The sequence below is a fragment of the Sminthopsis crassicaudata genome, chromosome 1 (genome assembly GCF_048593235.1).
Source record: "Sminthopsis crassicaudata isolate SCR6 chromosome 1, ASM4859323v1, whole genome shotgun sequence".
NCBI classification, from domain to species: Eukaryota; Metazoa; Chordata; class Mammalia; order Dasyuromorphia; family Dasyuridae; genus Sminthopsis; species Sminthopsis crassicaudata.
The window spans coordinates 122,168,993-122,241,081 of record NC_133617.1 but is presented as its reverse complement, the minus strand read 5'-3'; positions in this window follow the sequence as shown (position 1 = coordinate 122,241,081).

Genomic DNA, 72,089 nt, shown 5'->3' with positions numbered 1-72,089 from the left:
GCTTTGGCAATGAGTGGAGAAAGAGATTAAAGGAATTAGAGTAGGTAATGAGGAAACCAAATTATTACTCTTTGCTGATGATATGATAGTATACTTAGAGAAACCCAAAGATTCTACTAAAAAGCTATTCGAAATAATCCACACCTTTAGCAAAGTTTCTGGGTACAAAATAAACCCACATAAATCATCAACATTCTTATATGTCACTAACAACATCAAACAGTTAGAGTGACAAAGAGAAATTCCATTTAAAGTAACTATCGAGAGTATAAAAAAGTTAGGGATCTATCTGTCAAGGGAAAAATCTGAAACTATAGGAGCAAAAGTACAAACACTTTCCACACAAATTAAGTCTGATCTAAGCAACTGGAAAAAATGTTAAATGCTCTTGCATAGGGCAAGCAAATATAATAAAGATGACAACACTACCTAAGCTATTTATTTAGCACTATACCAATCAGAGTCCCAAAAACCTTTTTTAGTGACCTAGAAAAAATAACAACAAAGTTCAAATGAAAAAACAAAAGGTCAAGAATTTCAAGGGAATTAATGAAAAAAAAAAAAATGAAGGTGGCCTAGTTGTATCAGATCTAAAATTATATTATAAAGCAGCGGTTACCAAAACCTTTTGGTATTGGCTAAGAAATAGACTAGTTGATCAGTGAAATAGGTTAGGTCCAAAGGACAAAATAATCAATAACTTTAATAATCTAGTATTTGACAAATCCAAGGACCCCAGCTTTTGGTATAAGAACTCAATGTTTGACAAAAATTGCTGGGAAAATCAGAAATTAATATGGCAGAAACTAGGCATTGGCTCACACTTAACACCATAAACCAAAATCAGGTCAAAATGTGTTCCTCACCTAGGAATAAAGAATGAGATTATAAATAAATTAGAGGAATATAGGATAGTTTACCTCTCAGACCTATGGAAGAGAAATGAATTTATGTCCCAAGAACTAGAGATCATTATTGAAAACTTTGATTATATCAAATTGAAAATTTTTGTACAAACAAAGCAAATGCAGATAAGATTAGAAGGGAAAGAATAAACAGGGAAAACATGTTTACAGTCAAAGGTTCAGATAAAGGCCTCATTTCCAAAATATATAGAGAATTGACTTTAATTTATAAGAAATCAAGCCATTCTGCAATTGATAAATGGTCAAAGGATATGAACAGACAATTCTCAGATGAAGAAATTGAAACTATTTCTAGTCATACGAAAAGATGCTGCAAGTCATTATTAATCAGAGAAATGCAAATTAAGACAACTCTGAGATGCCATAACAGAACTGTCAGATTCGCTAGAATGACAGGGAAAGCTAATGCAGAATGTTGGAGGGGATGTGGGAAAACTGGGACACTGATACATTATCAATAAAATTGTGAACTGATCCAACCATTCTTGAGAACATTTTGGAAATATGCTCAAAAAGTTATCAAATTGTACATACCCTTTGTGCCAGCAGTGTTACTACTGGGCTTATATCCCAAAGAGAACTTGAAGAAGGGAAAGGGACCTGTATGTGCAATAATGTTTATGGCAGCCCTCTTTTTAGTGGCCAGCAAATGGAAACTAAGTGATGCCCAACAATTGGAGAATGGCTGAATAAATTTTGGTATATGAATATTATGGAATATTATTGTTATGTAAGAAATGACCAAGAGGGTGATTTCAGAAAGGCCTGGAAAGACTTGCATGAATTAATGCTGAGTGAAATGAGGAGGACTAGGAGGTCCTTCAACAACAATGCTATATTAATGATGAATTCTGATGGATGTGGCCCTCTTCAAAAAATGAGAAGAACCAAATCAGTTCCAACAGAGCTGTAATAAACTGAATCACCTACATCCAGGGAAAGAACTCTGGGAGATGACTATGAACCACTACATAGAATTCCCAATCCCTCTATTTTTGTCTGCCTGCATTTTTTTATTTCCTTCACAGGGTAAGTGTACACTATTTCAAAGTCCAATTCATTTTGTACAGCAAAATAACTGTTTGGACATGTATGCACATATTGAATTTACCTTATACTTCAACATATTTAACATGTATTGGTCAACCTGCTGTCTAAGGGAGTGGGTAGGGGAAGGCAGAAAAAAAGTTGGAACAAAAGGTTTTGCAATTGTAAATGCTAAAAAATTACCTGTGCATATATCTTGTAAATAAAATATCTTATAATAATAAAAAAAGAAAAAAAATATAGCAGAGGTTTTCATTTTTTTTTTCACAAGCTCATATTACAAGTGACAAAACTGAAGCATACAAGGTTAAGTGATTTTTGAAGGATCATACAGCTGGTAAATGACTGAGGTAAGATTGTAACTCATGTCTCTTTGAGAGCTGAACCCATGCTTTGTAGTATCATTAATAAGAATTGTCTCATTTTTCTATGCTACAGAATAAAGATATATATATAGATAGATAGGTAGATATCTATATATATATCTTTATTCTGTAGCATAGATGTGTGTGTGTTTGTAGAGAGAGAGAGAAAGAGAGAGAGAGAGAGAGTGTCTTGCCTATTCTTGCTATTCTTGTAAGTCATAAAATTTCCAAATTTGCAGTGCCTGAACTTTAAAAAAAATTGATTCCCCACTTAAAGAAATTGACAAAAAATGTTGGAAATAAGAGGAACTAGAACTAATCCCTTCAAAATAGGTTTACCTTCAGAATGACATTGATGTATGAATCAACAGTCATTTATTGTGATTTATACTTCAATCTGAGCTTCCTCTATTATTGGAAGAGGGATCCATCTGAAATAAGCTGAAGTGATCAAAAGAAGGCAGCACCATATCAGATGATGAAGTGTTTCATGTTGTACTTGAATTACTAATTTTTTGGATACTGATACTGATAAAGTCATTATCTGACTTTATTTGTGTGGAAAGTGTTTTTTAATTTTGCTCATATAATTCCTTTGATAGATTTCCAAATATTTTATGCTATCGACAGTTATTTTGAATGGAATTTCTCTTTGTATCTCTTGCTCTTGGATTTTGTTGGTGATATATAAAAATGCTAGGGATTTATATGGATTTATTTTGTATTCTGCAACTTTGCTAAAGTTGTGAATTATTTCTAATAGCTGTTAATACTATCTCTGGATTTCTCTAAGTATACCATCATATCATCTGCAAAAAGTGATAGTTTGATTTCTTCATTATCTTCTCTAATTCCTTGAATCTCTTTCTCATTTCTTTTTGCCGAGGCTAGCGTTTCTAGTACAATATTGAATAGTAATGGTGATAGTGGGCAACCTTGTGTCACACCTGATCTTACTGGGAAAGGTTCCAGTTTATCTCCATTACATATGATGTTTACTGACGGTTTTAAATATGTGCTCCTTATTATTTTAAGGAATAGTCCATTTATTCCTATACTCTCAAGCGTTTTTAGTAGGAATGGATGTTGGATTTTATCAAATGCTTTTTCTGCATCTATTGAGATGATCATATGGTTTTTGTTAATTTGGCTGTTGATATGGTCGATTATGCTAATACTTTTCCTAATATTTAACCAGCCCTGCACTCCTGGTATAAATCCTACTTGGTCATAGTGTATTATCCTGGGGATGATTTTCTGTAGTCTTTTTGCTAATATTTTATTTAAGATTTTAGCATCAATATTCATTAGGGAGATTGGTTTATAATTTTCTTTCTCTATTTTCAGCCTATCTGCTATCAGTACCATATCTGTGTCATAAAAGGAATTTCGTAGGACTCCTTCAATCCCTATTTTTTCAAATAGTTTACATAGCATTGCAGGTTATTGTTCTTTAAATGTTTGCTAGAATTCACATGTAAATCCATTTGGTCCTGGGGATTTTTCGTAGGGAGTTGGTTAATGCTTGTTCTATTTTTTTTTTCTAAGATGGGACTGTTTAACAAATATACTTTTTCCTCTGTTAATCTAGGCAAGTTATATTTTTGAAGGTATTCTTCCATTTCTTTTAAGTTACCCAATTTATTGGTATAAAGTTTGGCAAAGGAACTCCTAATTATTGCTCTAATTTCCTCTTCATTAGTGGTGACTTCTCCCTTTTCAAATTTAAGACTAACAATTTGATTTTCATTGTTCCTTTTTTCTAATCAGATTTACTAAGGGTTTGTCTATTTTGTTGTTGTCTTTTTTTTTCAGATAACCAACTCTTAGTTTTATTAATTAATTCAATAGTTTTTTTTTTTTTTTTACTTTCAATTTTATTGATCTCTCCTTTTATTTTTAGGATTTCAAGTTTAGTATTTGATTGGGGGGGGTTTAATTTGGTCTTTTTTTAGCTTTTTAAGTTGCAAGTCCAATTCATTGATCTTGTCCTTATCAATTTTATTCAACTAAGCTTCTAAATATAAAATCCCCCCTTATTACTGTTGTGGTTGCATCCCACAAATTTTGGTATGAAGCCTTATCATTATCATTTTCTTGAATGAAATCATTAATTGTGTCTATAATTTACTATTTCACTTAATCATTCTTTAAGATGAGATTATTTAGTTTCCATTTATTGTTGCTTCAATTTCCCCCTGGCTTTTTATTGAAGGTAATTTCATTGCACTGTGATCTGAAAAGGATGCATTTACTATTTTCTGCCTTAATGCATTTGAATTTGAGGTTTTTATGTCCTAATATATGGTCAACTTTTTGTATAGCTTCCATGAACTGCTCAGAAGAAAGTGTCTCCATTTCTGTCTCCATTTAGTTTTCTCCAAAGATCTATACTATCTAACTTTTCTAGAATTCTGTTTACCCCTTTAACTTCTTTATTTCTTTCTTATTTATTTTGTGGTTTGATTGATCTAATTCTGAGAGTGCAAGTTTAAGATCTCCCACTATTATAGTTTTGCTGTCTGTTTCTTCTTGCAACTCTCTTAATTTCTCTTTTAAGAATTTAGATGCTAGGACTTCCGGCCAAGATGGCGGCTTGGAGGCAGACAGCTGCTTGAACTCCTCGTTTTCTCTCAGAATTTACTTCATGACAAACCTCTGACTTAATGCTTGACCCAGAAAGAAATCCACAAATAATCACCAAGAGAAGACATCCTTGAAAGTCGCCAGAAAAGGTCTATGTTTGCTCGGGGGAGGGTCAATCAGACTGGGCGCAGACTGAGGGCAAGCAGCCAGAGCAAGACAGGCAGCTCACACAGCTCAGACCAGAGGGGGAGGGGTGTGATCTCTGCCATTTCTGTGAAAGGGCTTTTGCCCCAGTATGGATGCTCCGTCTTGGCAGCAAGCCAGGAGCAGCAGAGAGGGTGTAAACACTGGAGGTGAAGATTAAAACCCCAGAAAGCCAGCATCTCTCAGAGCCCGGCCACCCCCAACCCCCACCTGGACTGACTCGGTGCGTTCTCAGAGCCTCAGAGCACAGACTCAGTACAGTCATTGCTGTTCTGTTAGTGGCTCTCTGCTGCTCTACCCCCAGTCTGTAGAGGAAGCCCATTAATACCATCCAGCCCCATCCCCCGCAAAACAGACCAATTGTTTCTCTTGTCAGTTTGTTTTCTTCGATTCCTACTCTGACAAAATGAACAAAAAATTCAAAAGGGCTCTAACCATTGACAGCTTCTGTGTGGAGATGGAGCAGACTTCAAATGCTGAGGAGACTAGGAATAGACTGTCCCCAGATGTATCCCCTGGGAGGGATATAAGATGCTCCTCAATACAAAAGAACCTCATAGAGGAAATCAAAAAGGCTCTCACAAGAGAGCTGGAAGAGAAATGGGAAAAGGAAAGGGAAGCTTGGCAAGAGAGCCTGGAGAAGTCATCCCATGCATTCAAAGACAGAGTGGATAAAGAAATCAAATCATTGAGAAACAAGATTAGTGAGCTGGAAAAGGTAAACAACTCCAAGGAAAATAGGATTAGTGAGCTAGAAAAAGACAACAGCTCTCTAAAAAATAAAATGGATAAAATGGAAAAAAATTCCATAGAAGATAAAAACTCAATTGTACAATTACAAAGAGATATAAAAAAAGTGAGTGAAGAAAATACATCATTGAAAATTAGACTGGAACAAGTAGAAATGAATGACTCAAGGAGAAACCAAGAGATAGTCAAGCAAAACCAGAGAAATGAAACAATTGAAAAGAATGTCAAGTACCTTACCAGAAAGACAACAGACCTGGAAAACAGATCCAGGAGAGACAATTTGAGAATAATTGGACTCCCTGAAAAATGGGAGGAAAAAAAGAGCTTGGACACCATTTTCAAGGAAATTATCAAAGAGAACTGCCCAGACATTCTGGAAACAGAGGGTAAAATAGACATTGAAAAAATTCATCAATCACCTACTGAAAGGGACCCTAAAATCAAAATGCCAAGAAATATAGTGGCCAAGTTCAAGAACCTCAGACAAAGGAAAAGATATTGGAAGATGCTAGAAAAAAGCAATTCAGATATGGAGGATTCACAATAAGGATAACCCAGGATTTAGCAGCGTCCACATTAGAAGAACGCAGGGCCTGGAACATGATATTCCGAAAGGCTAAGGAACTTGGTATGCAGCCAAGAATAACTTACCCAGCAAGAATGAGCATCGTTTTCCAGGGAAGAAGATGGACATTTAACGAAATAAATGAATTCCATCTATTTTTGATGAAAAAACCAGACCTACATAAAAGGTTTGATCTTCAAATACAGAACTCAAGAGATTTCTAAAAAGGTAAAAAGAAATCTTGAGAACTATACTTCTGTCAAAAAAAAAATATGTAAAGAACATAAGTACAATTTGTCTTAGAAGCTAGAGGTGGAAAGGAAATTATATCATAAAAAAGTGTAAAGTGGTGGTACTACATCTCATGAAGAGGCAAAGGTAACCTATTATATCTGAGAGAACGAAAGGAGGGAGATGAACATAGCGTGTATCAATAGACATATTTGATTTATGGTGAAACTTCTTCCACTTCATTGAAAAGTGAAAGGGAAGGAGTAAGCTAAGGGGAAGGGAATGCAGAAATTTCGAGGAAAAGGGGAAAATAAGGGGAGGATCTTTAAGGTGGGGGAGGGATCCTAAAAAGGGAGGGCTCTGAAAAGCAAGTGGTGTTCAAAAGTTTAATACTGGGTAGGAGGGTAAAAGGGAAGGAAAGGGGAAAAACATAAGCAGGGGTTAATAGGATGGCAAGCAATATAGAATTAGTCCTTCTAACCATAAATGTGAATGGGGCAAACTGCCTCATAAAGAGGAAGCAGTTAGCAGACTGGATTAAAAGTCAGAATCCTACTATATGTTGTTTACAGGAAACACACCTGAAACAGGGTGAGACATTCAAACTAAAAGTAAAAGAATGAAGCAGAATCTATTAGGCTTCAGGCAAAACCAAAAAAGCAAGAGTAGCCATCCTCATCTCAGATCAAGCAAAGACAAAAATTGATCTAATTAAAAGAGATAAGGAAGGGCATTATATCCTGCTAAAGGGCAGCATCAATAATGAAGCAGTATCAATATTAAACATATATGCACCAAGTGGTGCAGCATCTAAATTCTTAAAAGAGAAATTAAGAGAGCTGCAAGAAGAAATAGATAGCAAAACTATAATAGCGGGAGATCTCAACCTTGCACTCTCAGAATTAGATAAATGAAACCACAAAATAAATAAGAAAGAAGTCAAAGAGGTAAATAGAATACTAGAAAAGTTTGATATGATAGATCTTTGGCGAAAGCTAAATGGAGACAGAAAGTAATATACTTTCTTCTCAGCAGTTCATGGAACCTATACAAAAATTGATCATATACTAGGGCATAAAAACCTCAAAATAAAATGCAGTAAGGCAGAAATAGTAAATGTATCCTTTTCAGACCACAATGCAATCAAAATTACATTCAATAAAAAGCCAGGGGAAAATAGACCAAAAAGTAATTGGAAACTAAATAATCTTATACTAAAGAATGATTGGGTAAAACATCAAATCATAGACATAGTTAATAACTTCAGCCAAGAAAATGAAAATAATGAGACATCATACCAAAATGTGTGGGATACAGCCAAAGCAGTAATAAGGGGAAGTTTTCTATCTCTACAAGCCTACTTGCATAAAATAGAGAAAGAGAGGGCCAACGAATTGGGCTTACAACTAAAATTGCTAGAAAAGGAACAAATTAAGAACCCCCAGACAAACACAAAACTTGAAATTCAAAAAATAAAAGGTGAGATTAATAAAATTGAAAGTAAAAAAACTATTGAATTAATTAGTAAAACTAAGAGTTGGTTTTATGAAAAAACCAACAAAATAGACAAACCCTTAGTAAACCTGATTAAAAAAAAGAAAGAGTAAAAGCAAATTGATAGTCTTGAAAATGAAAAGGGTGAACTCACCACTAATGAAGAGGAAATTAGAACAATAGTTCGGAGCTACTTTGCTCAACTTTATGCCGATAAATTCGATAACTTAAATGAAATGGAAGAATACCTTCAAAAATATAGCTTGCCCAGATTAACAGAGGAAGAAGTAAGTAGTCTAAATAGTCCCATCTCCGAAAAAGAAATAGACCAAGCTATTAACCAACTTCCTAAGAAAAAGTTCCCAGGACCAGATGGATTTACAGGTGAATTCTACCAAACATTTAAAGAACAACTAACTCCAATGCTATGTAAACTATTTGAAAAAATAGGGATTGAAGGAGTCCTACCAAATTCCTTCTATGACACAGACATGGTACTGATACCTAAACCAGGTAGATCGAAAACTGAGAAAGAAAACTATAGACCAATTTCCTTAATGAATATTGATGCTAAAATCTTAAATAAGATATTAGCAAATAGACTTCAGAAAATCATCCCCAGGATAATACACTATGACCAAGTGGGATTTATACCAGGAATGCAGGGCTGGTTTAATATTAGGAAAACTATTAGTATAATTGACCATATTAATAATCAAATTAATAAAAACCATATGATCATCTCAATAGATGCAGAAAAAGCATTTGATAAAATCCAACATCCATTCCTACTAAAAACGCTTGAGAGTATATGAATAAATGGACTATTCCTTAAAATAATAAGAAGCACATATTTAAAACCTTCAGTAAACATCATATGTAATGGTGATAAACTAGAACCTTTCCCTGTAAGATCAGGAGTGAAACAAGGTTGCCCACTATCACCATTACTATTCAATATAGTACTAGAAACTCTAGCCTGGGCAATAAGAGCCGAGAAAGAGATTCAAGGAATTAGAGTAGGAAATGAAGAAATCAAATTATCACTTTTTGCAGATGACATGATGGTATACTTAGAGAACCCCAAAGACTATGCTAAAAAGCTATTAGAAATAATTCAGAATTTTAGCAAAGTCACAGGATATGAAAAAAATCCACATCAATCCTCAGGATTTTTATACATTACCAACACAATCCAACAGCAAGAGATACAAAGAGAAATTCCATTCAAAATAACAGTCGATAGTATAAAATATTTGGGAATATATCTACCAAAGGAGAGTCAGGAATTATATGAGCAAAATTACAAAACACTTGCCACAAAACTAAAGTCAGATTTAAATAATTGGAAAGACATTCAGTGTTCTTGGATGGGCCGAGCGAATATAATAAAGATGACAATACTCCCCAAACTAATCTATTTATTTAGTGCTATACCAATCAGACTCCCAAGAAACTATTTTAATGACCTAGAAAAAATAACAACAAAATTCATATGGAAGAATAAAAGGTCGAGAATTGCAAGGGAACTAATGAAAAAAAAGTCAGAGGAAGGTGGTCTAAGTGTACCTGATTTAAAGTTATATTATAAAGCAACAGTCACCAAAACCATTTAGTATTGGCTAAGTAATAGACTAGTTGATCAGTGGCATAGATTAGGTTCACAGGGCAAGATAGTGAATAAAAATAGCAATCTAATCTTTGACAAACCCAAAGATCCCAAATTTTGGGATAAGAATTCACTATTTGACAAAAACTGCTGGGAAAACTGGAAATTAGTATGGCAGAAACTAGGCATGGACCCACACTTAACACCACATACTAAGATTAGATCAAAATGGGTCCAAGATTTAGGCATAAAGAACGAAATCATAAATAAATTGGAGGAACATGGGATGGTTTACCTCTCAGACTTGTGGAGGAGGAAGAAGTTTGTGTCCAAGGGAGAACTAGAGACCATTATTGATCACAAAATAGAACATTTTGATTACACCAAATTAAAAAGTTTCTGCACAAACAAAACTAATGCAAACAAGATTAGAAGGGAAGTAACAAATTGGGAAAACATTTTTACAGTTAAAGGTTCTGATAAAGGCCTCATCTCCAAAATATACAGAGAATTGACTTTAATTTATAAGAAATCAAGCCATTCTCCAATAGATAAATGGTCAAAGGATATGAACAGACAATTTTCAGATGATGAATTTAAAACTATTTCCACTTATATGAAAGAGTGCTCCAAATCACTATTGATCAGAGAAATGCAAATTAAGACAACTCTGAGGTATCATTACACACCTGTCAGATTGGCTAAGGTGACAGGAACAAATAACGATGAATGTTGGAGAGGCTGTGGGAAAACTGGGACACTGATGCATTGTTGGTGGAGTTGTGAAAGAATCCAACCATTCTGGAGAGCAATCTGGAATTATGCCCAAAAAGTTATCAAAATGTGCATACCCTTTGACCCAGCCGTACTATTACTGGGCTTATACCCCAAGGAACTACTAAAGAAGGGAAAGGGACCTGTATGTGCCAAAATGTTTGTGGCAGCCCTTTTCATAGTGGCTAGAAGCTGGAAGATGAATGGATGTCCATCAATTGGAGAATGGTTGGGTAAACTATGGTATATGAATGTTATGGAATATTATTGTTCTATAAGAAATGACCAACAGGAGAAATACAGAGAGGCTTGGAGAGACTTACATCAACTGATGCTGAGTGAAACGAGCAGAACCAGAAGATCATTATACACTTCAACAATGATACTGTATGAGAATGTATGCTGATGGAAGTGGATTTCTTCAACATAGAGAAGAGCTAATCCAATTCCAATTGATTAATGATGGACAGAATCAGCTACATCCAGAAAAGGAACACTGGGAAATGAGTGTAAACTGTTATTTTTACCTTCTGAATCCAATTCTTCCTGTGCAACAAAAAATTCGGTTCTACACACATATATTGTGTCTAGAATATACTGTAATATATTTAACATATATAAGACTGCTTGCCATCTGGGGGAGGGGGTTGGGGGAGGAAGGGAAAAAATCTGAATAGAAGTAAGTGCAAGGGATAATGTTGTTAAAAATTACCCATGCATATGTACTGTCAAAAAAAAGTTATAATTACAAAATTAAATTAAATTAAAATAAATAAATAAATAAATGAATATTTATTTAAAAAAAAATTTAGATGCTATACCACTGGATGCATATATGTTTAATATTGATATTGCTTCATTATCTCTGCCACTCTTTAGCAATATATAGTGCCTTCCCTTATCTCTTTTAATTATATCAAGTTTTGCTTTTGCTTGATCTGACATGAGGATGGGTACCCCTGCTTTTTTTATTTCACCTGAAAAGTAGTAGATTCTACTCCAACCTTTTACCTTTACTCTGTAACACCCAGCTTCAGGTGTGTTTACTGTAAACAACATATTTTAAGATTCTGGCTTTTAATCCAGTCTGCTAATGTCTTCCTCTTTTGGGGGGAGTTTACTCCATTCACATTTGTGGTTAAAATAACTAATTTTGTATTACTTGCCATTTTCGTAGTTGTTGTTTATGCTTTTTCCTTTCCTTCTCCCTTACCCCCTCCCCAGTTTAAACTTGTGAGCACCACTTGCTTCTCATAGCCCTCCCTTTTTAGTATCCCTCCCCCAAACTTAGAATTCCTTTCCTTATTTTACCCTTTTTTTTTTTTTTACAATTTCTTTATTCCCTTCCACTTAGCTTACTCCTTCCCTTTTCACTTTTCCCCTCTCAGTTTTCAATGAAGTGGAAGGAGTTTCACCATACATTGAATATATCTATATTTTTCTCTTTAAGCCAATTCTGATGAGAGTATGATACACACTATGTTCACACCCCCCATTCTTTCTATTAGATATACTTTGCCTGTTTATGAGATATAGTACCCCCCCACTCTACTGTTTTTCTGGTACAATTTTCTTTCCATCTCTAATTTCTAGAACAAATTATACATGTTTTCTTTATATATCTTTATAGCAGAAATATAGTTCCCAAGATTTATTTTTACTTTTTAAACAATGTCTTGAGTTCTATATTTGGAGATCAAACTTTTTAGTTTCAATTCTAACTCAAAGTCCCTGCAACCAAAGTTGTGAATTTACCTCCACACCATAATATATTAAGGGGCAGAATCTGGATTTAAATCATCATACTCTTTTCAAATCCAGTGCCCTTTCTATTTCTTTCAAGATTTTCCTTCACTTTTTAAAACCTATCTGCCAGAGCCAGTGCATCTTTGTCAAAAATTTTAAAAAATAATGGTATAGAGAACTAAATTTAGTTCTCTAGGGTTACCCTCATGCTCCCCCTTTCTTTTATTTTTAGAAGGGTGACTTAATGTCTCTGTTTCTTCTCTTTACTATTGCCGGCCCTTGAGGATTAAAAGGTATGCCAGTGTAAAATCTTATACTGTGAACAAAAGTATGCAAAATGTTTAGAAGTATATGCAGGTCCATTATCTATTTTTATTGCTTGTGGTACACCCATAATTGCAAATGCTTGAATAAGGAATTCAGTGACTACTTTGGCTGTCTCTTTTGCTATTGGCATTGCAAGAGTGAATCCTGAAAAAATATCAACCACAACGTGGATAAAAGACAGATGACCAAAAGATTTATAGTGGATCACATCCATTTGCTAGATTTCATTGGGTCTCAAAGCATGAGCGTCTTCCCTGGAGGGAGTGTAGGAGAGTGGAAAGGAAGGCAAGCTGTACAACTTTTTACTATGCTCCTAGCTTCCTCTCTTGTTATTCCAAATTGTAAACCTAAAGCTCAAGCAGCCTGATAATATTTAGAATGAGATTCTTGGGCTTCCTGAAATAAAGGAGTACTGGGTAATATAGTTAAAAGGCTATCTGCCTTTGAATTTCCATGAAAAATAGGACCTGGAAATCCACTATGTGAGTGGACATGCAAGATATAAATCTTGCCTGGATGCTTTCTTACTTGCTCTTGAAGTTCCTTGAAGAGCTGATAAATATTAGAAGCTGCAAATTTTATTTCGGCTGTGGAAATTCTTTGTACCACACATACTGAATAGGCAGAATCTGTAATTATATTTATGTCTCCTGAGTAATAAATAAGACCTAGCATGATTGCAAATAATTCATTCTGCTGAGTAGACTGAAAAGGAGTTCTGACTACTCTCTTTATGGTTAAATCATGAGAGTATACAGCACAAATATTTTCTTTGGAGGCATCTGTCTAGGTATTTGGTCCTTTAAGAGGAATCTTAGAAACATTTTCTTCAAAAATCCATCGCCAATTATGTAGTAGTTGGGTTATCTTAATGGAGACCCATGTGCAAAATTTGGAGCTGTGGGCAATAAAATTTGCCATTCTTTGCCATTAATTTGTGCATATAGAATGTATATATTTTGTCAGGTCTTTTCCCAGATAATTGTCCAGATCGCTTAATGACCTTTAATAAAATTCTAGCCACAAACATGGGTAAAGAGTAAGGTTTTGTTCTGGTTGTGCTGGGAGGTTCACCCACTCAGTCACACTGTCTCCTTGATGAAGGACTGGTGTGGGTGTCTTTTTTGTAGCAAAAACTGATATTTCCAAGGGTTTTTGAGTGACTCTTTCAATCACATTGGATAAAGCCAGTTCAACTTGTCTCAAAGCCTCTTGAGCTTCTTTTGTAAGCTGGCTTGGTGAATTTAAAGTATTGTCTCCCCTTAAAATATTATATAGAGGTTGCAGTTGATTGGTGCTTAAGTCTAACACTAGACGCACCCATTGGATATCTCCTATTAATTTTTGGAAATCATTTAATCTGTCCAACTTCTCTGTTCTTAAAGAAAGCTTTTGTACTATGAGTGCTTAGGATTTACTTCATATCCTAAATATTGAAAAGGAGCTTGTCTTTGAATTTTTTTCTGTAGCTATATACAGTTTGTAATTCCTTAGTAGAGATGCTTCTATCATTTGTTCCTCAGGTGCACATCCCAAAATATCATCCATACAATGTAACAATATTACTTTTGGAAATACTTTTCTTACTAGAGCAAGAGCAGCAGCAACATACATTTGGCACATAGTAGGGCTGCTTTTCATTCCCTATGGCAAAACTATCTATTCATATTTTTTATAAGGCTCAGCCAAATTAACAGTGGGCACTGAAAAGGCAAATCTTTTCATATCCTCCTTATCTAGAGGGATATAATAGAAACAATCCTTAATGTCTATAACCCAAAGAGGCCATTCTCTTGGCAATTGAGTAGGAAATGGAAGTCCAGGTTGAAGAGTTCCCATAGTTTCCATCTGCTCATTTAATCTTAGATCAGTCAATATCCTCCATTTTCCAGATTGCTTTTTTACAACAAATACTAGGGAATTCCAAGGACTTACAGAAGGTCACAAGTGTCCTTGGTCAATTTGCTCTTGCACTATGTCTAATAAGGCCTGAATTTTATCACTTGTTAAGAGTCACTATTCTAACCACACTGGTGAATCAGTTTTCCACAGAATAGGAACCTGTGAGAGTACAGGTAGGCCTCAACAGCAGCCTTGCCTAAAAAGCCGGAGTACTTAATTGTAATCCTAATTGCTGTAAAATATCTCTCCCCCACAGATTGATGGGGAATTTTTCAATCACAAAAGTAGTAAAAACTCCTGTTTCATTTTCAAATGTCCATTTCATAGGGGCAGCACTAACGTCTGCTGCTATTGATCCTCCTACACTAGACACGTAGGTGTCTGCCTTAATCTTTGGCCAGTGACTGGGCCAGTTGGTACCTCTAATAACTGTATGATCTGCACCCTTGTCTACCAATCCTTCTAATGGTATTCCATTTATATAAATAGTAAGCATAGGCCGGTAAGCTGTCATAGCTGCTGCCCAATATATTCCTGGATTTTGTTCCTTGGAGTCAGAATCTGGGCAACTGTCACTAGATTGCTTATTAGGGGTATGTAACAATAACCTGATGCTACTACTGGTTGATGAATCACACTTTGTCTACCTGTGATAGTGACTGGGATTTTAGCTACACATTCTCTAGTTTCCCACATCAGTATATGGATGAACACCCTTTTGTAAGCACTCTCAGGAAGTGAAATGGTCAAGCCTACTGTGCCTGGAGGCAAAGGATCCATAAACCAAACAGGAACAGATTTCACCTCTCCAGGGAATATCTCAGTAGTCTCTACTGCATACAACTCTATTTTTCATAATTTCAATCCCTTTCTTCCATCTGATTGCCTCTTAGGTGATTGATCATGTCTTTATATTGAATTTCTCTGGGTGTAACCTTAACTGCTATTGTGCCCCACCTGGGGGCTAAAGCTGGGCTCTGCCTCTCGTTTCCCTGGACCAGTCTACATTCTGAGGCCCAGTGGAAGCCCTTGTAGCATTTTGGACATGAGGTCTTCTCTCTTTTAGGTCTTCTCTCAGTCTGTCTTCTCACTCTATCTCTATATCTACATTGAGCTCTTAGATGTCCAACTTTTCCATATTCAAAACATCAACAAGTTTCTCTAGAAGTCCCTTGCCAGGAGGGACCTTGCCTTTCCATGTTCATAGTCTGAGTATAGTAAGCATTTGTGCCCACTGTAACACAGAGACTTATGATCTTTTCTAAAGGAACATCTTTGTTTAGTCCCCATATAATTCTTTTGCAAACCTCATTAGCATTTTCCGTAGCCAAATGTCTGGTCATTATTTCTGAAGCTGCATTCTCTCCAATAGTTCTTGTGACAGCAGTTTGCAGACATCCCACAGAATCCGCAAAAGGTTCATTGGGACCTTGCTCTATTTTTGTGATAAGTACCTTGTAAGAATCCTGAAAATCTTTTCTCCTTCCCTTTCTTATTTATAGATAGCATAATATCCTTTGTTAGAATGTAAACCCCTTGAATATATGTATTGTTTCATTCAGTATATTTGAATCTCTAGTGATATATAGTAGATAACTCAGACATATGTAGTGACTTTCCTACAATGCAAAAGTTCAGCTTCTTTTGCTAAGAAAGGTCAAAACATTTTGAATTACTACTATTGAATTTTTCATTTCTTTAACATATCCAAACTCTCTCACAATCAAAGAAAGATTTGTGCTCCAGGGAAAGAACTTTAGAAATAGCTGTGTTTCTTCTGGAATAGACAAATGCTTAATAAGCTATTTTCATTCCAATCTTGTAAGGATGAACCCCATGCCATCTTTGTTGAAATTTTCCCTGAGTTCATCTCACTGCTGCTGGTGCTGCTGCAGAAAAGACTATGTATCTTGTGGTCTCTGGTTTTGTGCCAGAAACAGTAAAATGTTTATGTCCAAGCTCATTTCCAGAGAGATGGAAACTTAGTGATATTGCATTCTCCCCCACCTAAAAAACAAACAAACAAATCGTTTGTCTAAACTTACTATAATAATAAATAGTTTATCACAGAGATATTAGTTTTATGCTTTGAATACTGGTGGATACTACTTAATACAAATAACCATGTCAAAGATTGCTGACTTAAAGGCAGTAAAATTACAATTTTAAAGCAACTGGCATATGGTCGAGGCTTCAGAGTTATCTAATCTTTATTTATGTCTTTACAACTGGCAGTAGTGAAGGAGTGAAACTGCACCACACAAATATTACTGCAACACAAATGCAGCCCAGCATTGTAGTTTTATAATGGGCTATAAACCTGATTTATTAAACAAACCATATTAATGTGACATTAGGGATAAAGTGATTACAGAGCCCTTTGCATTGTAAGAATTTATAATTTTAATCTCTCCTTTAGAACAGTGCCCATAGTTAGAAAATAGTCACTAGATGGTGACATGCTGGGGTGTATAAAATTGATAATGAGTTAAAAATTAAGATTATCAGCAGTTTTATCTCTAAAATGCTACATAAGCCACTTAGATTTAAAAAAAAAACAACTTTCTTTTTTGGTGTGCAACATATTTTTAAATCCCTAAAAAACAGAGAAAGAAAATTATAAACTAATTTATCCCAGCCAGTACTGATGCAAAAAATGTAAATAAAATATTAACAAAAATATTTCAACAATATGTCTCAACAATCATACACTGTGACCGGGTGGAATTTATGCAAGGGATGTAGGGTAAATCGATATTAGGAAAACAACTAACATAATTGACCACGTCAATAACAAAACAAACAGAAATTATATGATTATTTCAAAAGATGCAGAAAAAAATTTTGACAAAATACAGCACTGGAAAACATATGAATCAATGGAATTCACCTTACATTATTAGTAATATCTATCTAAAACCACCAACAATCATTATCTGCAAAGGAGAATAAGCTAGAAACTTTGCCAATACAATCTGGGGTGAAGCAAGGATGACCAATCATGACCTCTATTAATCAATATTATGCTAGAAATGTTAGCTATTGAAATAAGAGAAGGAAACAAAATTAAAGGAATTGTAATTGACAACAAGGAAATAAAATTAATTCTGTTTGAAGAGGAAATATAATACTTAGAAAATCATATAATCAACTAGAAACTATTTAAATATTTAACAACATTGGAAAAGTTGCAGGATAAAAAAATAAATCATATACACCAAGCTTTTTTATATATTGCAACAAAATTCAACAAGAAGAGATAGAGAAATTCTATTTAATATAACTGTAGACAATATACAATATTTGAAGATCTCTTGCCAAGTCAAATAAAGGAATCTTATAATACAATTACAAAACATTTTTTCCATACACAAATAAATTAATATTTAAACAATTGGAACGATAATAATTATCCATGGGTAGGTTGAGCCAACAACAGAAAAATGACAATTCTACTTAAATTAACCTATTTATTCAGTACTATATCAGTGAGACTATCAAAAAATATTTAATAAATCGAGAAAATATAAGAAAATTCATCTGGAAGAACAGAAGGTCAAGGATATCAAAGCAATCCAGAGGAAGAAATAATAAATAATGGTAGTCTAACTCTAATTGTATCAAAAGGTAAGCAATAATTATAAAAATAATCTGGCACTGTTTAAGAATAGAGTGGAATAGATTAAGTTCAATTTACATTACAGTAAATGACCATAGTAATAAGACCCGACAAATTTAAGCATCCAATTTTTGTAACAAAAACTCATTTGACAAAAACTGCTGGGAAAATAACATCACAGAAATTTGATATCTATCAACATCTCATATTATATGCTAAGATTATGTCAAACTGGGCACATGATTTACACAAAAAATATGAAAACAAACAAATTAAGAGGTCATGAATAGTGTACTTGTCAGATTTATGGATAAAGAAAGAATTTAGGATCAAAGAATATATAAAATGATTAAAAATGTAAAAATATTTGATTTTATATATAATATATTTCATTTGCAGAAACAAGATCAATGTAACCAAATTTGTAAAGGAATTTAAAAAATGTGGGGAGGGGATACTTTACAGCCAGTGTTTCTAAAGTCTTATTTCTCAACTATAAAGAGAACTGAATCAAATTTACAGAAATGCAAGTTATTCCCCAATTGATAACTGGTCAAAGGTATGAAAAGGCAGGTTTAAGATGAAAACATCAAAAGTCCAATTATATGAAAAATGTTCAAACTCACTATTTGTCACAAAAGTGAAAATTAAAACAATTCTGAGATGCCAATTCACATCTGTTAGCTAATATGACAGAAAAGGAAAATTTTGGATTTTGAAGGTTTCATGGGAAACATGGAATATTAATCAACAAGTAATCAGCTGTGAACTGATCCAAACATTCTGGAAAGCAATTTGAAATATGCCAAAAGTTCTGTAATAGTGGGCATACCCTTTGATCCATCAATAAAATAGTTAAATTCATATTTTTAAAAATGGAAAAGGATCTCTTTATACCAGAATATTTATAGCAGCTCACTTTGTGGTAACTAAGTATTAGAAATCAAAAAGAGGTCCATCAGTTTGAAAAAAAATGCAAATTTTGGTATATGTTTATAATAGAATATTGTTTTTCTATTAAAAATGATAAGCAGAATGATTTAAGAAAAAAAATTAAAAATTGAAACACTTACAGGCATAGTATACCAGGTACACTGTACACAATAACAGTAATATTGTTCAATATAGACCTGTGAATAAATTAGCTATTCTCAGTAATACAATCATCCAAGAAAATAAAAAACCTAATAATGAAACCTACTATGTCTCCAAAAACAACTGATGTTGGTTAAATAAAAGGTTAAACATGCTATTTTTAAAAATCCTTTTAATTTTTTTCTTTTACTTATTTTCCTTAAACATAATTAAGGAAATAATTTATATAATTGAATATGTATAACATGCACAAACACACAGACACACACACATATATTTTTTATTGTCTCATGAGAGAGGAGGGAAGGGAAAGAGAGAGAGATAAAATTTGGACCTCAAGACTTTGTAAATATATTTCTATTTGGAAAGCAATAATCTCTAGAAAAGAATTTTTAAGCTACCATGAGACAAAAAAGGAAGTCTTTTTAGATCTAAGTGCCATATCAAGTAAATAAGCCTAAGTTCCAAACAACTTAAGATAATATTCTTCATATTCAATCATGGTATTAAATAAAATTAAATAATTATGATAAAATGCTTATTAAGACTTGTTTACAATTTGCCACTATAATTTATAATATAGTCACAGTCCTGATTTCTACAACAAACAAAATAAAAAATCAGGGATATTGAGAAGATAATGAAATATTCAGAAAATTAATTTAATATATCCATTGGTATAAAACTCTATTAAAGAAAGAGTAAAAACAGAAGATTTTGAGTGAAAAGATCTATCAGTTATTACTTGTAAACAAATCACTCAACATTTCTAATCGGTTTTTTTTAATAAAATAATATTTTATTGTAAACAAAAATAATCATGAAATCAATGGATAATTGAAGTAAAAGATGCCGTTCAAAAACTGCCTGACAGAAAGAGAAAATAGGCCAAACACAACTGAAGAAGAAGGAATGGCAAGTGGACAGCCAGACTTCTCCACTGTTAACTTGTAAATGTCTTTTTTTTAAATTAATTTTATAATTATAAAATTTTTGACAGTACATATGCATGAGTAATTTTTTTAATAACATAATCCCTTGTATTCATTTTTTTCCCTAATTTTCCCCTTCCTCCCTCTACTCCCTCCCCTAGATGACAGGCAATCCCATAAGCACTAAATGTGTTACAGTATAATCTAGATACAATATATGTGTGTAAATCCAATTTTCTTGTTGCATGTTAAGAATTGGATTCTGAAGGTATAAGTAACCTGGGTAGAAAGACAGTAGTGCTAACAGTTGACATTCAATTCCCAGTGTTCTTTCTCTGGGTGTAGTTGTTTCTGTCCATCATTGATCAACTGGAAGTGAGTTGGATCTTCTTTATGTTGAAGACGTTCCATCAGAATATATCTTCATACAGTATTGTTGTTGAAGTGTATAATGATCTTCTGATTCTGCTTATTTTACTCAACATCAGTTCATGTAAGTCACTCCAAACCTCTCTGTATTCATCCTGCTGGTCATTTCTTACAGAGAAATAATATTCCATAAAATTCATATACCATAATTTATCCAACCATTCTCCAATTGATGAACATCCATTCATTTTCCAGTTTTAGCCACTACAAAAAGAACTGCCACAAACATTTTGGCACATACAGATACAATTCTCAACTTTAGTATTTCTTTGGGATATAAGCCCAGTAGTAGCACTGCTGGACTAAAGGGTATGCATAGTTTGATAACTTTTTAGGCATAGTTCCAGATTGCTCTCCTGAATGGCAGGATTCTTTCACAACACAACCAATAATGCATTGGTGTCCCAGTTTTCCCACATCCCCTCCAACATTCATCATTATTTGTTCCTGTCATCTTAGCCAATCTGACAGGTGTTTAGTGGTATCTCAGAGTTGTCTTAATTTGCATTTCTCTGATCAGTAGTGATTTGGAACACTCTTTCATATGAGTAGATATAGTTTCAATTTCATGATCTGAAAATTGTCTGTTCATATCCTTTAACCATTTATCAATTGAAGAATGGTTTGATTTCTTAAAAATTAAAGTCAATACTCTGTATATTTTGGAGAGGAGGCCTTTATCTGAAACTTTAACTGTAAAATTTTTTCCCAATTTGTTACTTCTCTTCTAATCTTGTTTTCATTAGTTTTGTTTGTACAAAAGCTTTTTTAATTTGATGTATTCAAAATCTTCTATTTTGTGATCAATAATGATCTCTAGTTCTCTTTTGGTCATAAATTTCTTCCTCCTCCACAGGTCTGAGAGGTAGAATATCCTCTGTTTCTCTAATTTATTTATGATCTCTTTCTTTATGGCTAAATTATGGATCCATTTTGATCTTATCTTATTATGTGGTGTTAACTGTGGGTCCATTTCGAGTTTCTGTCATACTGATTTCCAGTTTTCCCAACAGTTTTTGTCAAATAATGAATTCTTATCCCAAAAGTTGGGATCTTTGGGTTTGTCAAACAGTAGATTGCTATTTTTATTCACTATCATGCCCTGTGAAGCTAACCTATTCCATTGATCAACTAGTCTTTTTCTTAGCCAATACCAAATGATTTTGGTGACTGCTGCTTTATAATATAGCTTTAGATCAGGTACAGCTAGACCACCTTTATCTGATTTTTTTTCATTAATTCCCTTGAAATTCTCGACATTTTATTCTTCCATATGAATTTTGTTATTATTTTTTCTAGGTCATTAAAGTAGTTTCTCGGGAGTCTGATTGGTATAGCACTAAATAAATAGGTTAATTTGGGGAGTATTGTCATCTTTATTATATTCCCTTGGCCTATCAAAGAGGAATGAATGTCTTTCCAATTACTTAAATCTGACTTTATTTTTGTGGCAAGTGTTTTGCAATTTTGCTCATATAATTCCTGGCTTTTCATTGGTAGATAGATTCCCAAATATTTTATACTCTCGACATTTGTTTTGAATGGAATTTCTCTTTGTATCTCTTGCTGTTGCATTTTGTTGGTGATGTATAAAAATGCTGAGAATTTATGTGGATTTATTTTCTATCCAGCAAAGTTGTGAATTATTTCTAATAACTTATTGTTAGAATCTCTGGGGTTCTCTAAGTATACCATCACATCATCTACAAAGAGTGATAGTTTGATTTCCTCATTACCTACTATTATTCCTTTAAACATTTTCTCGGCTCTTATTGCCGAGGCTAACATTTCTAATACAATATTGAATAGTAATGGTGATAGTGGGCAACCTTGTTTCACTCCTGATCTTACTGGGAAAGGTTCCAGTTTATCTCCATTACATATGATGTTTACTGACTGTCTTAAATATATGCTCCTGATTATTTTAAAGAATAGTCCATTTATTGTTCAAGCGTTTTTAGTAGGAATGGTTGTTGGATTTTATCAAATGCTTTTTTTGCATCTATTGAAATGATCATATGTTTTTTTTGATTATTAATATGGTCAATTATACTAATAGCCCTGCATTCCTGGTATAAATCCTACTTGATCATAATGTATTATCCTGCGAATGATTTTCTAAAGTCTTTTTGCTAATATCTTACTTAAGATTTTAGCATCATTATTCATTAAGGAGATTGTTCTATAGTTTTATTTCTCAGTTTTCAACCTACCTGTTTAGGTATCAGTACCATGTCTGTGTCATAAAAAGAGTTTAGTAGGACTCTCCCTTCCCTGTTTTTTCAAATAGTTTATATAGCATTGGGGTTAGTTGTTCTTTAAATGTTTCGGAGAATTTACATGTAAATCCATCTGGTCCTAGGGATTTTTTTTCTGGGAAGTTGATTAATAGCTTGTTCCATTTATTCTTCTGAAATGGAACTATTTATGCAGTTTACTTCCTCCTCTGTTAATCTAGGAAGCATATATTTTTGGAGGTAGTCATCCATTTCACTTAAGTTATCAAATTTTTGGCATAAGGCTGGGCAAAGTAAATTCTTATTATTTCTCTAATTTCCTCTTCATTGGTGGAAAGATCGCCCTTTTCATTGGTAAGACTAACAATTTGATTTTCCTCTTTCCTTTTTCTGATCAGATTTACCAAATTTTATCTATTTTATTGGCTTTTTCATAAAACCAACTCTGAGTTACATTTATTAATTCATTTTTTTACTTTCAATATTATTGATTTCTCCTTTTAATTTTAGAATTTCAAGTTTAGTTTTTGGTTGGAGGTTTTTAATTTGGTCTTTTTCTAACTTTTTAAGTTGCAAGTCCAATTCATTAATCTTCTCTTTCTCTATTTTATTCAAATAATCCTTTAAAGATATACAATTTCCCCTTATTACTGCTTTAGCTGCAGCCCACAAATTTTGGTGTGATGCATCATTGTTGTCATTATCCTGGGTGAAATTACTAATTGTTTCTATAATTTGCTCTTTCACCCAGTCATTCTTTAAGATGAGATTATTTAGTTTCCAATTATATTGAATGTATTTTTTATTGCATTGTGATCTGAGAAGAAGACATTTATATTTTTACCTTCCTGCATTTAATTTTCAGATATTTATGTCCCAATATATGGTCAATTTTTGTATAGGTTCCATGAAGTTCTGAGAAGAAAGTATACTCCTTTCTGTCACTCAGTTTTCTTGAAAAATCTATCATACCTAGTTTTTCTTTTTTTTTTTTTTTTAAATTATATATATATATATATTTTATAATATTATCCCTTGTATTCATTTTTCCAAATTACTCCCCCTCCCTTTATTCCCTCCCCCCGACGACAGGCAATACTATACATTTTACATGTGTTACAATATAGTCTAGGTACAATACATGTGTGCGAATATCATTTTCTTGTTGCACAATAAACATTAGAATCCGAAGGTACATGCAACCTGGGCAGACAGATATTAGTGCTAATAATTTTGATTCCCCTCCCAGTGTTTCTTCTCTGGGTGCAGCTACCCCTGTCCATCATTGATCAACTGGAAGTGAGTTGGATCTTCTTTATGTTGAAGATTTCCACTTCCATCAGAATACATCCCCATACAGTATTGCTGTTGAAGTGTACAGTGATCTTCTGGTTCTGCTCATTTCACTCAGCATCAGTTGATTTAAGTCTCTCCAGGCCTCTCTATATTCCTCCTGCTGGTCATTTCTTACCGAGCAATAATATTCCATAACCTTCATATACCACAATTTACCCAACCATTCTCCAACTGATGGACATCCATTCATCTTCCAGTTTCTATCTACAACAAAAAGAGCTGCCACAAACATTTTGGCACATATGTCTCTTTCCGCTCTTTAGTATTTCTTTGGGATATAAGCCCAGTAGTAGCGCTGCTGGGTCAAAGGGTATGCACAGTTTGATAACTTTTTGGGCATAATTCCAGATTGCTCTCCAGAATGGCTGGATTCTTTCACAACTCCACCAGCAATGTATTAGTGTCCCAATTTCCCCACATCCCCTCCAACATTTGTCATTATTTGTTCCTGTCATCTTAGCCAATCTGACAGGTGTGTAGTGGTATCTCAGAGTGGTCTTAATTTGCATTTCTCTGATCAGTAGTGATTTGGAACACTCTTTCATGTGAGTGGATATAGTTTCAATTTCTTCCTCTGAGAATTGTCTGTTCATATCCTTTGACCATTTATCAATTGGAGAATGGTTTGGTTTCTTATAAATTATGGTCAGTTCTCTATATATTTTGGAAATGAGACCTTTGTCAGAACCTTTGTTTTTAAAAATATTTTCCCAATTTGTTACTTCCCTTCTAATCTTGTTTGCATTAGTATTATTTGTACAGAAACTTTTTAGTTTGATGTAATCAAAATCTTCTATTTTGTGATCAATAATGATCTCTAATTCTCCTCTGGTCATAAATTCCTTCCTCCTCCACAGGTCTGAGAGGTAGACTATTCTCTGTTCCTCTAATCTATTTATTATCTCCCTCTTTATGCCTAAATCATGGACCCATTTTGATCTTATCTTGGTATATGGTGTTAAGTGTGGATCCATATCTAATTTCTGCCATACTAATTTCCAGTTTTCCCAACAGTTTTTTCCGAATAATGAATTTTTATCCCTAATGTTGGAATCTTTGGGTTTGTCAAAGATTAGATTGTTATAGATGTACCCTTTTTTGTCCTTTGTATCTAATCTGTTCCACTGATCTACCGGTCTATTTCGTAGCCAATACCAAATGGTTTTGGTGACTGCTGCTATATAATATAGCTTTAGATCAGGTACACTTAGACCACCTTCCTCTGAGTTTTTTTTCATTAGTTCCCTTGCAATTCTTGACCTTTTATTCTTCCATATGAATTTTGTTGTTATTTTTTCTAGGTCATTAAAATAGTTTCTTGGGAGTCTGATTGGTATAGCACTAAATAAATAGATTAGTTTGGGGAGTATTGTCATCTTTATTATATTCGCTCGGCCTATCCAAGAGCACTGAATGTCTTTCCAATTATGTAAATCTGATTTTATTTTTGTGGCAAGTGTTTTGTAATTTTTCTCATATAATTCCTGACTTTTCTTTGGTAGATGGATTCCCAAATATTTTATACTCTCAACATTTGTTTGGAATGGAATTTCTCTTTGCATCTCTTGCTGTTGCATTTTGTTAGTGATATATAAAAATGCCGAGGATTTATGTGAATTTATTTTGTATCCTGCCACTTTGCTGAAATTTTGAATTATTTCTAGTAGCTTTTTAGCAGAGTCTTTGGGGTTCTCTAAGTATACCATCATGTCATCTGCAAAAAGTGATAGTTAATTTCCTCATTTCCTACTCTAATTCCTTGAATCTCTTTCTCGGCTCTTATTGCCGAGGCTAGCGTTTCTAGTACTATATTGAATAGTAATGGTGATAGTGGGCAACCTTGTTTCACTCCTGATCTTACTGGGAAAGGTTGCAGTTTATTTCTATTGCATATTATGCTTACTGACGGTCTTAAATATATACTCCTGATTATTCTAAGGAATAATCCATTTATTCCTATACTCTCAAGAGTTTTAAGTAGGAATGGATGTTGGATTTTGTCAAATGCTTTTTCTGCATCTATTGAGATGATCATAAGGTTCTTATTAATTTGATTATTAATATGGTCAATTATCTTAATAGTTTTCCTAATATTAAACCAGCCCTGCATTCCTGGAATAAATCCTACTTGATCATAGTGTATTATCTTGGAGATGATTTTCTGAAGTCTTTTTGCTAATATCTTATTTAAGATTTTAGCATCAATATTCATTAAGGAGATTGGTCTATAATTTTCTTTCTCAGTTTTCGATCTATCAGGTTTAGGTATCAGTACCATGTCTGTGTCATAAAAGGAGTTTGGTAGGACTCCTTCATCCCCTATTTTTTCAAATAATTTATATAATATTGGGGCTAATTGTTCTTTAAATGTTTGGTAGAATTCACATGTGAATCCATCTGGCCCTGGGGATTTTTTCCTGGGGAGTTGATTAATAGCTTGTTCTATTTCTTTTTCTGAAATGGGACTATTTAAGCAATTTATCTCCTCCTCTGTTAATCTAGGGAGCCTATATGTTTGGAGAAAGTCATCCATTTCACTTAAGTTATCAAATTTATTGGCATAAATTTGGGCAAAGTAACTCCTTATTATTTCTCTAATTTCCTCTTCATTGGTGGAAAGATCCCCCTTTTCATTTGTAAGACTATCAATTTGATTTTCCTCTTTCTTTTTTTTGATCAAATTTACCAAAGGTTTATCTATTTTATTGGCTTTTTCATAAAACCAACTCTTGGTTTTATTTATTAATTCAATAGTTTTTTTACTTTCAATTTTATTGATTTCGCCTTTTAATTTTTGTATTTCGAGTTTAATTTTTGGTTGGGGGTTTATAATTTGGTCTTTTTCTAGCCTTTTAAGTTGTAAGCCCAATTCGTTAATCTTCTCTTTCTCAATTTCCTTCAATAAGCCTCTAAAGATATAAAATTTCCCCTTATTACTGCTTTAGCTGCATCCCAAAGATTTTGATATGATGTCTCATCATTATCATTATCTTGGGTGAAATTGTTAATTGTTTCTATAATTTGCTCTTTCACCCAGTCATTCTTTAAGATGAGATTATTCAGTTTCCAATTACTTTTTGGTCTATTTACCCCTAACTTTTTACTGAATGTAGCTTTTATTGCATTGTGATCTGAGAAGAAGGCATTTATTATTTCTGCCTTCCTACATTTAATTTTGAGATCTTTATGTCCTAATATATGGTCAATTTTTGTATAGGATCCATGAGCTGCTGAGAAGAAAGTATATTCCTTCCTATTGCCATTCAGTTTTCTCCAAAGCTCTAACATACCTAGTTTTTCTAATGTTCTATTTACTTTTTTAATTTCTTTCTTGTTTGTTTTGTGGTTTGATTTGTCTAAATCTGAGAGTGCAAGGTTGAGATCTCCCATCATTATAGTTTTACTGTCTATTTCTTCTTGCAGTTCTCTTAACTTTTCCTTTAGAAAGTTAGATGCTATACCACTTGGTGCATATATGTTTAGTATTGATATGGCTTCATTATTTATGCTACCTTTCAGCAGGATATAGTTTCCTTCCTTATCTTTTTTAACGAGATCTACTTCTGCTTTTGCTTGATCTGAGATAAGGATAGCTACCCCTGCTTTTTTGGCTTTACCTGAAGCATAATAGGCTCTGTTCCAACCTTTTACCTTTACTCTGTATGTATCTCCCTGCTTTAAGTGTGTTTCCTGTAGACCACATATTGTAGGGTTCTGCTTTTTGATCCAATCTGCTATCCGTCTCCGTTTGATGGGATCGTTCATCCCAATTACATTTACAGTTAAAATTACTAATTCTGTGTTTCCTGCCATCGTATTATCCCCAGATTATACTTTTTTCCCTTGACCCCCCTGATCCCCCTCCCTGATATTTAATTTACAGACCCCCCCTTGTGACGCGCAACCCTCCCTCTTTTTTTTTTTTTTTAGGATCCCTCCCCCCTCCCTCCAAGTCCCTTCACTTATTCTCCTTTTCCTTTCCCCTTTTCCTCTCCCCCCTTTTAATGAGGTGAGAGAAAATTCTCTGAAAAACAAATATATTAATTATTTACTCTTTGAGCCTCTTCTGATGAGAGTAAGATTCACACAATGATTCTCCCCCTCACTAAGTTCCCTCAGATATGGTGTATTTTCTATGTCTCTTCCTGGGATGTAGTTTCCCTCTTTTTATCACTCCTTCCCCTTTTTCTGAACTGACCTCCTTCCCTTTACCACACCCCCCTTTTTTTCTTTTATATCAGTAAAATCAAATTATCCCTGAGTATTTTTTATATACCCACAACAGAGTTACAGTTCTCAAGGGTTCTGTGTACCTTTTTCTGTTTCTCTTCAGTCTTGTGGATGTAGATCAAATTTTTTGTTTAAGTCTTGTTTTTTTCTTAGAAACATATAGAATTCCTCTGTTTCATTGAATGACCATCTTCTTCCATGGAAAAAGATGCTAAACTTAGCTGGGTAGTTCATTCTTGGTTGCAGTCCTTGATCTTTTGCCTTTCGGAATATCAGGTTCCAGGCCCTTCTATCTTTTAATGTGGAGACAGCCAGATCTTGGGTGACCCTTATTGTGGCACCTTGGTATTTAAATTGTTTTTTTCTAGCTGCTTGCAGGATTTTCTCCTTTGTGTGGTAATGCTGCAGCTTAGCCACAATATTCCGTGGTGTTCTTTTTTTAGGGTCTATTTCAGAAGGAGCTCGATGAATTCTTTCCACATCTACTTTCCCTTCTGTTTCTATTATCTCTGGACAGTTCTCTTTGATAATTTCCTGTAAAATAGAATCTAGGCTCTTTTTTTGGTCATAGTTTTCTGGAAGTCCAATAATCCGCAGATTATCTCTCCTAGATCTATTTTCCAGGTCTATAGATTTTCCCAGTAAGTATTTGACGTTGTTCTCCAGCTTCTCATTTTTTTTGTTTTGTTTGACTGATTCTTGGGTTCTCTGTGAATCATTCATTTCTATTTGTTCCATCCTGACTTTTAAGGAGTTATTTTCTTCTTTCACAGTTTTTAGTTCTTTTTGTAAATGCCCAATTTCGTTTTTAAATGAATTATTTTGCTCTATTGAGTTTTTTTCCATTTCCCTAATTTTTTTTTTTTGAGAATTATTTTCTTTTTCCAATTCAGAAATTCTATTTTCTTGAGACTTTTTTATCTTTTCCAATTCAGAAATCCTACTTTCCTGTGTTTTTTTAACCTTTTCTAATTCACTAATTTTGTTTCCCTGCATGTCCTGTGAATTCTTTATTTTTTCCAACTCCAATTTCAGGACGTTGTTATTCTCTATCATAACTTCCCTTTCTTTTCCCCATTTTTCTTCGATCTCCCTCAATTTTTTAAGAGCTTCTTCTAGGAGAGAGTTATGTGATGGGGGGCAGGAATCGTTCCCCTTTAGGTTGTTGTCTGTTGATTCTCTGCTGTCAACTTCCTCGGGGTTGGATACCCGCTCTTTCTCTGTATAGAAGGAATCTATAGTTTTTCTAGCTTTTTTGCTCATACTTAAAAAAATCTTTTGGGGTCTGTCTCTTGGGTAGGAAATTATTTACTTCTTTACCAGCTTCCTCCCAGACCGGATGGATGCAGCGGCTCCTGAGCCTGAGCTAAGAGAGAGCTCTGGGAGAGAGTTCCCCACCCCCTCCCTGGAAGTGCCTCAGAGGTGATTAGCACTGCTGTGCTTCGAGGGCGTAGAATAGTGAAGACAGCACGAAGCCCAGCCTATGTGTCCGGGTGGGGAGTGGATGTCTGCAGCAGGTGACGTGAGAAGCCCCTGCGCTCAAACTGGAAGTGTCTGCCAGAAACCGCGGTCCCTAGTTCAAAGGTTCCGCTTCTCTGGGACTTCCTGGAGCTGAGTTCCACTCCCTCCAGCTAAGCTAGGCAGTGTGTGTTGCCTTGGGCCGTATCCATCCACTTGTCAATCTCTTAACTATTCTCAGGTGGTAGCTGAGGCCACACCCCCTGGTGCCGAGTCTACTGAGTCACCCCCAGTGTCCGGGGAAAATCTAATCTGAGTTTTAAAATATTTTGGCTTTCTCTTCTGAACTGCTAAATAATTAGCAGAGAAGAGCTAACAGCCTGTGCCAGATTCCTTTACCTCAGTGGCTTCTCTGATCCCAGAGCCCTTCCCAGCGCAATGGGCGCAGTGTGCCCCTACCCCACCGTCTGTGCTGGTCTTTCTTATTCCTCCCCTGAGAACTGACCTTTCCTGTTGAAACTCCAGATTCTCTTCAGCTGGTAAGTCGTCCTTCCAGTCCTTGTGGTATCTATCAGTCCTGAGCTAATTTTGAGACTTAATTTATCTAATTGGTTGTGAGGGAGTGAGGACGTTCACTGAGTCGTGTGTTTCTTCTCTGCCATCTTGGCTCCGCCCCTTATACCTAGTTTTTCTAATGTTCTATTTACTTTTTTAATTTCTTTCTTATTTGTTTTGTGGTTTGATTTATCTAATTCTGAGAGTGCAAGGTTGAGATAAACCACTATTATAGTTTTGCTGTCTATTTTTTCTTGCAACTCTCTTAATTTTTCCTGTAGGAAGTTAGATGCTATACCACTTGGTGCATATATGTTTTAGTATTGATATGGCTTCATTGTCTATGGTACCTTTTAGCAGGATATAGTTTCCTTCCTTATCTCTTTTAATTTGATTAATTTCTGCTTTTGCTTGATCTGAGATAAAAATGGCTACTGGTGCATTTTTGGTTTCACCTGAAGCATAATAGATTCTGCTCCAACCTTTTACCTTTACTCTGTATGTAACTCCCTGCTTTAAGTGTCTTTCCTGTAAACAACGTATTGTCGGGTTCTGACTTTTGATCCAGTCTGCTATCAGCCTCCCTTTAATGGGAGAGTTCATCCCATTCACATTTACAGTTAAAATTACTAATTCTGTATTTCCTGCAATCATATTATCCTCAGATTATGCTTTTTTCCCCCTTGTCCCCCTGAACCCCTTCCCCAGTATTTAATTTATGGGCCACACTTGTGATGTGCAGCTCTTCCTTTTTAGTATCCCTCCCCCTCCTTATAAGTCCCTTCCCTTTTCTTGTACCTTTACCTTATTCCCCTTTCCCTTTTCCCTTTTCTTGTCCCGCCTTATAATGGGGTGAGAGAGAATTCTCTAAAAAACAATATGTCAATTACTTACTCTTTGAGCCTACTCTGATAAGAGTAAGATTCACACAATGTTTCTCCCCTTCTCTAAATTCCCTCAGATGTGGTAGATTTTCTATGCCTCTTCCTGGGATGTAGTTTCCCTCTTTTTATCTCTTCTTTCCCTTTTTTTGATAATATCCCCTTACCTTTACTACTTCCCTTTTTTATTTTATATGAGTAAAATCAATTAATCCATATAGACTTTCTGTATATATCTACAACAGAGATACAGTTCTCAAGAGTTCTTTTTACCTTTTTCTGCTTCTCTTGAGTCTTGTGGATGTAGATCTAATTTTTTGTTTAGTTCTGGTTTTTTTCTTAGAAACAAATGGAATTCCTCTGTTTCATTAAATGACTTTCTTCTTCCATGGAAGAAAATGCTAAACTTAGCTGGGTAGTTCATTCTTGGTTGCAATCCTTGTTCTTTTGCCTTTCAGAATATCAGCTTCCAGGCCCTTTGATCCATCAATGTGGATGCAGCCAGATCTTGAGTGACCCTTATTGTGGAACCTTGATATTTGAATTGTTTTTTCCTAGTTGCTTGCAATATTTTTTCCTTAGTTTGGTACTTCTGCAGCTTAGCCATAATGTTCCTTGGAGTTCTTTTTTTAGAGTCTTTTTCAGATGGTGTTCAATGTATTCTTTTAGTTCCTATTTTCCCTTCTGTTTCTATTATGTCTGGACAATTCTCTTTGATGATTTCCTGTAAAATAGAATCTAGGCTCCTTTTTTCATCATAATTTTCAGGTAGACCAATGATCCTCTGATTATTTCTCGATCTATTTTCCAGGTCTATAGATTTTCCCAGTAAATATTTGATGTTATTCTTTAGCTTTTCATTTTTTGTTTGTTTGTTTGTTTTGTTTTGTTTTGTTTGACTTTTCTTGGTTTCTCAAGGAATAATTCATTTCTATTTGTTCAGTCCTGATTTTTAATGAGTTATTTTCTTCATTCATTCACATTTTTTTATTTCTTTTTGCATATGTCCAATTTATTTTTAAATGAATTATTTTGCTCTAAATTTTTTCCCATTTCACTATTTTTTGTGAGTTATTTTCTTTTTCCAAATCACAAATCCTACTTTCTTGGGAATTTTTTATCTCTTCCAATTCAAAAATCCTACTTTCCTGTGATTTTTTAACCTTTTCTAATTCACAAATTTTGTTTCCCCGCACCTCCTTTGAATTCTTTATTTTTTCGAACTGAAATTTCAGGATGTTGTTTTTCTCTATCATAACTTCTCTTTCCTTCCCCCATTTTTTCTTCAAACTCTCTTAACTTTTTAATAATCTCTTCTAGAAGAGAGTTATATGATGGGAACAGGTATCATTCCCCTTTAGGTTGTTATCTGCTGACTCTCTGCTATTAACTTCCTTCCCCTTTTGTGCTTCCTCCCACACTGGGGATAGGATGCATCATTCCTGCATCTGGGCTGAGAGAGCTCTGGGAGAGAGTTCCCTTTCTCCCCCCCACCCCCAGAAATGACTTAAAGGTGGTTAGCATGGCTGTGTTGCTCGGAGTGCCCATTGAGGAATCCCATTGTGTGGCCTAGCGACTGCCCTGAGGCTTAAGGCTGAACAGTAAAAGCATCACAAACCCCAGCCAAAGCCTCCCGTGTGGCCATGGATATTAGCAGTTGACTCAAAAAGCCTCTGTGTTCAAACCAGAAGTGTCTGCCTGGAAACCACGGTCCCTTCTTAGGAGGTTCTGCTTCTCTTGGAGTCCCACTGCTGCTAGAATTCCACTGCATCAGGCTGAGCCCTGTACTATGTGGATAAGTTGCTGCCCCTGGCTGTGTTCCCCACTGTTCAGGTTCTTACCTAGCCCAAGGAAAAGCCCTGGACAGCAGAAGTCAGCTGTACAGCTGTGCCAAGATTGGTGTTAGGTCACTTCTGGATTGGGGTGGTTCTAGGAAGTGGCTTTATATTTGAAAGTAGCCTGATTTCTCTTCTGATCTGCTGTTTTATGAGCAGAGTAGAGCTATCAGCCTCTGCCAGATTCTTCTACCTCAGTGGCTTCTCTGATCCCAGAGTTCTCCCCAGCCCATTTGGCACAGTGTGCTAGCTCTTACTCTTAGTCCAACTCTGTCTGTGTTTATCTTTTTTTTTTTTTTTCCCTTCCCCTTAGAACTGACCTTTTCTGTTGAAATTACCGATTCTCTTCAGCTGGTAAATTGTGCCTCTAATCCTTGTGGTTTTATCTGTCCAGCGTTATTTTTGAGGCTGATTTAACTAGTTTGTACTGAGGGAAGAAAGGAGCTTACAAATTTGCATGTATCTTCTCTTCCATCTTGGCTCCGCCAACATTTATGGTCTTTGTTTTTTTTTTTTTTTTTTTTTCCCATTTGGAAAATCAAAGTTTTAACATAGAGGAACTCTTTAAAAAATATTTCTGGTTTTTAAATCTATAATCATAGATTTAACATCTTCATCCTCATTAACAAACATTAATACCACATTCTGCATTCATCTGTATGGTTTCATTCAAAAGAGAAGCTGGGTTGGTATCAACAATAGCCAAGGAATAAACAATTTTAATACAATTTATTTACCACTGCAGAAAGATTAAATCCTCATCTCAAATAATCAAGCATAATATCATTCTGCTATGAATATTTCAAAAAACAGATGTAAAAAACTAATAAAAATGTTAGCTAAATAAAAGCTGAATTTCTTAATACATGTAGTGAACAGTTTGAGATCTATATATAATAATAATGATTACAATAATTTCATATGACACATTCAACATTTTGTTTGCACAAAAATTAATAATAATAATAGTAATAATAATAATAATAATAATAATAATCTTATTTGACCATCAGAATAATCACAAAAGTATTAAGGCATTATTATTCCCTTTTTATTGATAAGAAATTGAGGCTTACATAGGTTAAGTGAATATTACACTTACTTATACTCATTAAAATTCCCTTTTCTCATGACTTCATTTTAATATTATGTTATGCTGCTACTCCTAAAAGGAAAAAGTTAAAAAGTTAAACATATATAATATATTAATAGATGAATTGAAAATATTTGAACAATGATCAATTTTTAATTTTAACTTTTGCTATATGTCACTATAAGCTACATTGCCTAATTTTCTTCTGCTTAACTAAAAAAAAATAGGGGAAGTGGTAAGATTTCTATTTATACCTCAGATATTGAAAGGTGGTAAGAATCATCCAATTTCTTAGAAAAGTTAGGGTATAGCAGTGTCCACACAAGTTCTAAAAGGAAATAAAGCAAAACAATATAAAATGAGAACATCACATTATAGAAATGTAACATTTTAAAACAAAACTGGAAGCATAATCCATAGCCCCATGTACATTTGTAATAATCAGTAGAAGTAGGCTAAGAAACAGAGTAATTAAGTGGAATAGGTTAGGTATACAAGACACAATAATCAGTGATTAGTGATATTGTGTTTGGTAAGCCCTAATATTTTGAAACAAGAATTAATTAATTAATTAAATTGTTGGGTAATTGGAAAATAGTGTCATAGAAACGAGATTTAATGAATATTGAACAATATGTAACAAGATAAGGTCGCAATGCATTCATGATTTCAACATAGAGTGAAAATCTAAACAAATTAATAAAGGAGATGATAGTATATCTGCCAGATCTGTGTAGAAGGAAAGAATTTATGGCTAAAGAAGAATTTGAGAACATTAAGAAATGCAAAGTGGATAATTTTGATTATATTAAATTTAAAAAACTAAATTAAATTATTTTTTTAAGTATTGAATTAACAAATCAAATGCAGTAAAGCTTAGACCAGAAAAAAAAGCTGGAGAAATTCTTAAAGATACTATTTCTGGTAAAGGCATTGAATTTGTCAAAATAGAAGTCATTCCCAAGTTAATAAATGATCAAATGATATGAATAGATGATTTTCAAATGAAGAAATTAAAATCATTTCTAATCACAAGACAAAAAATGGTCTAAAGCATTATTGATTAGAAAAATGCAAATTAAGCCAAATCCAAGATTTCATTCCTCTCAGATTGATAGGAAAAAAAATAATAAACATTGGAGGGGGGTTATGTGGGAAGACTGAAACACCAATGTATTGTAGTGTATCATTGAAAGATACAATTATTTTGAAGAACATTTTGGAACTGTTTCCAAATGACTATAAAATTGTGCAACCTTTGATCCAACAATGTCAAAGTGCAATACTGAGTCTTTATTTCAAAAAAAAAAAAAAAAACATAAAAGAGGAAAAAGGATCCATATATACAAAAATGTTTATAGCAACTCTTTTTGTAGTGACAGAAATTGGACACTGAGTGGATGCCCATCAATTGGGGAATGGCTGTAAAAGTTATGGTATATGAATATAATGGAATTTTATTGTTCTATAAGAAATAATGAGCAGGGTAATTATAGAAAAACCTAAATAGATTTACATGTACTGATGCTAAGTGAAATGAGCAGAACAAGGAGAATATTGTACATAATATGAGCAAAATAATATGATGATTAACTGAGATGGACTTGGCTCTTCTCAGCAATATTGTGATTCAAGACAATTTCAATAGAAAGGATGAATGATACCATCTGCTTTCAGAGTGAGAACTATGGAAATTGAATGTGGTGTGAGACATATTCTTTTCATCTTTTTTTTTTCTTTCTTTCACTTGTCTCTATTTTAATTTGATTTTTCTTGTACAACATGCCAATATTGGAGTATATTTAAAATAATTGCACATATTTAACCTATATCAAATTGCTTCCTTCTGGGGAAGAGGTCACGTAAAGGAGGGAGGAATGAAAATTTGGATTAGAAAGTCTTACAAAAATGAATATTTAAAGTATCTTTGCACATATATATAGATATAGATATAGATATAGATATAGATATAGATATAGATATAGATATAGATATAGATATAGATATAGATATATGTAAAGATATAAATAATCTTCTGGTCCTGTTCATTTCACTCACCATCAGTTCATGTAAGTCTCTCCAGGCCTTTCTGAAATCACCCTGCTGGTCATTTCTTACAGAACAATAATATTCCATAATATTTATATATGACAATTTATTCAGCCATTCTCCACTTGATGGGAATCCACTCAGTTTCCAGTTTCTGGCCACTACAAAGAGGGGTACCATAAACATTCTTGCACATATAGTTCCCTTTTGTTTCTTTAAGATATCTTTGGAATATAAGCCCAGTAGAAGCACTGCTGTATCAAAGGGTATGCGAAGTTTGATAACTTTTTGAGCATAGTTCCAAATTGCTCTCCAGAAGTCTGGATATATTCACAATTCCACCAAAATTGTATCAGTGTCCCAGATTTCCTATAACCCCTCCAACATTCTGCATTATCTTTCCCTATCATTCTAGCCAATCTGACAGGTATGTAGTGGTATCATGGAGTTGTTTTTATTTGCATTTCTCTGATTTTAATAATGACTTGGAGAATCTTTTCATATGGCTAGAAAAAAGGTTCAATTTCTTCAACTGAGAATTGCCAGTTCATATCCTTTGACCATTTATCAATTGGAGAATGGTTTGATTTCTCATAAATTAGAGCCAATTTTCTATATATTTTGAAAATATGGCTTTTATCAGAATCTTTGAATATAAAAATGTTTTCCCAGTTTATTGCTTCCCTTCTTATGTTGTCTGCATCAGTCTTGTTTGTATAAAAATGTTCAATTTGATATAATGAATTTTTTCTATTTTGTAATCAATAATATTCTTTAGCTCTTCTTTGGTCATAAAATCCTTCCTCTTCCACGGGTCTGAGAGGTAAACTATCCTATATTCTTCTAATTTATTTATAATCTCATTCTTTATGCCTAGTTCATGAACCCATGTTGACCTTATCATGGTGTACAGTGGTAAGTGTGGGTCAATAGCTAGTTTTTACCATACTAATTTCCAATTTTCCCAGCAATTTTTGGGAAACATTGAGTTCCTATCTTAAAAGCAGGAGTCTTTGGGTTTGTCAAACACTAGATTATTAATTCCTTTAAAATTCTTGACCTTTTGTTTTTCCATATGGATTTTGTTATTATTTTCGCTAGGCCATTAAAATAGATTTTTTTGAGAATCTGATTGGTATAGCACTAAATCAATAGATTAGTTTAGGTAGTATTGTCATCTTTATTATATTTGCGCATCCAATCCAAGAGCATTTAATATTTTCACAATTGATTACATCTGACATCATTTGTTTGGAAAGTATTTTGTAGTTTTGCTCATATAGTTTCTGATTTTCCTTGGCAGATAGATTCCTAAATATTTTATACTATCTGTCATTGCTTTAAATGGAACTTCTTTTTGCAACTCTAACTGTTGGATTTGGTTAGTAATATATATAAGAATACTGATGAATTATGTGGGTCTATTTTGTATCCTGCCACTTTGCTAAAATTCTGAATTATTTCTAATAGCTTTTTAGTAGAATCTCTAGGGTTCTCTAAGTATACCATCATATCATCAGCAAAGAGTGATAATTTGCTTTCCTCATTACATACTCTTTCCTTTCATTTAAATTCCTTTAATTCTTTTCTTAACTATTTTTGCCAAAGCTAGCATTTTTAATACAATATTGAATAATAATGGTGATAGTGGGCAACTTTGTTTCACTCCTGATCTTATTGGGAATGGTCCCAGTTTATCCTCATTACATATGATGGTTACTGATGGTTTTAAATAGATGATCCTGACTATTTTAAAGAATAATCCATTTATTCCTATACTCTCAAGTGTTTTTAGTAGGAATGGATGATGGTTTTTATCAAATGCTGCTTCTGTATCTATTGAGATGGCCATATAGTTTTTGTTAAATTGGTTATTAATATGGCCAATTATAGTTTTCCTAATATTGAACCAGCACTGTATTCCTGGCATAAATCCTAGTTGATCATGGTGTATTATCCTGGGGATGATTTTCTGTAGTCATTTTGCTAATATTTTATTTAAAATTTTAGCATCAATATTCATTAGGGAGATTAGTCTATAATTTTATTTCTCTATTTTCAGCCTAAATGGTTTAGGTATCAGTACCATGTCTCTGTCATAAAAGTAATTTGGTAGAACTCCTTCATTCCCTATTTTTTCAAATAGTTTATATAGCATTGGGGCTAATTGTTCTGTGAATATTTGGTAGAATTCACATGTAAATTCATCTGATCCTGGAGATTTTTTTCTTAGGAGATGATTAATAGCTTGTTCTACTTCTTTTTTTTCTGAAATGGGACTATTTATGTAATTTACTTGCTATTCTCTTAATGTGGGAAACCTATATTTTTGGAGGTAGTCATCCATTTCACTTAGGTTATCAAATTTATTGGGATAAAGTTGGGTAAATTAACTCCTTATTATTACTCTAATTTCCTCTTCATTAGTGGAAAGTCCCCCCGTTTCATTTTTAAGACTAACAATTTTTACTCTGTATGCATCTCTCTGCATTAAATGTGTTTCCTCTAAACAACATATTGTAGGGTTCTGACTTTTGAGTCAGTCTGCTATCCACCTCTGTTTTATGGGAGAGTCCATCCCATTCACATTTATGGTTAAAATTATTAATTCTGTATTTCCTGCTACCATATTATCCCCCAATTATGCTTTTCTTTTTCTTGTCCCCCCTTACCCTCTTCCCCAGTATTAAACTTATGGTCCCCACTTGCATCACACAGCTTTCCCTATTTAAGATCCTTCCCTCTTCCCTTTCAATCCCTTCCCCTTTCTTGTACCATTCCCTTATTACTCTTTTCCTTTTCCCTTTTACTTTCCCACTTATTAATGAGGTGAGAGAATATTCTCTGTAAAATAAACATATCAATTATTTTCTCTTTTAGCCAATTCTGATGAGAGTAATATTCATACAATGTTCCTCCCCCTCTCTAAATTCCCTCAGATATGATAGGTTTCCTTTGCGTCTTTGTGGGGTGTAGTTTCCTTCTTTTTATCTCCCCTTTTCCCTTTTTCTGATATTATCCCCTTTCTAATTCTACTTCCCTTTTTATGTTATGTCAGTAATATCAAATTATACATGTGTTCTTTAGGTATATCCACAATATAAATACAGTTCTGAATACTTCCTTTTATCTCTTTCTGCTTCTCTTGAGTCCTGTGGCTAGAGAGCATTTTTTTGTTTGTTTGTTTCAATCCGTTTTTTTCCTTAGAAGCAAATGGAATTCATCTGTTTCATTAAATGTCCATCTTCTTCCATGGATAAAAATGCTCATCTTAGGTGGGTAGTTTATTCTTGGCTGCATTCCAAGTACTTTTGCTTTTTGGAACATCAGATTGCAAGCCTTTCTATCCTCTAATGTGGTCACAGTCAGATCTTGAGTGACCCTTCTTGTGGCACCTCAGTATTTGAATTGTTTTTTTTCCTGGCTGTTTGTAATATTTTTTCCTTAGTCTGATAGTTCTGAAATTTGGCCACAATATTCCTTGAAATTTTTATTTCAGGGTCTTTTTCAGAAGATATTCAATGAATTCTTTCAATGCCTATTTTACCTTCTGGTGCAGATTAGAAGCTGCCCAGGGGCTGCATTCCCCTGCTGTGCAGTTTACTGATTGCATGTTAGAACTCCTTGCTGTAGATTGCAACTGCACAGCTGTGCTGTGATCTGTGCTGAGCCACTTCTCGTTTTGGGTGGGTATAGCCATATCTTGTAAAGTTTTGGACTTTGTAGAGAAACCTCTACCTTTTGCTTTAATTTCTTTGCTGGTTTACTGCTTTGTAATCAAGGCAGATCAGTGAGCCTATGGCAGAGTAGTCTCTATATCTTTTCTAGTCACAGAGGTCACCCCTGTTTGGGTCAGCTCTGGACATTAGTCTCTTCTGTTTCCTGCTAGCACTGATCTGCTCTGGCCCTTCAGAACTAACCTGTTTTGGCAATCTTCCAGATCATCTTCGGCTGGTGAGTTCTTCTACTTCCAATCTTCATGAATTTTACCAGTCAAGTGCTATTTTTGAGGATGAATTTAATAATTCAGAGTAGGGGTATGAGAGAAGCTCAGAAAGTTGCTTGTGCCTTTTCCGCCATCTTGACTCTCCCCTGCTATGTTTTTCTAAAAAAAAAAAAAACATCCCCAAAAAGGTATCATGAAGAATTAGACATGACTAAAGGATGACCAAGCATCACCAGTAAGAATAAATAAAAATGTAGCATCTGGATTAAAATAATATTTATACTGAGATGGGATGTAGTCAATAGTTTATGTAAAAATGATCAATAAGTTTTAAGTGAAAAACTTTCTCACTATTGTTAAAAATGATTTTGTTTGATACAGGGGGAAAAAAAGCAAAACAATAAATACAATTTAAATGATTATAAAATAAAATATAACTTTCTTCTATCTGTCTGTCCATAGTTAATTTGTTTAAATCTCTCACAACTACAGTTTTTTTTTCCTTTTAGCACAAATTTAATCTATGAATAGTTATGTATCTCACGGAATTTTCATGAGGATAAAGTAAGCCAATGTATATGAAGTATTTTGAAAACCTTAAAGTACCATATCAATGTTAAGTTATTGTATTGACCAAAGACTAAGGATTATTATTAGTCACTCCCCTATTTCTGCAGTTGTTGATACAGTAGGTAAAATATTACTTTATATAGATTGTAATTATATTTAAATATGAATTTGACCCAGATGATGTTTGAAATCCTTTTCCATTTAGATACAATATATCTCATTTTCAAAAAGTTTCTTTAGGGAAAATAGTTAATTAAAAAACTGTTATGTTATACTAATTTTTGATTTCCTGTTAAAATTAGTAATATTGTTAATGGTACAAGCTGAGGAAATTCCAAATCAAGGAGGTAAAAGCAATTTGTAAGAAATAAATCTTCTTATATGATTGTTGTTGCCAGGGAAAAATATTCCTTTGGGATCTATGTCTTCTGCACATCTGTCTCATTTTGCTGAAGCTTGAAGAGATTTAGCATCCTAGCCTAAAGGAAAGATAAAGGAATTCATTTGAATTTAACCACTATGCTTACAGAAGCATGTTACAGAACCCAACTACCTTTTATTCTGACCCACATTTTCATAACAACCACCTCTATAAAATGGCTATTGTTAGCATATTCTGGCATTTTCTTGAAGAAATCAATTTAAGGGGACCTTTTAAACTCCTATGGCACTTTATTTCACTTTTGGATAGCTACAGCTCTGGTGTTCTTGTTCTTTTACCTGCTGAAATTATCTAAATGTATTTATTCACAATTTTAAACTAGCACTCCTTAAAGATTGATCCTCTCATTTAAGACTTCTTCACTTTAAATAATTATCACTATTAAAAATTTTATCAGCAAATCTAATATTTCATTCAGCATAAAATCAAAACACAAAAAAATCACGACTTTTGAAAACCAATTTTCCCCAAAGTCTACATGAATTAAGCTCGAAACACTGGAAATTGAAAACACCAGAAAATATCATTGAAAGGGGGTAAAAGTTAAAAAGAGTTGGTCTAAATTCTTTTTTCACTTTTCAGAATGTTTTCCTCAAATGTTTTAAGACATTTACTGTTCTTTTTTCCAGAATCAGTATTTCTATTCTCTTCAATCAATCTGAATGTGGAATGAACTAGTGGTCCTTTGCCATTCTACTACTCCACAATCACTTTAAATGACCAAAATCATTCTTAACATTTGAAACATAGAATTTAATATAACTCAACTTTTGTTTCAGTAAATGGTATATGCATGAGAGGATATGAAATTACTGTATTCAAATACTTAGTTATGTTTCTCTAGACAACCACACCTTTTGCATCAATAAACATTGATTTTTGACAAAATTAGTCCTCTAGACTCCCAACAGGGAATCTCATGAAAAGTCAAAGAAGTCTTCTGAGGAAAACATAGCACTGAACTGGTAAAAACCACGAAGATTAGAAATACAACAAGTTACAAGCCAAAGAGAATCTGGAATTTTGTCAGAAAAGGTCAGTCCTGAGGGGTAGGGGAAAAAAGACTGGTGCAGACAGTGATAGAACTAGGCTAGCATATTGTGCAGATCGGGCTGAGGAGGCCTCTGGGATTAGAGAAGCTACAGAGACAAAGGTCTCTAGTATAGGCTGATTGCTCTACTCTGCTTGCAGCAGAGAAATCAAGCCACTTTAAAAAAAAAAACTCCAGAAACTGTCTATAGCTACCCCAAACTGGAAGTGACTCAACACAAATCAAGGCATGGCTGCAGCTGCATTCTGCTGTCCGGGGTTTTTCCCTGGTACAGTTAAGAATCTGCAAGGCAGTGGGACACAGTCTAGGGCAGCCTCTAATCTCACAGTGAGGGGCTTGGCCTGAGGCAGTGGAACTTCCACAGTAGCAAAACTTCTGCAGTAGTGACCTTGCTTCCCAGGGCAGAGACACTTCTGGTCTGTGTGACAGGCCTATTCTCTGATCAGCTGCTAATATCCACAGCTTCAGGGGAGGGGGTAGGATGGGGGGTGGAGGGGGCTTTGGCCTGGGGTTGTGACACTTTTACTGTTCAGCCTCTAGCCTAAGGGCAGTCACTAGGTCACACAGCAGGAGTTCTTCACTCCCACAGCCCAGCCATGCTAACCAGCTCTGAATCACATCTAGTGGGGGGGAGGGGAACTCTCTCCTACAGCACACTCATACCTTTGCAGCCCATTCACAAGACAGCTGCCATACAAACTATCCCTGTTCAGCAGAGGAAGCTGGTAACTTCCTTAGCCTGAAGGCAAACCCCATAGGTTTTTAAAAATGAGTAAAAAGTGAAGAGAATGATTGACAGCTTTTATACAAAAAAGAGAAGGTTTCCAACCCGAGGAAACTAACAGCAGAGAGTCTGCAGATAATACCCTGAAAGGGAATGGTATCACATAATTCTCTTCTAGAAGAGACTATTAAAGACCTGAAAAGAGAATTAGAAGAAAAACAGGCAAAGGAAAGAGAAGCTATGCTAGAGAGTAACAATGGCCTAAAATTTGAATTGGAAAAGATAAAGAATTAACAAGAAGTACAGGGAAACAAAATCTGTGAATTGGAAAAGGTAAAAAATCACAGGAACGTAGATTTTGAGAATTTGAATTGGAAAAGGTAAAGAATTCCCAAGAAAGTAGGATTGGTGAATTAGAAAAAGAAAATAACTCACTAAAAAAAAATATTGAAATGGAAAAAAAATTATAGAGCAAAATAACTCATTTAAAAACTAAATTGGATATATACAAAAAGAAATAAAAAAGTGAATGAAGAAAATAACTCATTAAAAACCAGGACTGAACAAATAGAAATGAAGGAATCATTGAGACATCAAGAATCAGAAAAAAAAAAAAAAAAAAAAAAAGCTGGAGAATAACATCAAATATTTACTGAGAAAATCAACAGACCTGGAAAATAGATCTAGGGGAGATAATCTGAGGATTATTGGACTTCCCAAAAATTATGATGAAAAAAAGAGCCTATATTCTATTTTACAGGAAATCATCAAAGAGAACTGTCCAGAGGTAATAGAACCAAAAGGTAAAATAGGCATTGAAAGACTTCATCAAACACCTTCTGAAAAAAACCCTAATTAAAAAAAAAAAACTCCATGGAATATTGTGGCCAAGCTGTAGAACTATCAGACTAATGAAAAAATATTGCAAGCAGCCAGGGAAAAAACAATTCAAATATCAAGGTGCCACAATAAAGGTCATGCAAGATCTGGCTGCATCCACATTTAAGGATCAAAGGGCCTGGAAATAACTTGAAATGCAGCCAAGAATAAACTACCCAGCTAAGTTGAGCATTTTCTTCCATGCAAGAAGATTGACATTTAATGAAACAGATGAATTCCATTTGTTTCTAAGAAAAAAAAAAAAGATCTATTTTTGATTTGATCTCAAACTACAAGAATCAAGAGAAGTAGAAGAAGATAAAAGGAACTCTTGAGAAATGCATTTCTGTTGTGGATATATAGAATGTTCACATATATAATTTGATTTTACTGATAAAAAATAAAAAAGGGAAGTAGAAATGGAAAGGGGATAGTGTCATAAAATGGGACAAGGGGAGATAAAAAAAGGGAAACTACATCCTAGGAAGAGGCAAAGAAAATTTATCATATCTGAGAGAATTTAGAGAGCAGGAGGAGCATTGTGTGAATCTTACTCTTATCAGAGTTAGCTCAAAGAGTAAAAAAATGACATATTATTTTTAAGAGAATTCTCTCACCTCATTAAAAGGAGGGAGAGGAAAAAGAAAAAGGAAAAGAGTAATAAGGGAAGGGTACAAGAAAGACGAAGGGATTTAAAAAGAGGGCTGAGGGATATTAAAAAGGGAGGGCTGCCTGACAATAGTGGGGCCCATGAGTTTAATACTGGGGAAGGAGTTTAGGGAGGACAAAGGGGAAAAAATCATAATTTGGGTATAATATCATGTTAGGAAGTATAGAATTAGTAATCTTAACTGTAAATGTGAATTGGATGAATTTTACCATTAAGTGGAGGCGGATAGCAGACTGGATCAAAAGTCAGAATCCTACAATATATTGCTTACAGTAAACACATTTAAGGAAGGAGATACTTACAGAGTAAAGGTAAAAGGTAAAAAGCTGGAGCAGAATCAATTATGCTTCAAATGATGTAAAAAAAGCAGGGGTAGCCATCCTTATCTCAGATCAAGCAAAAGCAAAAATTGATCTAATTAAAAGAGATAAGGAAGGAAACACTATCTTGCTAAAGGGTAGCACAGACAATGAAGCCATATCAATACTAAACATATATGCACCAAATGGTATAGCATTTAACTTTTTAAAGGAGAAGTTAAGAGAGTTGCAAGAAGAAATAGACAGCAAAACTATAACAGTGGGAGATCTCAACTTTGCACTCTCAGAATTAGATAAATCAAACCACAAAACAAATAAGAAAGAAATTAAAGAGGTAAATATAATATTAGGAAAATTAGGTATGAAAGATATTTGGAGAAAACTGAATGGTGATGGAAAGGAGTAGAAAGTATACTTTCTTCTCAGCAGTTCATGGAACCTATACAAAAATTGACCACATATTAGGACAAAAAGATCTCAAAATTAAATGCAGAAAGGCAGAAAAAGGAAATGTTTTGTTCTCAGATCACAATGCAATAAAACCCACATTCAACAAGTAGTTAGGGGTATATAGACCAGAAAGTAAATGGAAAATAAATAAGCTCATCTTAAAGAATGATTGGGTGAAAGAGCAATTTATAGAAACAATTAATAATTTCACCCAAGATAATGACAACAATGAGACACCATTGCAAAATTTGTGGGATGCAGCTAAAGTGGTAATAAGGAGAAATTTTATAACCTTAGAGGCTTACTTGAATAAAATGGAATCAATGAATTGGGCTTACAACTTAAAAAGCTAGAAAAAGGCCGAATTAAAATTCCCCAACCAAATACTACACTTGAAATTCTAAAATTAAAAGGAGAAATTAATAATATTGAAAGTAAGAAAACAAACAAACAAAAAAAAATTATTGAATTAGTAAATAAAACTAAGAGTTGGTTTTATACAAAAAAATAATAAAATAGATAAATCCTTGTTAAATCTTATCAGAAAAAGGAAAGAGGAAAATCAAATTGTTAGTCTTAAAAATGAAAAGAGGGGGGTGGAGCCAAGATGAGGAAAAGATACACATGAATTTCTAAGCTCCTTTCTTCCCTCAATACCAACTAGTTAAATCAGCCTCAAAAATATCGCTGGATTGATAAAAACCACAAGGATTAGAAGCACAACTTACCAGCCAAAGAGATTCTGGAAAGTCAGTTCCGAGGAGAGGAAAAAAAAAAGATCAGCACAGACAGTGTTGGATTGGGGCTAGTACACTGTGCCAAATGGGCTGGGGGAAACTCTGGGATTAGGGAAGCCCCTGAGATAGAGAATCTGGCACAGGCTGATAGCACTACTCTGCTTATAAAATAGCAGATCAGAAAAGAAATCAAAGCTACATTAAAGCAATAGCCAGAAAATATAATCACCCCAAACTGGAAGCAACCTAACAGATCTCGGCATGGCTGTGCAGCAACCTGCTGCTGTCTGGGGCTTTTCCTTGGGCAAGTTAAGAACCTGAACAGCGGGGGAAACAGCTCAGGGCAGCCTCTAATCCACATAGTGCAGAGCTCAGCCTGAGGCAGTAGAATTCTCCCAGTTGAGAAATTCCAGCAGCAGCAGAACTCCCATAACAGAGGAACCTTTGCAGCAAGGACTGTGCTTTCCAGGCAGAAACTTCTGGTTTTTGCACACGGGCTTTTCACATCAGCTGCTAATATCCACAGCCCCACAAGAGGCTTTGGCTGGGGTTTGTGATACTTTTACTGTTCAGCCTCTAGTCTCAGGGCAGTTGCTAGGCCACACAGTGAGGGTCCTTCACTGGGCACTCCTTGCAACGCAGCCATGCTAACCATCTCTAAGTCACTTCCAGGGGGGAGAGGAACTCTCTCCCAGAGCTCTCTCTTAGTCCAGACACAGGATAGTGGCAACCTATCCCCATATTGGAAGAAGCTGATAAATTTCTTAACCAAGGGCAGATTCCCCATAGAGTGTTAACAATGAGTAAGAAGCTGAAGAGAATGATGGACACTTTCTAACAGAGAAAGAGCGGGTATTCAACCCCAAGGATGCTAAGAGCAGAGAGTCTCCAGATAACAACGTAAAGGGGAATGAGACCTTCCCCCCATTACATAACTCTCTCCTAGAAGACACTATTAAAAAGTTAAAAGAGTTTGAAGAAAAATGAGGAAAGGTAAGAGAAGTTATGATAGAGAATAACAACGTCCTGAAATTTAAGTTGGAAAAAATAAAGAATTCACAGGAGATGCAGGGAAACAAAATTTGTGAATTAGAAAAGGTTAAAAAAATCACAAGAAAATAGGATTTCTGAATTGGAAAAGATAAAAAAATTCCCAAGAAAGTAGGATTTCTGATTTGGAAAAAAAATAATAAATAACTCACTAAAAAAAAAAAAAATAGTGAAATGGAAAAAAATTCAACAGAGCAAAATAATTCATTTAAAAATTGAATTGGACATATACAAAAAGAACTAAAAATGTGAATGAAGAAAACAACTCATTAAAAATCAGGACTGAACAAATAGAAATGAAACCAAGAATCAGTCAAATAAAACAAAAAAAAAAAAAAAAGAAAAAAAAAAGATGAAAAGCTGGAGAATAACGTCAAATATTTACTGGGAAAATCTATAAATAGATCTAGGAGAGATAATCTGAGGATCATTGGACTTCACAAAAATTATGATGAAAAAAAGAGCCTAGATTTAATTTTAAAGTTAATCATCAAAGTGAACTGTCCAGAGATAATAAAAACAGAAGGGAAAATAGGCATTAAAAGAATTAATTGCACACCTTCTGAAAAAAGACCCTAAAACAAGAACTCCATGGAATATTGTGGCTAAGCTGCAGAACTGCCCAACTAAGGAAAAAATATTGCAAGTGGCTAGGAAAAAAAACAATTCAAACATCAAGGTGCCACAAAAAGGGTCAATCAAGATCTGGCTGCCTCAACATTAAAGGATTGAAGGGCCTGGAACCTGATATTCTGAAACATAAAAGAACAAGGATGGAAAGAATAAACTACCCACCTAAGTTTATCATTTTCTTCCATGGAAGAAGATGACCATTTAATGAAACAGAAAAATTCCATTTGTTTCTAAGAAAAAAAAAAAAAAAGGAAAAAAAAAACAGACTTAAACAAAAAATTTTGATCTACACCCACAAGACTGAAGAGAAGCAGAAAAAGGCAAAAAGAACTCTTGAGAACTGTATCTCTGTTGTGGATATACAGAAAGTACACATGGATAATTTGATTTTACTGATATAACATAGAAAAGGGAAGTAAGAAAGGGAAGGGTATAGTATCAGATAAAGGGAAAGGAGAGATAAAAAGTGAAAAACTACATCCCAGGAAGAGGCATAGAAAATCTACCACATCTGAGGAAATTTAGAGAAGGAGAGAAACATTGTGTGAATTTTACACTCATCAGAGTAGGCTCAAAGAGTAAATAATTAACTTGTTTGTTTTTCAGAGAATTCTCTCTCACCTCATTATAAGGAGGAAGAGGAAAAGGGAAAAGGGAAATAACGGAAGGGTACAAGGAAGGGGAAGGGACTTAAAAGAAGGGGGGAGGGATACTAAAAAAGGGAGGGCTGCACATCACAAGTGTGGTCCATAAATTAAATACTAGGGAAAGGGTTCAGGGGGGAAAGGGGGAAAATGCATAATCAGGGGATAATATGATGGCAGGAAATACAGAATTAGTAATTTTAATTGTCAATGTGAATGTGATGAACTCTCCCATTAAACAGAGGTGGATAGCAGACTGGATCTAAAGTCAGAACCCTACAATCTGTTGTTTACAGGAAACACACTTAAAGCAGAGAGATACATACAGAGTAAAGGTAAAAGGTTGTATCAGAATCTATTATGCTTCAGGTGAAGGCAAAAATTTTTATCTCAGATCAAGCAAAAGAAGAAATTGATCCAATTAAAAGAGATAAGGAAGGACACAATATCCTGCTAAAAGATAGCATAGACAATGAAGCCATATCAATACTAAACATATATGCACCAAGTGGTAGAACATCTAACTTCCTAAAGGAAAAGTTAAGAGAGTTGCAAGAAGAAATAGACAGCATAATTATAACAGTGGGAGATCTCAACCTTCCACTCTCAGAATTAGATAAATCAAACCACAAAACAATTAAGAAAGAAATTTAAAAAGTAAATAGAACATTAGAAAAACTAGGTATGATAGACCTTTGGAGAAGACTGAATGGCAATAGAAAGGAATATACTTTCCTCTAAGCAGTTCATGTAACCTATACAAAAATTGACCATATATTAGGACATCAAGATCTCAAAATTAAATGCAGGAAGGCCGAAATAATAATTGCCTTCTTCTCAGATCACAATGCAATAAAAGCTACATTCAGTAAGAAGTTAGGGGTAAATAGACAAAAAAGTAATTGGAAACTGAATAATCTCATCTTAAAGAATGACTGGGTAAAAGAGCAAATTATAGAAACAATTAATAATTTCACCCAAGATAATGACAATGATGAGACATCATACCAACATTTGTGGGATGCAACTAAAGCGGTAATAAGGGGAAATTGTATATCTTTAGAGGCTTACTTGAATAAAATAGAGAAAGAGAAGATTAATGAATTGGCCTTGCAACTTAAAAAGCTAGAAAAAAAAATCAAATTAAAAACCCCCAACCAAAAACTAAACTTGAAATTCTAAAATTAAAAGGAGAAATCAGTAATATTGAAAGTAAAAAACAAACAAACAAACAACTATTGGATTAATAAATAAAACTAAGAGTTGGTTTATTAATAAATAAAACTAAGCCAATAAAATAGATAAAGTTTAGTAAATCTGATCAGAAAAAGGAAAGAGGAAAATCAAATTGTTAGTCTTACAAATGAAAAGGGGGATCTTTCCACCAATGAAGAGAAAATTAGAGAAATAATAAGGAGTTACTTAGCCCAACTTTATGCCAATAAATTTGATAATTTAAGTGAAATGGATGACTTTCTCCAAAAATATAGGCTTCCTAGATTAACAGAGGAGGAGGTAAATTGCTGAAATAGTCCCATTTCAGAAAAAAATAAATTGAACGAGCTAATCAATTCCTCAGGAAAAAATCCCCGGGACCAGATGGATTTACATGTGAATTCTATCAAACATTTAAAGAACAATTAGCCCTAATGTTATATAAACTATTTGAAAAAATAGGGGTGAAGCAGTCCTACCAAACTTCTTTTATGACACAGATATGGTACTGATACCTAAACCAGGCAGAAAGGGAGAAAGAAAACTATAGACCAATCTGCTTAATGAATATTGATGCTAAAATCTTAAATAAGATATTAGCAAAAAGTCTTCAGAAAATCATCCCCAGGATAATAAATTATGATCAAGTAGAATTTATACCAGGAATGCAGGGTTGGTTTAATATTAGGAAACTATTAGTATAATTGACCATATGAATAATCAAATTAATAAAAACCATATGATCATCTCAATAGATGCAGAAAAAGCATTTGATAAAATACAACATCCATTCCTACTAAAAATGCTTGAGAGTATAGGAATAAATGGACTATTCCTTAAAATAATCAGGAGCATATATTTAAGACTGTCAGTAAGTATCATATGTAATGGAGATAAACTGGAACCTCTCCCAGTAAAATCAGGAGTGAAATAAGGTTGCCCACTATCACCAATACTATTCAATATTGTATTAGAAATGCTAGCCTTGGCAATAAGAGGCAAGAAAGTGTTTAAAGGAATAAGAGTAGGAAATGAGGAAATCAAACTATCACTCCTTGCAGATGATATGATGGTATACTTAGAGAACCCCAGAGATTCTAATAAAAAGCTATTAGAAATAATTCATAACTTTAGCAAAGTTGCTGTATACAAAATTAATCCACATAAATTCTCAGCATTTTTATACATCACCAACAAAATGCAACAGGAAAAGATACAAAGAGAAATTCCATTCAAAACAAATGTTGAGAGTATACAATATTTGGGAATCTATCTAACAAAGAAAAGCCAGGAATTATATGAGCAAAATTACAAAACACTTGCCACAAAAATAAAGTCAGATTTAAATAATTGGAAAGACATTCATTGCTTGTGGATAGACCAAGTAAATACAATATATAAGACAATACTCCCAAAACTAATCTATTTATTTAGTGCTATACCACTCAGACTCCAAAGAAACTATTTTAATGATCTAGAAAAATAAAAAAATTCATATGGAAATATAAAAGGTCGAGAATTTCAAGGAAATTAACGAAAAAAAAAAGTCAGATGAAGCTGGTCTAACTGTTCCTGATCTAAAGCTATATTATAAAGCAGCAGTCTCCATTTGGTATTGGCTAAGAAATAGACTAGCCGATCAGTGCAAGAGATTAGGTACACAGGAGAAAATAGGATACATCTATAGCAATCTAGTTTTTGACACACCTAAAGATACCAAAATTTGGGATAAGAATTAATTATTTGAAAAAAAAATGTTGGGAAAACTGGAAATTAGTATGGCCAAAATTAGATATGGACCATATACCAAGATAAGATCAAAATGGGTCCATGATTTAGGCATAAAGAATGAGATTATAAATAGATTAGAGGAACAGAGGATAGTCTACCTCTCAGACCTGTGGAGGAGGAAGGAATTTATGACCAGAGGAGAACTAGAGATCATTATTGATCACAAAATAGAAGATTTTGATTACATCAAATTAAAAAGCTTTTGTACAAACCAAACTAATGTTGTTTGCATTGCAAATTGGGAAAATATTTTTTTATAGATAAAGCTTCTGATAAAGGCCTCATTTCCAAAATACGTAGAGAACTGATTCTAATTTATAAGAAGTCAAGATATTCTTCAATTGATAAGTGGTCAAAGTATATGAACAGACAATTTTCAGATGATGAAATTGAAACTATATCCACTCATATGAAAGTGTTCCAGATCTCTACTGATCAGAGAAATGCAAATTAAGACAACTCTGAGATACCACTACACACCTGTCAGATTGGCTAAGATGATAGGAACAAATAATGATGAATGTTGGAGGGAATGTGGGAAAACTGGGACACTAATGCATTGTTGGTGGAGTTGTGAAGTAATCCAGCCATTCTGGAGAGCAATTTGGAACTATGCCCAAAAAGTTATCAAAATGTGCATAACCTTTGATACAGCAGTGCTACTACTTTCCTTATATCCCAAAGAAATACTAAAGATGAGATAGGGACCTGTATGTGCCAAAATGTTTGTGGCAGCTCTTTTTGTAATGGCTAGAAACTGGAAAATGAATGGATGTCCATCAATTGGAGAATGGTTGGGTAAATTATGGTATATGAATATTATGGAATATTATTGCTCTGTAAGAAAAGACCAGCAGGATGAATACAGAGAGGTTTGGAGAGACTTACATGAACTGATGCTGAGTTAAATGAGCAGAACCAGAAAATCACTATATACTTCAACAACAATACTGTCTGAAGATATATTCTGATAGAAGTGGATATCTTCAACATAAATAAGATCCAACTCACTTCCAGTTTATCAAGGATGGACAGAAACAGCTACACCCAGAGAAGGAACACTGGGAATTGAATGTAAACTGTTAGCACTACTGTCTTTCTACCCAGGTTAATTATACCTTCGGAATCCAATTCTTAATGTGCAACAAGAAAATTGGATTTACACACATATATTGTATCTAGATTATACTGTAACACATTTAATATGTATGGGATTGCCTGTCTACTAGGGAGTAGACGGAGTCAGGGGAAAATTTGGAAAAATGAATACAAGGGATAATGGTATAAAAAATTTACTCTTGCATATGTACTGTCAAAAATGTATAATTATAAAATTAATAAATAAAAATAGTTATCAAACTGTGCATACCATTTGATCAAGTTACTACTTAGCTTATATCTCAAAGTTATTTTAAAGAAGGGAAGGGACTTCTATGTACAAGAAATTTTGTAGAAACCCTCTTTGTATTGGCCAGAAACTGGAAATAGAGTGGATGCCCATCAATTGGGGAATGACTGAATAAATTGTGCTATATGAATATTATGGAATATATTGTTCCCTAAGAAATGACCAGCAAGATGATTTCAGAAAGTCCTGGAAAAACTTACATAAACTGATGATGAACCAGAAGGTCCTTTTATACTTCAACAACAATACTCTATGGTGATCAACTCTTATGGACATGGCCCTCTTCAACAATGAGATGAACAAAATCAGTTCCAACAGAGCAATAATGAACTGAACCAGCTACACCAAGCAAAAGAACTCTGGGAGATGACTATGAATCACTACATAGGATTCCCAATCCCTCTATTTTTGTCTGTCTGCATTTTTTATTTCCTTCACAGGCTAATTGTACACTATTTCTACGTCTGATTCTTTTTGTACAGCAAGATAATTGCTTAGACATGCATACATATATTGTATTTGGCTTATACTTTGACATATTTTGCATGTATTTGTCTACCTTCCATCTTGGGGAGATAGTAGGGGGAAGGAGGGGAAAAAGTTGGAACAACTTGTCAGTCCTGAAATGTTACATATATATATATATATATATATATATATATATATATATATATATATATATATATATATATATATATATGTCTATAAAACCAATGACAGAATCATACTCAAAGCCTTTAAGCCTGCTTTAAAAATATTGCTCTAAGAACACATTATTTCTTACAATAAAATGATTTAAAGAAAAGCATATGAAGACCTACAATGAGCGACAGACACATGATGCTACTTAACAGAAAAAAAGAGCATTTGTCCATTAAACATTTCTGGTAGCATTTTTGGGAGTTTCATAGTTTATTTATAAAGAAAAGAAAGCTTATAGTACACAATCTGAGAGCTTCTAGATGTTATAATCGATATAGCACCAGCCTGAATTCAAATTGCAAGCCTTATTTGTGTGATCCTGGGCCAGTCACATAATGCCAATTGCCTCACAAAAAATCTTAGGGAGAGTAATGTTCATCTTGAAGAAAGTATAAGGAAAAATCCAAAAGCAGTTCAACTTTTTCAAGTATAAGTTCATGCTAAGGAAAAAGTCATTTTATTAAAGTTGTCTTTGCCAAGGTGGTACTTATAGTTGGATATGTCAGAAGAGAAGTTTAAGCCCCGAAGAATTTTTTCACATGCATTTAAATCTGGAGGACCATTCTGGCTTGCCCTATTAAATCATCATTTATGTATGCCGATTCTGATTCAGCATTTTCACTATGTCTACTAACATATACATTGCTATTTCTTAATCTAATTGAGTCATTACAAGGGGGTAAGCCTTTTTAAAAAATCTTTCCTATAATGCTCTTAAACATGTCAATAAATAGCTCTATGTATTCCTTTCCCTTATTTTTTTTCTCCTTTCATATGTCACTGATGAATAACTCTTTCTTTATTTATACAGCAATACTGAACCTCTACATAGTTTGAGGGTTATATTTTAGCTTCTAATTATTTTGATAATAGCACTAATTCTGATTGCCAAGCAGTATGTTTCTTTCCCATTTCAAAGTTTGCCCAAAGGGCCTCGTCAAAGATAATCCCTTCATAATGTACTCTATCAGCTCAATGGGCACTATGCTAATTTATCAATTTGTATCACTGGATTTTTAAGTGTCTTGAAATATCTATTGCTAAACTGACAATTATGCTTCATTTTTTTTTAAATCAAGGAATAGAAAGCTTATCCTTTTTTTAACAGCTGAACATTAGAGCTAAATTTGAGACCATTTATAAAATGCAAAGATTCAAATAGAATATTTCAAATAATAGTCAACAGATATGGTTATCATTATACTCCATTTATTTCACATTATATTTTGAGCATGTAACACATTTTAAATATAGCTCTAAATAAGCAGATGTCTTAAAAATTAGTAAATGCATTTCTATGTCTTTATTTGAAGACTGAAGGCTCATTTTTTCTATAAATTCTAAATACAGCTCAAAATATTATTATTACTAGAGGCAAAAAGTGATTTTTGCATGTATGATATGTATTTTGTAAATTGCTTAGGACATCATTAGCTGTCAAAGGAATAGTTCATGTGTTGAGTATTAACCTCAGTTTTTGAAAAACATATACTCAGGATAACATCAGCATTATTTTCTAAATACACATACATGTTGATATCTTGAGGTTTTAGTTTGTAATACTTATCTGTTGAAATGTTTGCTATAAGATTTTAAGCATTCATCTAAATACTTTTCTTTTAAAAAAATCTGTGGAAGGTATTAGGGCAAAATTAGAAAAGAAAGTTCTAGTTTTTATTTTTTTTGTCTTAGAAAAGTTTTTGTGATTATAATCTTAACAGGTCAAGATTATGTTCTTTCTTCAGTGTGATAACTTCCTTCAATAAAGCATATATAAACCATCTGTGACTCTTCATTTGGTCTCCTAGTAATTTTGATATTACACATTTCAGGATTATTTATTTCTTTTGTGTTTTCAATATTGTTAGAAAATAATTATAATAAGTTTGGATCATCATTTTTATTTCTTCTATTTTTGCAGCTATTTTATCTCCCTCTTTTAGTAATGTATGAATTTAATTTTCTCCTTTTTCACATAGTGGATAGATACATCATTCTTATTAATCTTTTCAAAGAATGAAGTGTTAGCTTTATTTCTATTATCTATAAAATTTTTTGATTTCTAGTTAACATGCCATTTTTTCTCATATTTTCTGCTTATTCTGGATTTATTTGTTGAATTTTCAACTTAAAATGCATTGTAGTTAAATAATTTTATATTATTTTTGGATGAGGCTATATATTGTGTTTTAAGGTTCCCAAAGATACTCAAAGGTATTTCTTTTTAATCCTTCAAAAAAGTTATGAATTAGACTCCATTAAACACCCATCTAACCCCTCCCACCTTCCTCTAGTTTTCCACATTTTATAGATGCAGGGGAATTAGGACTTACAATATTTCATTTACTTGGTCAGCATTATATATACTGGTAAGTGAGCTACGATAGCAAAATATTTCTTTTATCCCTTGTTTCAAGATTCAGGCCACATATTTTTGATTCTCCTTAGATTATGATTTTCTCCAAGAGAGGAACTGCTTTATATCTGTCTTTATTTGTAGAACTTAGCATAGTGCCTATCAGATGATAAGTGCTTAATACATGTTTATTGACTAACTGATTTAGAAAAAAAAAATTACCAGAAATTCAGTTGATGTGTATTTGTCCTGGAAATCAATAGTGAGGGGGGAAAGATTTGCCTTTATTACTTCTTAGTGTACAATGCATACAGTAGTATCACAACCTGGTTTGGCTTTTAATTGTTATGGACTGCCCCTTAGATTTTCCCAGATCATTTTCCTTTTGGAAATAGGAAGAAAGACCCCTCTGTGCATGAAATGCAAGAGGAATTTTATTGTAGCTAACTAGTCAAAATATATTAGTAATTATTATGTGAAGTTATCAATGAAAAACTATTTCTTAAGTGCTTTGTTATATGCTAAGTACCATATCTATGACAAAGATATGATTATAAAATCATAGATTCTTATCCTCAGGAAACTTAAATTTTAATGTTATAACAACACTTAAAGGAATATGTTTAAACAAAAGTATATCACATGGCTGTAACTGAAAAAAATAATGTATGACCTTTTAGTTTTTTAGTTTAAACCACTTTTATGTGCTGTGTTTTTTAATAAAACAGAGAACAATAAGACGTTTTGAAAACATATGTCTCAGATAAAAAGTATCTGAACACATGTGGTGCAAATTGTTTTTTAATGTGATCTCATCATATTAAATCTGTGAAAAGAAGGGACTCTAATTTAGTTGTCTTAGATTTGTTATAAGTATTTAAACATCTTCTCAAAAATGCAGTACTTTTAGGGAAATAAAGAGGTCCTTAAAATAGATGCAAACAAGATTTATAAAACTTATTTTTGTAAGTGATTGATATCTGGCAAAAAGAAAAAAAAGCTATAACCATTTATTTTCTCATTTGGAAAAAATATATATATACAAACCTATACATATATATATATATATATATATATATATATGTTATCATCAAATATCAGAAAAAACTTTTAAAATTATGATTTTGCTTATTGTTTATTTGATTTTATAGTTGTACTAGAGTTATGGGGAACTATAAATGACATAAAAAGTGCATTAGAAAAGATACAGCTTTTTTTTTTAACTTGAATACAATACCTTTAGTCTCCAGGTAGAACAGAAAATCAAATAACAGGACAACAAACTGTATTCGGAAAATATTGTACAAATCTTATAAAATGACAAAGACATGAGAAAGAAGGCATTTATGACCAAAATACTGGAACTCATAATTGAACACCAAATAGATAAATTTGATTATATTAAGTTAAAACGTTTTTGTACAAACCAAACTAATGTAGACAAGGGAATAAGGGAAGCAATAAATTTGGAAAACATTTTTACATTTAAGCATTCTGATAAAGGCCTCATTTCTAAAATAAATAGAGAATTGAATCAATTTGTCAGAATTCAAGCCATTCTATAATTGATAAATGGGCAAAGGATATGAACAGACAATTTTCACATGAAGACACTTTAAAAATGTGGGGAAAAGATACTATAAAGATGTTTGGAACTTTTTTTTTTTTTTTTTTTTGTATTGAAACATGGCTTACCCAACTCCTTTTCTGAACTTAAATATCTTGGATAATATCACTCAGCTTCTCATTGGGAATATTCTGTACACTTTTCCAAAACATCTTATACCTGCTTTTTAAAAATTTCCATAAATTTAATAAATAACACCTACATTTCAGGAGTTGCCTGAAATGTAGCTATATTGTAGTGTTTGGAAACTATTTCTGTTTAAAAAAAAGGAATCTTTGTTTTAGCAAGAAATTAGGGCTCACTAAAAACATATTTTTGTTTTTGAGAAAAAAGTCTATTCCTGCTCAATCTCAATTCTGGATCAACTCACTCTCCATTCACAATGCCTTTCAAAGATAAATGCACTGACAACCTTCATCTAAGGAATATCCAGTGTCCAAGGGGTTATAAAACTGTGCATTCCCTTTGATCCAGAAGTTGATCTATTGGTTCTATTTGCCAAGAACATCATAAAGAAGGGAAAGAGACTCATATGTACAAAAATGTTTTTAGTACCTTGAGACTAGGAATTGGAAAAAATGACTAGGTGCTAATCAATTGGGGAATGACTGAAAAAGTTATGATATGAGAAAATAATACAATATTACTGTTCTCTAAAAAGAATAAACAACCTCATTTTAGAAAGATGTGAAAGAATTTGCATGGATTAAAGCTGAATGAAACAAGTACCACCAGGAATACATTGTGCATAGTAACAGCAATATCATGTAATGATAAACTGCAACCAGATTATTTGTCCCAACAGTTCAGTGATCCAAGGTAATCCTTGCATTTAGATAGAAACTGACACCTGTATCCAGAGAGAGAAAAATGGAGACTGAATATAAACAACACATTCTATGCTCATTTTTTCTGCTTTTTTCTTCTGTTTTTGTTCTCTTATGCTTTCATTTGTTTTGACTTTTCTCTTGCAAAATGATTCATAATGAAATGTGTTTTAAAATTGAGTACCCATATAACTAGAATTTTAAAAAATATATATCATTAGCCTTTCCTCATGCAGCAAACTGTTGTTGATTTTCCAAAATGATTGGAATAATATTTTATGTATATTATACAAGAAACTTATTGGTTTCCCTTTTGCTTTGCTTATTATATGACTTGATCTCCCTGAGGGAATATACTATTTTTACTTGTGCATTCTTAGATGTAAGTAAAACTCTGGACATCTTTTTTCCTGTACCTTTTCCCTACAACTGTCAGTGAGTTCCTCCCAGAAAACTTTATTTCTACTCTAACTGTAGATTTCTATTGATGTTTGTTCACACCTTTTCAAAAATCTCACTTTTGTTTTCTTCCACCATTCAAAGATAACCTCCTTAAATCTAAGCAATACTTTTCTTTTTATTATATTTTTATTCCCAACTCTTGTCTTGCTATTAGACTTTGATGCCTCTAGAGGAAAAAGTGAAACTTATGTTTTTGCACTGTTCTATTTTTTTTAAAGGCCATGATTTTTATTTATTGTATAGCTTTTTATTTACCAGATATATGCAATGTGATTTTACAGCATTTTTACAGCATTAACAATTGCCAAACCTTTTGTTAAAATTTTCCCCTCCTTCCCCCCAAACCCTCCCCCTGATGACAGGTTGACTAATACATGTTAAATATGTTAAAGTATTAATTAAATACAATATATGTATACATGTCCAAACAGTTATTTTGCTGTACAAAAAGAGTTGGACTTTGAAATAGTATACAATTAGCCTCTGAAGGAAATAAAAAATGCAGGCAGACAAAAATAGAGGGATTGGAAATTCTATGTAATGGTTCATAGTCATCTCCCAGAGTTCTTTTGCTGGATATAGCTGGTTCAATTCATTACTGCTCTATTGGAATTGATTTGGTTGATCTCATTGTTGAAGATGGCCACATCCATCAGAATACATCCTCATACAGTATTGTTGTTGAGGTATATAAGGATGTCCTAGTCCTACTCATTTCACTCAGCATTAGTTCAAGTAAGTCTCTTTAGGCCTTTCTGAAATTATCCTGTTGGCCATTTCTTACAGAACAATAATATTCCTTTTTTTACATTTTTAAAATTAATTTTATTATTATAACTTTCTTTTTTACAGTACATATGCATGGGCAATTTTTTACAACATTATCCCTTGCACTCATATCTATTCTGAATTTTCCCTCCTTCCTTCCACCCCCTCCCTTAGATGGCAGGAAGTCCCATACATGTTAAATGTGTTATAGTATATCCTAGATACAATATATGTGTGCAGAATTGAATTTCTTGTTGCACAGGAAGAATTGGATTCAGAAGGCAAAAAATCACCTGGGAAGAAAAACAAAAATGCACAGTTTACACTCATCTCCAAGTGTTTCTTCTCTGGGTGTAGCTAATTCCGTCCATCAATTGGAACTGAATTAGATCCTCATACAGTATCATTGTTGAAGTGTACAACTATTTCCTGGTTCTGCTCATTTCACTCAGCATCATTTCATGTAAGTCTCTCCAAACCTCTCTGTATTCATCCTGCTGGTCATTTCTTACAGAACAATAATATTCCATGGCATTCATATACCATAATTTACCCTACCATTGCTCTCCAGAATGGTTGTATTCTTTCACAACTCCACCAACAACATATCAGTGTCCCAGTTTTCCCAAAGCCCCTGCAACATTCACCATTATTTGTTCCTGTCATCTTAGCCAATCTGATAGGTATGTAGTGGTATCAAAGAGTTGCCTTAATTTGCATTTCTCTGATCAATAGTGATTTGGAACACTCGTATGAGTGGAAATAGTTTCAATTTCATCATCTGAAAATTGTCTGTTCATATCCTTTGACCATTTATCAATTGAAGAATATCTTGATTTCTTATAAATTAGAATCAGTTCTCTACGTATTTTGGAAATGAGGCCTTTATCAGAACCTTTAACTGTAAAAATATTTTCCCAGTTTGTTACTTCCCTTCTAATCTTATTTGCATTAGTTTTGTTTGTACAAAAGCTTTTTAAGTTGATGTAATCAAAATTTGTTATTTTGTGATTAATAATGATCTCTAGTTCTCCTTTGGTCACAAATTCCTTCCTCCTCCACAAGTCTGAGAGGTAAATTATCCTATGTTTTTATAATTGATTTATAATCTTTTTCTTTATGGATAAATCATGGATCCATTTTAATCTTTTCTTGGTATGTGATGTTAAGTGTGGGTCCATGCCTAATTTCTGCCATACTAATTTTGTTTTTCCAGCAGTTTTTCTCAAATAATGAATTCTTATCCCCAAAATTGGGATCATTGGGTTTGTCAAACACTAGATTGCTACAGTTGTTGATTATTTTGTCATGTGAAGCTGACCTATTCCACTGATCAACTAGTCTATTTCTTAGCCAATACCAAATGGTTCTGGTGACTTCTGCTTTGTAATATAGTTTTAGATCAGGTACAGCTAGGCCATGTTCATTTATTTTTTTTTTCATTAATTTCCTTGAAAATCTTGACCTTTTGTTTTCCATATGAATGTTGTTGTTATTTTTTCTAGGTCATTAAAATAGTTTTTTGGGAGTCTGATTGGTATAGCACTAAATAAATAGATTACTTTAGGGAGTATTGTCATCTTTTTTATATTCGCTTGGCCTATCCAAGACCAGTTAATGTCTTTCTAATTATTTAAATCTGACTTAGAGAAAGAAGAAATAAATGTAGATAATTGGAAACTCATGGGAGAGCAATTTAAAGAATTCTACAATAATACAGGCCCTCGTTCAATTTCCATAGAGGAATTTTATACATACAGCATAATTCAAATGGCCTTATACATTCCTGCAAGTTGTAGAAAAAGGAAAAGTTTTAGAAATGGCCAGATAAGGAAGTGTGAGGGGAAAAAAGAGAGACAATATACAGTCTCAAGACCTTGGATTCTGGAAGAAAAGATTTCTAAAGTTCCTTTTAAAGGACCAACTATCTTTACAGATGCATCCAAACATAATATTTGTGCTGTATACTCTTGTGACTTAACTAAAAAAAGAGTAGTCAGAACTTCTTTTCAGTCCACTCAGCAAAATGAATTGCATGCAATCATTCTAACTCTTACTTATTATCCGAGAGACATAAACATAGTAACTGATTTGGCCTAATCAGAATGCATCTAGGTAAGATTTATATCTTGCATGTCCACTCTCATAGTGGACTTCAAGGTCCTATTTTTGATGGTAATTCAAAGGCAGATAGCTTTCTAACTATGTTAGCCAATATTCCTTTATTTCAAGAAGCCCAAGAATTTCACTCTAGATATCACCAGGCTGCCCAAGCTTTATGTTTATAATTTGGAATAACAAGAGAAGAAGTTAGGAGCATAGTAAAACCTGCACAGCTTCTGTTCCTTTCCATGCTTCTACACTCCCTCCAGGGAAGAAACCTCATGGTTCGAGACCTAATGAAATTTGGAAAATGGATGTGACCAATTATAAATCTTTTGGTTCGTCTATTTTTTTATCCACATCATGGTAGACACCTTTTCAGGATTTACATTTGCAATGCCAGTAGCAAAAGAGACAGCCTGAGTGGTCACTGAATTCCTTATACAAGCATTTGAAATTATGGGTGTGCCACAAGCAATAAAAACAGACAATGGACCTGCATATACGTCTAAATATTTTGCACACTTTTGTGCACAGTATAAGATTTTACATACCACTGGCATATCCTTTTATCCTCAAGGGCAGGCAATAGTAGAGAGAAGAAACAGAGATATAAAGACACTCCTCCAAAAACAAAAGAAAGGCGGAGCCACAGGTAACCCTAGAGAACTTCTAAATTTAGTTCTCTATACCATTAATTTTTTAATTTTTGACAAAGATGCATTGGCTCCAGCACACGGTTTCTATAACCCACCAGAACGGCAGTGCCAGGTGATGTGGAGAGATCCAGAAAGTGGCGAATGGAAGGGACCAAATAGGTTAACTGCTTGGGGGAGAGGGTTTGCTTGTATCTCTACAGATAGAAAAGGAATCCAATGGGTGCCAATGATCCATATTCACCTTGTCCCTTGGAGAAAGACAGAGCAGACCCTTGAAATGAAGGAGAAGACCCAAGAAACATTGCGTGGCTCCGTTGCTGACTGTGCCCATCACTGAAAGAGCCTGACAGTTATGGCATTTGACTCATGGACATCAAAAAGTGTTGAACTTGAAAACTGTCAGGAATCATTGGATAATCTGAGACATGATATACTATTGTAGGACTTGAAAGCCCTTGGGAATCATTGGATTCTCTGAGACATAAGACTGTTGCAGGACTTCAAAAATTTGTGGGGATCATTGGTTCCCCTGACACATGAAGCAATGGACAATAGATTGGTTTTGGACTATCTCTTGGTTGCTGAAGAAGGCATATGTGTGACTGTTGTTTACATACCCCTTCTAGGACTTCTGGAAATCATTTACAAGACGGTTAATTTATATTGTTTGTTATATCACTACTTGCGTGTACAATTCATGTTTATTACACCACATCAAGCCTGCACTGACTGTGGGGAGAGTCATCACTAATAGCCTATACTTTTTTGCTATGTGCTTATGTAATACCTCCTATGCTGATGGTTTTGTGCATACCTGTCTCTAATAAGATCCTTCAGCCCAGAAACCCGCTAGCAATCCCCACTTCCCTTTGGTGGTTTTCATCTCCCTTCTTGAGATGTCAGGGAGGGAACAATTATCTCCTTTTTGGGGTTCTCACATCCCTGTGAAGTCAGGGATGGCGTGACCACCTGTGTTCTAAAACAAAGAAAGCAGGAGATGTAAAGGGCTACAACTTAGCAGATGCAAGGTAACCTATCCCTTGAGGCTAATTACCAATTGGACAATTCTGTATTAACATGTTTGGAGGATGACCCTACTTAACTATTCAGTGCTGGCTGGATTAATGGGTGTGGACCCAGAAGGGGAAGTAAAATCAATGGGTGGAGTAGGAGGAGGAGATTCATTCTTTGGCAGTAAAGAGAAAGGAAGGAGGTGGAGAGATTCCTATATCTAATCCCCTGAGAGAGACCCCAAAAGAACAAGAATAAAGACTTTTGCTTATCCTGACTCCAAATGATTCTAAGATATCCAGGGCCACAACAATTGACAGTTATTTTGAATGGAATTTCCTTTTGTATCTCTTGTTGTTGTATTTTGTTGCTGATGTATAAAAAGGCTGAGGATTTATGTGGATTTATTTTGTATTCAGCAGCTTCACTAAAGTTGTGAATTATTTCTAAACTTTTGGTTAGAATCTCTGGGGTTCTCTAACTATACCATTACATCATCTACAAAGAGTGATAGTTTGATTCCCTCCTTATCTACTCTAGTAGCAAACTGAATGGTGATACAAAGGAATATACTTTCTTCTCAGCAGTACATGGAATCCATACAAAAATTGACCATATATTAGGATATAAAGATCTCAAAATTAAATGCAGAAGGCAGAAATAGTAAATGCTTTCTTCTCAGATCACAATCAATAAAAACTACATTCAACAAGAAGTTAGGGGTAAATAGATCAAAAGGTAATTGGAAACTAAATTATCTCATCTTAAAGAATGATTGGGTGAAGCAGCACATTATAGAAACTATTAATAATTTTATCCAAGATAATGACAATGATGAGACATAATACCAAAATGTGTGGGATGCAGCTAAAGCAGTAATAAGGGGAAATTTTATATCTTTAGAGGCTTACTTGAATAAAATAGAGAAAGAGAAGATCAATGAATTGGGCCTGCAATTTAAAAAGCTAGAAAAAGACCAAATTAAAAATCACCAACCAAAATATTTTTGTTCTGAATTAGAAATATGAGATATTAAAAACAATTCAGAAGGATTGGAAAAGATATCTTCCAATATGCTATTTAAATTAAAAGGAGCAAACAGAATGCTTCAAGTGGTATTAAAATTAGTGGCATTAATAGCTACAATGACTGGTAGAAAGGAGGTACTTTGTTGAATGAATGGATGAAAATCAATTAAGAAAACACAATTCTTTAAGATTTATATTCATCCAAAATTATATATTTTTCAATGGTGTCATTTCAAGTATAAATAACATATAATAAAAATAAAGATTCCTAAATTCTCATTTTGAGGAAAGGTTCAAAAATTTGCTAATACGTATTTAAGTTAAGGATACTATAATATGAGAGCCATCAGGCAAGTTTTTATAGCACCAATCAACCAGCATACATATGCAAAGCCTCAATCCTCTAGCAAAGGTAGATATGTAGTCATGCTAATATTTCCTTTTTTCTTTCCTCCTCCCCCGATGGTATAATTCACTTGTGTCAACCTGCCAGGTTTTAGAAGGATCTATTGAATTTGATGAAAACAGATGTTGAAGTGAAATTTTGGAAACAGTTTCCCATAAGTAATAATGTATAATGGAGCTATTTAAGATGACTACTGCATGTTACTGTTGTAATGTGATTTGAATAGAAATGACATATGAAGCAGGAAGAGTACACCTCATGAGTGGCAGCAGATATTTTTAATGTTTAATTGTGCAAAACTGATTGAAATAAAGATTTTTCTTATCATTCCGGTAGGCATAAATTTTGCTAAATTGCATTCATAACAACTTTGTCAAAGAAAATGTTAAATATGGAGTTTTGTATTTCATATTTTCGCCTGCATATCTATGGGAATTCAATCCACATAGAGTGGCAAAAACAATTAGTTTTTTTATTACTATTATTCAAAAGATCTAGTTGGGAGAAGAAAAAAAATTATTGAAATGAAGCTCAATCACTACATCAAGGATGCATTACATGTCAATGTGTCACGTGATTTAAAAATCAATGCATCATGTTCATACTAAATATCCTATTGATGTTTAGGTGAGTGATTTTCTCTAGATTACATAGAAAGTAAAGGGAAATACTGAATTGAAAATGCATAATATGGATTTTATTTCTGGATCTGCTATAAAATTGCTGTTGCTTTGGATAGAAAAATGAATCTCTATAGACAAGTGTTGTTGTTTTGTGTGTGTATGTGAGGGGTGTTTGATTTGGTTTTTGGTTTTTATCTGTGAAATGAGAATAGTAGACTAAGTTGTCTCCAGCGTAAGTTCTAGCTCTAAAACATATCATTTGGTGATCTTGTTATCTTCAAAGGAAGGGGAAGGGGAAAAGAAAAAATATTTATATAGTATTTGCTTTGTGCTAGATACTCTCCTTTATCTATCTCTCTATCTATTTATCATTTTATTCAGTAACCCTGAAATGTGGGTGCTATTATTATTTCCTTTTTTTTTTTTAAGTTAAGGAAACTGAGGCAAACACAAGTTATATAATTTGTCCAAGATTACAATTAATAAGTGCCTGAGGCCAGATTTGACATTGGTGTCCTGACTCCAGATAAAGCACAGATCTCTGTCTACCATTTCATTCTGCTGCCTTATTCTCAAATCAACTTCCCTAGACATAAATTCTTGTGTCATCCAGTCTTGAATCTACAATTATGTATTAGAAATCTTTAATTATATGTTCTATGGCATATGTGATTATCTATGGATAACACATATGTTTAAAATGAAATATCTTTTTTCCTTAAAGTCCTATTTTCTTCCTCAATTGCCCAATACTATGATGCATATCACTATCCTAGTTTCACAGTCCAAGTGTTATTACATCTCTGCCCTTGTCCCTGTCCCTGTCCCCCTCTCTCTCCTTTTTTTCCCTGTCTCTTTTTCTCTTTTTCTCCCTCTACCTTTCTCTTTCTGTCTCTGTCTGTGTGTCTGTGTATATCTGTCCCATCCTTAATATTTCACCAATTATCAAAGATTATTCATTTTATTTTCATTATAATTTCTACTTTATACTCCATTCTCTCTCTTCTCTGGCATTGCCACAATACTGGTGCAGGTTCTCATCAAGTCATTTATGGTGTATTCTAACAACTTATTGTTGGTTTTCATGATATAAGTTTCTGGCTACTGCAGTCTATATTGTACGCAGTTGTCAAGCTGATTTTCTTAAAATGATAACCCAGAGCTTCCGGCCAAGATGGCGGTGTGGAGGCAGACAGCTGCTTGAGCTCCTCCTTTTCTCTCAGAACTTAATTCATGACAAGCCTCAGAATTAATGCTTGACCCAGAAAAAAATCCACAAATAATCACCAAGAGAAGACATCCTTGAAAGTCGCCAGAAAAGGTCTGTGTTTGCTCAGGGAAGGGTCAATCAGACTGGGCGCAGACTGAGGGCAGGCAAGCCAGAGAGAGACAGGCAGCTCACACAGCTCAGACCAGAGGGGGAGGGGTACAATCTCTGCCGTTTCTGCAAAAAGACTTTTTCCCCAGAGTGGATACTCTGTCTTGGCAGCAAGCCAGGAGCAGGGAGAGGGTGTAAACACCGGAGGTGAAGATTAAAACCCCAGAAAGCCAGCATCTCTCAGAAACCGGCCACCCCCAACCCCCACCTGGACTGACTCAGTGCATTCTCAGAGCCTCAGAGTGCAGACTCAGTACAGTCATTGCTGTTCTGTTAGTGGCTCTCTACTGCCCTCCCCCCAGTCTGTAGAGGAAGCCCATTAATACCATCCAGCCCCATCCCCCGCAAAACAGACCAATTGTTTCTCTTGTCAGTTTGTTTTCTTCGATTCCTACTCTGACAAAATGAACAAAAAGTTCAAAAGGGCTCTAACCATTGATAGCTTTTGTATGGAGAGAGAGCAGACTGCAAATACTGAGGAGACTAAAAACAGACTGTCCCCAGAGGAATCCCCTAAGAGGGATATGAGCTGCTCCTCAATACAAAAGAATCTCATAGAGGAAATCAAAAAGGCTCTCACAAGAGAGCTGGAAGAGAAATGGGAAAAGGAAAGGGAAGCTTGGCAAGAGGGCCTGGAGAAGTCATCCCATGCATTCAAAGACAGAGTGGATAAAGAAATCAAATCATTGAGAAACAAGATTAGTGAGCAGGAAAAGGTAAACAACTCCAAGGAAAACAGGATTAGTGAGCTAGAAAAAGAAAACAGCTCTCTAAAAAATAAAATGGATAAAATGGAAAAAAAATTCCATAGAAGATACAAACTCAATTGTACAATTACAAAGAGATATAAAAAAAGTGAGTGAAGAAAATACATCATTGAAAATTAGACTGGAACAAGGAGAAATGAATGACTCAAGGAGAAACCAAAATGTAGTCAAGCAAAACCAGAGAAATGAAACAATTGAAAAGAATGTCAAGTACCTTACTAGAAAGACAACAGACCTGGAAAACAGATGCAGGAGAGACAATTTGAGAATAATCGGACTCCCTAAAAATTGTGAGGAAAAAAAGAGCTTGGACAACATTTTCGAGGAAATTATCAAAGAGAACCGCCCAGGCGTTCTGGAAACAGAGGGTAAAATAGACATTGAAAAAATTCATCGATCACCTACTGAAAGGGACCCTAAAATCAAAACGCCAAGAAATATAGTGGCCAAGTTCAAGAACCATCAGACAAAGGAAAAGATATTGGAAGCTGCTGGAAAAAAGCAATTCAGATATGGAGAATGCACAATAAGGATAACCCAGGATCTAGCAGCGTCCACATTAAAAGAATGCAGGGCCTGGAACATGATATTCTGAAAGGCTAAGGAACTTGGTATGCAGCCAAGAATAACTTACCCAGCAAGAATGAGCATCGTTTTCCAGGGAAGAAGATGGACATTTAACGAAATAAATGAATTCCATCTATTTTTGATGAAAAAACCAGACCTACATAAAAGGTTTGATCTTCAAATACAGAACTCAAGAGATTTCTAAAAAGGTAAAAAGAAATCTTGAGAACTATACTTCTGCCAAAAAATATGTAAAGAACATATGTAGAATTTGTCTTAGAAACTAGAGGTGGAAAGGAAATTATATCATAAAAAAGGGTAAAGTGGTGGTACTACATCTCATGAAGAGGCAAAGGTAACCTATTATATCTGAGAGAAAGAAAGGAGGGAGATGAACATAGCGTGTATCAATAGACATATTCGATTTATGGTGAAAATTCTTCCACTTCATTGAAAAGTGAAAGGGAAGGAGTAAGCTAAGGGGAAGGGAATACAGAAATTTCAAGGAAAAGGGGTAAAATAAGGGGAGGATCTTTAAGGTGGGGGAGGGATACTAAAAAGGGAGGGCTCTGAAAAGCAAGTGGTGTTCAAAAGTTTAATACTGGGTAGGAGGGTAAAAGGGAAGGAAAGGGGAAAAACATAAGCAGGGGTTAATAGGATGGCAAGCAATATAGAATTAGTCCTTCTAACCATAAATGTGAATGGGGCAAACTGCCTCATAAAGAGGAAGCAGTTAGCAGACTGGATTAAAAGTCAGAATCCTACTATATGTTGTTTACAGGAAACACACCTGAAACAGGGTGAGACATTCAAACTAAAAGTAAAAGGGTGGAGCAGAATCTATTAGGCTTCAGGCAAAACCAAAAAAGCAGGAGTAGCCATCCTCATCTCAGATCAAGCAAAAACAAAAATTGATCTAATTAAAAGAGATAAGGAAGGGCATTATATCCTGCTAAAGGGCAGCATCAATAATGAAGCAGTATCAATATTAAACATATATGCACCAAGTTGTGCAACATCTAAATTTTTAAAAGAGAAATTAAGAGAGCTGCAAGAGGAAATAGATAGCAAAACTATAATAGTGGGAGATCTCAACCTTGCACTCTCAGAATTAGATAAATCAAACCACAAAATAAATAAGAAAGAAGTCAAAGAGGTAAATAGAATACTAGAAAAGTTTGATATGATAGATCTTTGGCGAAAGCTAAATGGAGACAGAAAGGAGTATACTTTCTTCTCAGCAGTTCATGGAACTTATACAAAAACTGATCATATACTAGGGCATAAAAACCTCAAAATAAAATGCAGTAAGGCAGAAATAGTAAATGTATCCTTTTCAGACCACAATGCAATCAAAATTACATTCAATAAAAAGCCAGGGGAAAATAGACCAAAAAGTAATTGGAAACTAAATAATCTTATACTAAAGAATGATTGGGTAAAACATCAAATCATAGACATAGTTAATAACTTCAGCCAAGAAAATGAAAATAATGAGACATCATACCAAAATGTGTGGGATACAGCCAAAGCAGTAATAAGGGGAAGTTTTCTATCTCTACAAGCCTACTTGCATAAAATAGAGAAAGAGAGGGCCAACGAATTGGGCTTACAACTAAAATTGCTAGAAAAGGAACAAATTAAAAACCCCCAGACAAACACAAAACTTGAAATTCAAAAAATAAAAGGTTAGATTAATAAAATTGAAAGTAAAAAAACTATTGAATTAATTAATAAAACTAAGAGTTGGTTTTATGAAAAAACCAACAAAATAGACAAACCCTTATTAAACCTGATTAAAAAAAGGAAAGAGGAAAAGCAAATTGATAGTCTTGAAAATGAAAAGGGTGAACTCACCACTAATGAAGAGGAAATTAGAACAATAGTTAGGAGCTACTTTGCTCAACTTTATGCAGATAAATTCGATAACTTAAATGAAATGGAAGAATACCTTCAAAAATATAGCTTGCCCAGATTAACAGAGGAAGAATACAATTAAGATGACAATACTTCCTAAACTGATCTATTTATTTAATGCTATACCAATCAGACTTCCAAGAAACTATTTTAATAACCTAGAAAAAATAACAACAGAATTCATATGGAACAACAAAAGTCGAGAATTTCAAGGGAAGTAATGAAAAAAAAAAAATTAAATGAAGGTGGTCTAGCTGTACCTGATCTAGAACTGTATTATAAAGCAACAGTCACCAAAACCATTTGGTATTGGCTAAGAAATAGACTAGTTGATCAGTGGCACAGGTTAGGTTCACAGGGCAAGATAGTGAATAAAAATAGCAATCTAGTGTTTGACAAACCCAAAGATCCCAACTTTTGGGATAAAAATTCATTATTTGACAAAAACTGCTGGGAAAACTGGAAATTAATGTGGCAGAAACTAAGCATGGACCCACATTTAACACCACTACTAAGATTAGATCAAAATGGCTCCAAGATTTAGGCATAAAGAACGAAATCATAAATAAATTGGAGGAACAGGGGATGGTTTACCTCTCAGACTTTTGGAGGAGGAAGGAGTTTGTGTCCAAGGGAGAACTAGAGACCATTATTGATCACAAAATAGAACATTTTGATTACATCAAATTAAAAAGTTTCTGCACAAACAAAACTAATGCAAACAAGATTAGAAGGGAAGTAACAAATTGGGAAAACATTTTTACAGTTAAAGGTTCTGATAAAGGTCTCATCTCCAAAATATACAGAGAATTGACTTTAATTTATAAGAAATCAAGCCATTCTCCAATTAATAAATGGTCAAAGGATATGAACAGACAATTTTCAGATGATGAAATTAAAACTATTTCTGCTCATATGAAAGAGTGTTCTAAATCACTATTGATCAGAGAAATGCAAATTAAGACAACTCTGAGATATCATTACACACCTGTCAGATTGGCTAGGATGACAGGAACAAAAAATGATGAATGTTGGAAGGGATGTGGGAAAATTGGGACACTGATGCATTGTTGGTGGAGTTGTGAAAGAATCCAACCATTCTGGAGATCAATCTGGAATTATGCCCAAAAAGTTATCAAAGTGTGCATACCCTTTGACCCAGCCATACTACTACTGGGCTTATATCCCAAGGAACTACTAAAGAAGGAAAAGGGACCTGTATGTGCCAAAATGTTTGTGGCAGCCCTTTTCATAGTGGCTAGAAGCTGGAAGATGAATGGATGCCAATCAATTGGAGAATGGTTGGGTAAATTATGGTATATGAATGTTATGGAATATTATTGTTCTGTTAGAAATGACCAACAGGAGAAATACAGAGAGGCTTGGAGAGACTTACATCAACTGATGCTAAGTGAAACGAGCGGAACCAGAAGATCATTATACACTTCAACAATGATACTGTATGAGGATGTATGCTGATGGAAGTGGTTATCTTCAACATAGAGAAGAGGTAATCTAATTCCAATTGATTAATGATGGACAGAATCAGCTACATCCAGAAAAGAAACACTGAGAAATGAGTGTAAACTGTTATTTTTCCTTCTGAATCCAATTCTTCCTGTGCAACAAGAAATTCGGTTCTACATACATATATTGTATCTAGAATATACTGTAATGTATTTAATATGTATAAGACTGCCTGCCATCTGGGGGACGGGGTTGGGGGAGGAAGGGAAAAAATCTGAATAGAAGTAAGTACAAGGGATAATGTTGTAAAAAATTACCCATGCATATATACTGTCAAAAAAAAGTTATAATTATAAAATTAAATTAAAAAAAATTAAAAAAAGAAAGCCAAAAACATAGAGGATAAAACAAAAGACATTGTACTGGAAGACTCAGTTCTTTAATAGAAAAGCTATGACATTTTGGGAAATAAAATTATTTGCCCTGAGAAAAAAAAAAAAAAAGATAACCCAGAAATCCTACCTCCCATATTCAGTAAACTTCACTTATTTCCTATTGTCTCCAGGATCCAAACTACAAAGGCCATTCATATATAT